The 64,025-nt window shown below is 52.3% G+C and overlaps 2 protein-coding genes across 3 annotated transcripts; one reads left to right on the top strand and one right to left on the bottom strand.

Moving 5' to 3' along the window:
• Positions 1–19,839: 19,839 nt before the first annotated feature.
• Positions 19,840–22,100, bottom strand: LOC100384832 (uncharacterized). Its single transcript, NM_001177269.1, has 4 exons — positions 21,813–22,100; positions 21,507–21,719; positions 21,242–21,397; positions 19,840–21,090 (listed from the first exon to the last, which is right to left on the bottom strand). Exons 1-4 carry the CDS (start codon positions 22,005–22,007, stop codon positions 20,125–20,127), a joined length of 1,530 nt encoding a protein of 509 aa, NP_001170740.1. The 5' UTR covers positions 22,008–22,100; the 3' UTR covers positions 19,840–20,124.
• A 181-nt stretch (positions 22,101–22,281) lies between these two features.
• LOC100037768 (transcription factor MYB31) lies at positions 22,282–30,963 on the top strand. 2 transcript variants are annotated; one of them, XM_035964451.1, is made up of 3 exons: positions 22,282–22,607; positions 25,780–29,991; positions 30,078–30,963. In XM_035964451.1, exons 2-3 carry the CDS (start codon positions 29,729–29,731, stop codon positions 30,634–30,636), a joined length of 822 nt encoding a protein of 273 aa, XP_035820344.1. In that variant the 5' UTR covers positions 22,282–22,607; positions 25,780–29,728; the 3' UTR covers positions 30,637–30,963. The 2 variants fall into 2 exon arrangements, with proteins under 2 accessions (XP_035820344.1, NP_001105949.2); NM_001112479.2 differs by lacking the exon at positions 22,282–22,607 and having other exon boundaries at positions 29,573–29,991; positions 30,078–30,961.
• The last annotated feature ends 33,062 nt before the right edge of the window (positions 30,964–64,025 follow it).

Below are 64,025 nucleotides of genomic sequence, written 5' to 3'. Positions count from 1 at the left end.
CAAAAGAGGAGGCTGGTCTAGATGCATGCTTAATTGCTAAGACTAGCATGGGCTGGCTGTGGCATCGCCGTTTAGCACATGTGGGGATGAAGAACCTTCACAAACTTCTAAAGGGAGAACATGTGTTAGGTCTAACAAATGTGACTTTCGAAAAAGATAGACCTTGTGCAGCTTGTCAAGCAGGTAAACAAGTGGGAAATGCTCATCACAGCAAGAACGTGATGACTACATCAAGACCCCTGGAGCTGCTGCATATGGACCTCTTTGGACCCGTCGCCTACCTTAGCATCGGGGGAAGTAAGTATGGTTTAGTAATTGTTGATGATTTTTTCCCGCTTCACTTGGGTATTCTTTTTGCAGGATAAATCTGAAACCCAAGGGACCCTCAAGCGCTTCCTAAGGAGAGCTTAAAATGAATTTGAGCTCAAGGTGAAAAAGATAAGGAGCGACAATGGGTCCGAGTTCAAGAACCTTCAAGTGGAGGAGTACCTTGAGGAGGAAGGAATCAAGCAGGAGTTCTCCGCTCCCTACACACCACAGCAAAATGGTGTGGTAGAGAGGAAGAACAGGACGCTCATTGACATGGCAAGGACGATGCTTGGAGAGTTCAAGACCCCCGAACGGTTTTGGTCGGAAGCCGTGAACACGGCTTGCCACGCCATAAACCGGGTCTACCTTCATCGCCTCCTCAAGAAGACATCATACGAACTCCTAATCGGTAACAAACCCAATGTGTCATATTTTCGTGTTTTTAGAAGCAAATGTTATATTCTTGTGAAGAGATGTAGAAATTCTAAGTTTGCTCCCAAAGCTGTAGAAGGGTTTTTGTTAGGTTATGGCTCAAATACAAAGGCGTATAGGGTCTTCAACAAATCATCGGGTTTAGTTGAAGTCTCTAGCGACGTTGTATTTGATGAGACTAATGGCTCTCCAAGAGAGCAAGTTGTTGATCTTGATGATATAGATGAAGAAGACGTTCCAACAACCACAATACGCACCATAGCAATTGGAGATGTGCGGCCACAGGAACAAAAGGATCAAGATCAACCTTCTTCCTCAACAATGGTTCAACCCCCAACTCAAGACGACGAACAGGTTCATCAAGAAGAGGCGTGTGATCAAGGGGGAGCACAAGATGATCATGTTATGGAGGAAGAAGCACAGCATGCCCCTCCAACTCAAGTTCGAGCGACGATTCAAAGGAATCATCCCGTCGACCAGATAGTGGGTGATATTAGCAAGGGAGTAACTACTCGCTCTAGATTAGTTAATTTTTGTGAGCATTACTCTTTTGTCTCTTCTATTGAGCCTTTCAGGGTAGAAGAGGCCTTGCTAGATCCGGACTGGGTGTTGGCCATGCAGGAGGAGCTCAACAATTTCAAGAGAAATGAAGTTTGGACACTGGTGCCACGTCCCAAGCAAAACATTGTGGGAACCAAGTGGGTGTTCCGCAACAAACAGGATGAGCACAGGGTGGTGACAAGGAACAAGACACAACTTGTGGCAAAAGGTTATGCCCAAGTCGCAGGTTTGGACTTTGAGGAGACTTTTGCTCCTGTGGCTAGGCTAGAGTCAATTCGCATATTGTTAGCCTATGCCGCTCGCCATTCTTTCAGGTTGTTCCAAATGGATGTGAAGAGCGCTTTCCTCAACGGGCCAATCAAGGAGGAGGTGTACGTAGAGCAACCCCCTGGCTTTGAGGATGAACGGTACCCCGACCACGTCTGTGAGCTCTCTAAGGCGCTCTATGAACTTAAGCAAGCCCCAAGAGCATGGTATGAATGCCTTAGAGACTTTTTAATTGCTAATGCTTTCAAGGTTGGGAAAGCCGATCCAACTTTATTCACTAAGACTTGTGATGGTGACTTATTTGTGTGCCAAATTTATGTCGATGACATAATATTTGGTTCTACTAACCAAAAGTCTTATGAAGAGTTTAGCAGGGTGATGACTCAAAAGTTTGAAATGTCGATAATGGGCGAGTTGAACTACTTCCTTGGGTTCCAAGTGAAGCAACTCAAGGACGACACTTTCATCTCCCAAACGAAGTACACGCAAGACTTGATCAAGCGGTTTGGGATGAAGGACGCCAAGCCCGCAAAGACTCCAATGGGAACGGATGGACACGTGGACCTAAACAAAGGAGGTAAGTCCGTTGATCAAAAAGCATACCGGTCTATGATAGGTTGCTTGCTTTACTTATGTGCTAGTAAACCGGATATTATGCTTAGTGTATGCATGTGTGCTAGATTTCAATCCGATCCAAGGGAGTGTCACTTAGTGGCCATGAAGCGAATTCTTAGATATTTAGTCGCTGCGCCTTGCTTCGGGATCTGGTATCCAAAGGGGTCTACCTTTGACTTAATTGGATATTCAGACTCCGATTATGCTAGATGTAAGGTTGATAGGAAGAGTACATCAGGGACGTGCCAATTCTTAGGAAGGTCCTTGGTATCCTGGAGTTCTAAGAAACAAACTTCCGTTGCCCTATCCACCGCTGAGGCCGAGTATGTTGCCGCAGGACAGTGTTGCGCGCAACTACTTTGGATGAGGCAAACCCTCTGGGACTTTGGCTACAATCTGAGCAAAGTCCCACTCCTATGTGATAATGAGAGTGTTATCTGCATGGCGGATAATCCTATTGAACACAGCCGCACAAAACACATAGACATCTGGCATCACTTTTTGAGAGACCACCAGCAAAAGGGAGATATCGAAGTGTTTTATGTTAGCACCGAGAACCAGCCAACCGATATCTTTACCAAGCCTTTAGATGAGAAGACCTTTTGCAGGCTGCGTAGTGAGCTAAATATCTTAGATTCGCGGATCTTGGATTGACTTATAGCATACATGTGTTTTATGCCTTTGATCATGTTCCTTTATGCGTTTTGTTGCTTAATTATGGTGATCAAGTTATACAAAGCAAACCCCGGACCTCAAGAGTCCATGTGTAAGTGATGCACATATTTAGGGGGAGATGTGCTACAACTTGATCCTTTGTGTTGGGGACCATAATTAGGGGTACCCCCAAGACTCCTAAACTCGGCTGGTAACCACCATCAGCACAAAGCTGCAAAGGCCTGATGGGCGCAATACAGGTCAAAGCTCCGTCCACTCAAGGGACACGATCTCGCCTCACCCGAGCCCAGCCTCGGGCAGGAACAGTAGACCCAGGTGGATTCACGCCTCGCCCGAGGGCCTCCTCAAGCAACAGGCGCACCTTCGACTCACCCGACGCCCAGCTCGGGCAGGCTTCGCGGAGAAGCAACCTTGGCCAGATTGCCATGCCAACCGACCGTATCGCAGGAGCATTCAATGCAAGGATCGCCTGACACCTTATCCTGACGCGCGCTCCTCAGTCGACAGGGCCGAAGTGACCGCAGTCATTTCACCCCTTCACTGACTGACCTGATAGGAAAACAGTGCCGCCTGCACTGCTCCGGCTGCTGTGCCACCCGCCAGGGTGAGGCTGATAGCAGCCAAGTCCAGCCTCAGGCGCCATAGGAAGCTCCGCCTCGCCCGACCCCAGGGCTCGGACTCCACCTCAACCTCGGAAGACGAACTCCGCCTCGCCCGACCCCAGGGCTCGGACTCCACCTCGACCTTGGAAGACGGTCTCCGTCTCGCCCGACCCTAGGGCTCGGACTCCACCTCGACCTCGGAAGACGGACTCCGCCTCGCCCGACCTCGGGCTCGGACCGACCACGTCGCAGAGGGGTACATCATTACCCTACCCCTAGCTAGCTCAGGCTACTGGGAACAAGACCGGCGTCCCATCTGGCTCGCCCCGATAAGCAAGTAATGATGGCACCCCGCGTGCTCCATGACGACGGCGGTCCTCAGCCCCTTACGGAAGCAAGGAGACGTCAGCAAGGACCCGATAGCCCCGACAGCTGTGCTTCTACAGGGTTTAAGCGCTCCTCCGACGGCCACGACATCACATGAACAGGGCGCCAACACCTCTCCAACAGCCACGTCGGCATGTACATAAGGCTCTGGCTCCTCTCCGCTAGACACGTTAGCACATTGCTACACTCCCCATTGTACACCTGGGCCCTCTCCTTACATCTATAAAAGGAAGGTCCAGGGCCCTCGTACGAGAAGGTGGCCGTGCGGGAGGACGGGCTGACGGACCGGCTCTCTCTCTCTCTCCCTCGCGAACGCTTGTAACCCCCTACTGCAAGCGCATCCGCCCTGGGCGCAGGACAACACGAGCCGCGGTTCCCCTTATTGTTCCCCCTTGTGTTCCGTCTCGCGCCGACCCATTTGGGCTGGGACACGCAGCGACAATTTACTCGTCGGTCCAGGGACCCCCCGGGGTCGAAACGCCGACAGTTGGCGCGCCAGGTAGGGGACTGCTGCGTGTTGACGAACAGCTTCCCGTCAAGCTCCAGATGGGTAGTCTCCAGCAACCTCTCCAGCCCGGGACGATGCTCCGTTTCGGGAGTCTCGAGTTCGTGTCCCTCGACGGCAGCTATGACATGATACTCCTTGCTCCGCCGCGCGACAACGACAATGGCGGCCTTCAGCCCGCCCGCCGGCAGCGGAATCGACGACGTCTTCCCCGCGTGGCGGAAGAGTAGCATCCGGGTCTGTCCCGTCACCTTCCCCGCCGACGGAGGAGGAGGCGGGGCAACCATGGCCAAGCAGGAGACGACACCTCGTTGGCTGTCGAGCGAGTCGACGACGCCGGCGCCCCAGCGGGGGACACGTCGGGCGTTGACCTCGCGTCTGAGACGAAGACGAGCGTTGTTTCCCCGCGACACGCCAACCCCATGCAGACGGACGACGCCAGCACACTCGCGAAGGACTTGCTGGGAGTTAGCCTCGTACTTGAGATAACGGTGCAATCCGTCCCCGACGCGACTTCGTCACCATCCGTCAATCAAGAGGTACCATCCGTTTTCCATCCTGTGCCTTTTAGATTCAGCTTCAACCCACCAAGCGACCCCGCTTCAGTGGACGCTTTCATAAAGGCATACCCAAACCTTCTGGGGTACCATATGTGGTCAACCTGGGACCGACTGACGACCGTCTCGACCTACGGGCCCCCGGGTTCCGAGGAAGATGACGAGCCCGACTCTGGTTGGGATTTCTCTGGGCTCGGTAACCCCAGTGCCATGCGAGACTTCATGGCCGCATGTGACTACTGCCTCTCCGATTGCTCCGATGATGGCCACAACCTTGATGACGAGGACTGTGGCCCAAGTCGCGAATGTTTCCACGTCGATCTAGGGGGTCTCGACGAAGGCAACCATCTTGGTATGCCGGAGGACGGTGATCCCCCTAGGCCTGCGCCTCGCGTTGACATCCTTCGGGAGCTAGCTGTGGTCCCAGTCCCTGCGGGGGGTCAGGACACACAACTCGAGCAAATCCACGAGATGCAGGCCAGGCTCGACGAGGAAGCAGGACAGCTTACGCAGCTTCGGCAGAACATCGGGCAGGAGTGGGCAGGCCGAGCTCCGGCCGGAGAAGCGCGTCATCTGGCCCAGGACGTCCAGCACCGCATCGCCGACGATGCCAGGGCAAGGCTGCCCCCGGCTTCCAGTGGGGTCGGCCAGAACCTGGCTGCAGCGGCAATACTACTCCAAGCGATACCGAAACCATCCACCATCGAGGGGCGACGTATCCAGGGAGAGCTCAAGAATCTCCTGGAAGATGCCGCGGTCCGACGGGCCGAAAGCTCTGCCTCCCGAAGGCAGGGTACCCCCGGAGCATCGCGCCGCGACTTCCCGATTCATGCGGGAAGCCTCGGTCCACACCGGGCGCACGCGGGACACGGCGCCTGCGGCCCGGGTCGCCTCGGCAACGAGCACCACCGTCATGATCGTCGAGCCCACCTCGACGAAAAGGTGCGCCGAGGCTACCACCCCAGGCGTGGGGGACGCTACGAAAGCGGGGAGGATCGAAGCCCTTCGCCCGAACCGCCCGGTCCGCAGGCTTTCAGCCGGGCCATACGACGGCCGCCGTTCCCGACCCGGTTCCGAACCCCGACTACTATCACCAAGTACTCGGGGGAGACAAGGCCGGAACTGTGGCTCGCGGATTACCGGTTGGCCTGCCAGCTGGGTGGAACGGACGATGACAACCTCATCATCCGCAACCTCCCCTGTTCCTCTCCGACGTCGCCCGAGCCTGGCTGGAGCATCTGCCCCCTGCGCAGATCTCCAACTGGGACGACCTGGTCAAAGTCTTCGTCGGCAACTTCCAGGGCACATACGTGCGCCCTGGGAATTCCTGGGATCTCCGAAGCTGCCGCCAGCAGCCGAGAGAATCCCTGCGGGACTACATCCGACGATTTTCGAAGCAGCGCACCGAGCTGCCCAACATCACCGACTCAGATGTCATCGGCGCGTTCCTCACCGGTACCACTTTGCCGCGACCTGGTGAGCAAGCTGGGTCGCAAGACTCCCACTAGGTCGAGCGAGCTGATGGACATCGCCACCAAGTTCGCCTCTGGTCAGGAGGCGGTCGAGGCCATCTTCCGGAAGGACAAGCAGCCTCAGGGGCGCCAGCCGAAAGACGTCCCCGAGGCGTCCTCTCAGCGCGGCACCAAGAAGAAGGGCAAGAAGAAGTCGCAAGCGAAACGCGACGCCGCTGACGTAGACCTTGTCGCCGCCGCCGAGCACCGAAACCCTCGGAAGCCTCCCGAAGGCGCCAACCTGTTTGACAAGATGCTCAAGGAGTCGTGCCCCTATCATCAGGGTCCCGTCAAGCACACCCTTGAGGAGTGTGTCATGCTTCGGCGCTACTTCCACAAGGCCGGGCCTCCGGCGGAAGGTGGCAGAGGCCATGACAACGATAAGAAGGAGGGCCACAAGGCAGAGGAGTTCCCCGAGGTCCATGACTGCTTCATGATCTACGGTGGGCAAGTGGCGAACGCCTCGGCTCGGCACCGCAAGCAAGAGCGCTGGGAGGTCTGCTCGGTGAAGGTGGCGGCGCCAGTCTACCTAGACTGGTCCAACAAGCCCATCACCTTCGACCAAGGCGACCACCCCGACCGCGTGCCGAGCCCAGGGAAGTACCCGCTCGTTGTCGATCCCGTCATCGGCAACGTCAGGCTTACCAAGGTCCTCATGGACGGAGGCAGCAGCCTCAACATCATCTACGCTGAGACCCTCAGGCTCTTGCAGATCAATCTGTCCACGATCCGGGCCGGCGTGGCGCCCTTTCTTGGGATCATCCCCGGGAAGCGCGTCCAACCCCTTGGGCAACTCGATCTGCCCGTCTGCTTCAGGACTCCCTCCAACTTCCAAAAGGAAACAATCACGTTCGAGGTGGTCGGGTTCCAAGCAACCTACCATGCAGTGCTGGGGAGACCATGCTACGCCAAGTACATGGCCGTCCCCAACTACACCTACCTCAAGCTCAAGATGTCGGGCCCCAACGGGGTCATCACCGTCGGATCCACGTAACGACACGCGTACGAATGCGACGTGGAGTGCGTGGAGTACGTTGAGGCCCTCGCCGAATCCAAGGCCCTCATCGCCAACCTGAAGAGCCTCTCCAAGGAAGCGCCAGACGCGAAGCGCCACACCGGCAACTTCGAGCCAGCAGAGGCGGTTAAGTCCGTCCCTCTAGACCCCAGCAACGACGCCTCCAAGCAAGTCCGGATCGGCTTCGAGCTCGACCCCAAATAAAAAGCAGTGCTCGTCGACTTTCTCCGCGCGAACGACGAGGTTTTTGCGTGGAGTCCCTCGGACATGCCTGGCATACCGAGGGATGTCGCCGAGCACTCGCTGGATATCCGAGCTAGAGCCCGACCCGTGAAGCAGCCTCTGCGCCGATTCGACGAAGAAAAGCGCAGAGCCATAAGCGAGGAGATCCACAAGCTGATGGCTGCAGGGTTCATCAAAGAGGTATTCCATACTGAATGGCTAGCCAACCCTGTGCTTGTGAAAAAGAAAGGTGGGAAATGGCGGATGTGTGTAGACTACACTGGTCTAAACAAAGCATGTCTGAAAGTTCCCTACCCTCTGTCTCGCATCGATCAAATCGTGGATTCCACTGCTGGGTGCGAAACCCTGTCGTTCCTCGATGCCTACTCAGGGTATCACCAAATCAGGATGAAAGAGTCCGACCAGCTCGCGACTTCTTTCATCACACCTTTGGCATGTACTGCTACATCACTATGCCATTTGGTTTGAGGAATGCAGGTGCGACATACCAAAGATGCATGAACCACGTGTTCGGAGAGCACATTGGTCAAACGGTCGAGGCTTACGTCGATGACATCGTAGTCAAGACGAGGAAAGCCTCCGACCTCCTCGCTGACCTTGAAACGACATTCAAGTGTCTCAAGGCGAGAGGCGTAAAACTCAATCCCAAGAAGTGTGTCTTCGGAGTCCCCCGAGGCATGCTCCTGGGGTTCATCGTCTTCGAGCTGGGCATCGAGGCCAACCCGGAGAAAATTGCGGCCATCACCAACATGGGGCCCATCAAGGACTTGAAAGGAGTACAGAGGGTCATGGGATGCCTTGCGGCTCTGAGCCGCTTCATCTCGCGCCTCGACGAAAGAGGCTTACCCCTGTACCGCCTCTTAAGGAAGACCGAGCGCTCCACTTGGACCCCCGAGGCCGAGGAAGCCCTCGGGAACTTGAAGGTGCCCCTTACAAGCGCGCCCATCTTGGTGCCCCCCGCTGCCGGAGAAGCCCTCTTGATCTACGTAGCCGCAACCACTCAGGTGGTCAGCGCCGCGATCGTAGTAGAGAGACGAGAAGAAGGGCATGCATTGCCCGTCCGGAGGCCGATCTACTTCATTAGTGAGGTACTGTCCGAGACCAAAATCCGCTACCCGCAAATTCAGAAGCTACTGTACGCGGTAATTCTGACGCGGCGAAAGTTGCGACACTACTTCGAGTCTCATCCGGTGAATGTGGTGTCATCCTTCCCCCTGGGGAGATCATCCAGTGCCGAGAGGCCTCGGGTAGGATTGCAAAGTGGGCGGTGGAGATCATGGGCGAGACGATCTTGTTCGCCCCTCGAAAGGCCATCAAGTCCCAAGTCTTGGCGGACTTTGTGGCTGAATGGGTCGACACCCAGCTTCCAGCAGCTCCGATCCAACTGGAACTCTGGACCATGTTTTTCGACGGGTCGCTGATGAAGACAGGAGCGGGCGCGGGCCTGCTCTTCATCTCGCCCCTCGGGAAGCACCTCCGCTACGTGCTGCACCTCCACTTCCCGGCGTCCAACAACGTGGCCGAGTACGAGGCTCTCGTTAACGGGTTGCGCATCGCCATCGAGCTAGGGGTTCGGCGCCTCGACGCTCGTGGCGACTCGCAGCTTGTCATCGACCAAGCAAGAACTCCCATTGTCGCGACCCGAAGATGGAAGCCTACTGCGACGAGGTTCGGTGCCTGGAAGACAAGTTCTACGGGCTCGAGCTCAACCACGTCGCCCGACGATACAACGAGACTGCGGACGAGCTGGCTAAAATAGCCTCGGGGCGGACAACGGTTCCCCCGGACGTCTTCTCCCGAGACCTACATCAACCCTTCGTCAAGACCGACGACACGCCCAAGCCCGGAAAGGCCTCGGCTCTGCCCAAGGCGCCCTCGGCTTAGCCCGAGGCACCCTCGGCCCCCGAGGGTGAGGCACTGCGCGTCGAGGAAGAGCGGAATGGGGTCACGCCTAATCGAAACTGGCAGACCCCGTACCTGCAATATCTCCACCAAGGAGAGCTACCCCTTGACAGAGCCGAGGCTCGGCGACTGGCGCGGCGCGCCAAGTCATTCGTCTTGCTGGGTGACGGAAAGGAGCTCTACCACCGCAGCCCCTCAGGCATCCTCCAGCGGTGCATATCCATCACCGAAGGTCAGGAGCTACTGCAAGAAATACACTCGGGGGCTTGTGGTCATCACGCAGCACCTCAGGCCCTCGTTGGAAACGCCTTCCGATAAGGTTTCTACTGGCCAACCGTGGCGGCCGACGCCACTAGAATTGTACGCACCTGCCAAGGGTGTCAATTCTACGCAAGGCAGACACACCTGCCCACTCAGGCCTTACAAACAATACCCATCACCTGGTCGTTTGCTGTGTGGGGTCTGGACCTCGTCGGTCCCTTGCAGAAGGCACCCGGGGGCTTCATGCACCTGCTGGTCGCTATCGACAAATTCTCCAAGTGGATTGAGGTCCGACCCCTAAACAGCATCAGGTCCGAACAGGCGGTGGCATTCTTCACCAACATCATCCATCGCTTTGGGGTCCCGAACTCCATCATCACCGACAACGGCACCCAGTTCACTGGCAGGAAGTTCCTAGACTTCTGCGAGGACCACCACATCCAGGTGGACTGGGCCGCCGTATCTCACCCCACGACGAATGGGCAGGTAGAGCGTGCCAACGGCATGATTCTACAGGGACTCAAGCCGAGGATCTACAATGACCTCAACAAGTTCGACAGGCGATGGATGAAGGAACTCCCTTCGGTGGTCTGGAGTTTGAGGACGACGCCAAGCCGAGCCACGGGCTTCACGCCGTTCTTTCTAGTCTATGGGGCCGAGGCTATCTTGCCCACAGACTTAGAATACGGCTCCCCGAGGACGAGGGCGTACGACGATCGAAGCAACCAGACCAGCCGAGAAGACTCACTAGACCAGCTGGAAGAGGCTCGGGACATGGCCTTACTACACTCAGCACGGTATCAACAGTCTCTGCGACACTACCACGCCCGAGGGGTTCGGTCCCGAGACCTCCAGGTGGGCGACTTGGTGCTTCGGCTACGACAAGACGCCCGAGGGCGCCACAAGCTCACGCCTCCCTGGGAAGGGCCGTTCATCATCGCCAAGATTTTGAAGCCCGGAACATACAAGCTAGCCAACAGTCAAGGCGAGGTCTACAACAACGCTTGGAACATCCGACAACTACGTCGCTTCTACCCTTAAGATGCTTTCAAGTCGTTCATATACCTCGTTCTCTTTACATACACGAATAAAGTCTAACCATCAAGGAAGGGTCAGCCTTGCCTCGGCAAAGCTCGACCCTCCCTCGGGGGCTAGAAGGGGGGAACCCCCTCTGCGTCAAAATTTTCCTCGAAAAAAGTCTTTCTGTCAGAACGTCTTTCGTGCTTTTCGACTATTTCGATAGTGGGATCCTGAAAACGACGGAGTACACGTAAGCGGCAAGGCCGACCGAGCCGAGGGACTCCTACGCCTCCGGGATACGGATACCTCACTCATCACCTTCTGTGATAAGTAACTCTCGCTCGGATAAGCGATTCTGCTGCCGAACAAGTCTTAATGCTCGAAAACTTTTCTGTCGAAACGATTTTTCGTGCCTTCTCGACTAGATCGATAACAGAATCCTGCGGACGAGTAAGAGTACACGTAAGCGGCGAGGCCGACCGAGCCGAGGAACTCCTACGCCTCCGGGATACGGATACCTCACTCATCACCTTCCATGAAAAGTAACTCTCGCTCGGATGAGCGATTCTGCTACCGACAAACAAGTCCTGATACTCGAAACAAGGGGAAAAGAAACGTAGCTTTACAACACGACGATGATATGTTTGGGCCTCGACGGCCGCAAAAAACATACGCACACTACAGATAAATTGTTCCTATAGGTTCAGACATCAGTAGGGGGAGCAGCAGCACCCTCGGCATCGACTCCACCTACGGTGGAATCTGACCCAGCCTCGGACAGCAACACGGTCAGAGGATCTCCACCTCGAAGGAAGATGTCAACACTGCGCCTGAGCCATCGCCGCCAGGATCTCCTCCAGGAACCTGGCCCGAGTAGACGGCTGGACCGGCCGCTCCGTAGCCTCAGCCAGCTATCCCCCCAGGAGGCCAGCCCGGCTCATGGCCTCGGCAGCCCGACTCCAGGGTTGGTTCCGCCAGCGGACGACCCGGCCAGGCTCCGGTCGACGAAACTTCTTTTCGAGCCAACTCCACCTCTGTCCACGCTCACACCGCTGCCTCTGGCTCCGGCTCATCGCAGAGCAGCCGAGGGTTCTCTTTAACTGAGCAAGAGAAGCCTTGAGTGGCAAGGCCGACCGAGCCGAGGGACTCCTACGCCTCCGGGATACGGATACCTCACTCGTCACCTTCCGCACAGGGCAACTCACACTTGGTTAAGCGGTTCAGCTAGCCGACAGGCGAGTCCTGGTGCTCGAAATAAGGAAGAAACACGGTATTGCACCAAAAATACCCAGATGTTCAGGCCCCGACAGCCGCAATGAACATACACAGGCACTCAAGGTGCCATTACAAACGGAACTCCGGTTCCAGTCCCGCAGGTACGAACAACCTCCACATCGGAGAGCCTGCGGGATGACAAACTCCGGGTGACTCGCCGGCGACCTCTGCAGCAGCAGCGATGGTACCAGGGCGGACGCTACCGCTGGAAGGCTCTCGTTCGCGTCCCCACTCGAGGGACGAGAACCAGACATTAAAGCCAAAGAGCCGGAGGTCGGTCCGCGGGTGGCGCTGACGGTCTCGACGGCGGAGAAAGCTTTCTCCAGCTGCCACCACCTCAGCACCGGCGGCGGCGTCCACCTACCCACCAACACCGCACCAGCGGGCGCCAGCCGCCCCAAAGCGCACCGGCAGGTCCTCACTCCCGTCCTCGCCATGAAAACGAGAATGGGACCGTCCCAGAACACGAGTACCGCCCTCGCGGCGTACGACGTGTTGTGAGACCCCCCGGTGCGGCTGGCCACCGTCGCTCGGACAAAGGACGGAATGTTGCACCCTGGCTGGGCAGCAGCAGTTCGCCTTCCCCGGCATGGCTGGAGGGTGCCTCCTCCGCAGAGCTGGAGGATGGTTTCCACCCCCAGAAGCTGGAGGAAGAAGCGGGACGCCAGCCCACGTGAAGGCAGGCCCCGGCTCGCCTCGCCCTCCTCCCCAGCAAGGATGATGAAGATCCTTGAAGCTGAGGGCGGGGCAGAGGTCGCGGCCCGGCTTGCTTCTCCCCACCATCGAACTGGTGGTCACCGTCTTCGGTGACCACTGGTGAGGGGATGCAGCCGGGTTGCCTGATGAAAATCCTTGAAGCCGAGCGATGGCTGAAAGGTACCAACCTCCACAAGGTTGCGCTCCTCCCACAACGAGACGAAGACAACGCGGGTGCTCCCCATCCGGGGGCTCGGAAGGCGGAAGGGCGCGATGCATGAGGAAAGTGCGAAGGCATGGCTACCACCCAGGGGGTCGCCCCCTTTTTTAAAGGTGACTCTCCCCACTTGCGTCCTCAGGCGTCGTGGACTAAGTCTTCACCAACACGCTCCAAGGTCCTCCCCCTACGACACGGGGGTTGGGTCCCACACGACATGCAAGCTGGCCTGGGACAGAAGCAGCCAGACCGCCATGCGCAGAGTACGTAACTGCCCGGCGGTTACAAGCACCCCTCCACTTTCGCCCAAACCAGTGGGTGAAAGGGTGGACCGGCATGCAGGCGGCATGCAACTGCACCACGAGGATGCACCCCTTCAACTTCGACGCATCCAGCATGGAGTCCCAGGCCCACACGTCATGTAACCGGCGCGCCGGTTACTACGTGCGAAAAACTGCACCGCCCCTTGCGCTAGTACCGCGCCTTCTCGACTACGGAGCCGGTGTCGCGACTCGAGGCAACCCTGCACATGGCCCAACAGTGCCAAACCGAGCTCATCGGTCACGGGTCAGTCAGCCGCGGGAGAAGGCGCGACGGTCGATATGGCCAAAAGTGGGCCGACAGTATTGGCGGCAGCAGGCGAGCGGAAGCGGGGGTCAAATCGTCTGCAGGCTCACGTCCCCTCCTGGGGCAGCAGGAGAGCCCTCTCCCACGGCATGAAGACGACGCGCCCGTGTTCCATTCCTCGAACGGCTCGCGCAATAGCTGTCCCGTGAACCACACGTCCCGTCGCATTAACTCCGCAGCAGGGCAGGCGACACCTTTGGCAGGCGAAGCGGGCGACGCTTCACCTCCGCCATAATGACGCGTCAAAAAAGGTGCGCCACGACGTTCAATTTCGTATCCTTTTCCTCTTCCCCTTTCTCTCTCTTGCTACAGGGACCGTGAAAGGGGATACTCCGAAATGGATCCTTCTCCGCGAAAGAAGCGGGCCCCGAGCCCTCCTACTTATCAGAGGTTTGAAGGCTGGCCCCTCGGAAGGGTTCAACCTCTGCCTCAGAGCACTCGGGCTCCGAGCCCTCCTACTGATCAGAGATTCGAAGGCTGGCCCCTCGGAAGGGTTCGATAGCCGCCTCAGGCCACTCGGGCTCCGCGCCCACTACTGATCAGGGGTTCGAAGGCTAGCCCCTCGAAGGGTTCGACAGCCGCCTCAAAACACGCAGAGCGAGGGATGACTCTGGGTACGTCCGATACATGGCCGAGGCTCAGGCTACGCTCCCGAGGTACCCTAGGACATTTCCGAGACCAGCAGGAGCGATTCTGTAACGGAATCCCATCAGAGGGAGGCATCGAGCCCTTGGACCCTATCAAACGGGACCAGGTCCAGCAAATCACCTGCAGGTACTTTTGGAGCGCGCCTCTGGGCCACTAGCCGACCCTTATCGAACGGAGCACGGGCGTCCACTCGGATCACCCGTTAGCAACTCACTGGAGACACCATGTTCGGCGCCCTCCGAGGGCAACATGGCGCTTCCCCCCTCCTCCTTGTGGAAAGGCGACGAAGGGGCGTATGAAAAAAGCTGAGTCAGTCCTTGACCGTACTCTTGCCCTGTGCAGAGGCTCAGGGGCTGCTCTCGCAAACCCGGCTCCGGCCAAACCGTTGATAGCGTCAACATATCAGCCCGAGAACTCGGAACCTGACCATGCACCCGGGTTACGATCAGATCGCATGAGGGAAGAGCCAGACCGGCCTAAGCGTCACGAAAGACACTAAGACCTCGGAGGAGTCAAACCACTCCTCCGAGGCCTCGGGGGCTACACCCGGCGGGTGTGCTCGCGCGCACCCACTGGAACAAAGTGTAACCGAGAAAGGTCGGTCCCCTCGCAAAAAAGTGCGACAAAGCCTCCAAGCGAGTACCAACACTCCCTTAGAGGCTCAGGGGCTACTGTTGGGGACCATAATTAGGGGTACCCCCAAGACTCCTAAACTCGGCTGGTAACCACCATCAGCACAAAGCTGCAAAGGCCTGATGGGCGCAATACAGGTCAAAGATCCGTCCACTCAAGGGACACGATCTCGCCACACCCGAGCCCAGCCTCGGGCAGGAATAGTAGACCCAGGTGGATTCACGCCTCGCCCGAGGGCCTCCTCAAGCAACGGGCGCACCTTCGACTCACCCGAGGCCCAGCTCGGGCAGGCTTCACGGAGAAGCAACCTTGGCCATATCGCCATGCCAACCGACCGTATCGTAGGAGCATTCAATGCAAGAATCGACTGACACCTTATCCCGACGCACGCTCCTCAGTCGACAGGGCCGAAGTGACCGCAGTCATTTCGCCCCTTCACTGACTGGCCTGACAGGAAAACAGCGCCGCCTGCACTGCTCCGACTGCTGTGCCACCCGCCAGGGTGAGGCTGACAGCAGCCAAGTCCAGCCTTAGGCGCCATAGGAAGCTCCGCCTCGCCCGACCCCAGGGCTCGGACTCCACCTTGACCTCGGAAGACGAACTCCGCCTCGCCCGACCCTAGGGCTCAGACTCCACCTCGACCTCGAAAGACGGTCTCCGTCTCGCCCGACCCCAGGGCTCGGACTCCACCTCGACCTCGGAGGACAGTCTCTGCCTCGCCCGACCCCAGGGATCAGACTCACCGCCTCGCCCGACCTCGGGCTCGGACCAACCACGCCGCAGGGGGGTACATCATTACCCTACCCCTAGCTAGCTCAGGCTACGGGGAACAAGGCCGGCGTCCCATCTGGCTCGCCCCGATAAACAAGTAATGATGGCACCCCGCGTGCTCCATGACGATGGCGGTCCTCAGCCCCTTACGGAAGCAAGGAGACGTCAGCAAGGACCCGACAGCCCCGACAACTGTGCTTCTATAGGGTTTAAGCGCTCCTCCGACAGCCACGACATCACATGAACAGGGCGCCAACACCTCTCCAACAGCCACGTCGGCATGCACATAAGGCTCTGGCTCCTCTCCGCGAGACACGTTAGCACATTGCTACACTCCCCATTGTACAACTGGGCCCTCTCCTTACATCTATAAAAGAAAGGTCCATGGCCCTCGTACGAGAAGGTGGTCGCGCGGGAGGACGGGCTGACGGACCGGCTCTCTCTCTCTCCCTTGCGAACGCTTGTAACCCCCTACTGCAAGCGCATCCGCCCTGGGCGCAGGACAACACGAGCCGCGGTTCCCCTTATTGTTCCCCCTTGTGTTCCGTCTCCCGCCGACCCATCTGGGCTGGGACACACAGCGACAATTTACTCGTCGGTCCAGGGACCCCCCGGGGTCGAAACGCCGACACTTTGAGACTAACCATGTGCTTGAGTTTTCTTAAATTAGTCTCAAAGGTGGATTGAAAGGGAAAGGTGAACTTGGACCATGCAAGACTTCCACTGCACTCCGATGAGAGGGTACCTTACTCCAAGTTCATCTCCATACTATTATTGCCTTGTTATTCTTATTTGAAGATTTTGGTGAGGCAATGGGGTTTAAGGGCCAAAAATGATCCCGTTTTGGTGCTTGATGCCAAAGGGGGAGAAATTAAGGCTAAAGCCAATGGATCAGCTACCACTTGAAAATAGTAGAGTTAGAGTCTTTGTTTTGTCAAAATACTCTTATAGTCTCTTATTGTCAAAAAATGATCTCTTGTGGGGAGAATGGTTGATTATGGGAAAAGGGGGAGTTTTTGAATCTTTGATCAATTTCTCTTGGAATACCTTTCTCTATGCCTCAACAAGTGAACTTGACTTAGAGATAAGAAATTGAATTTAATTTGCAAAAACAAACCAAGTGGTGGCAAAGAATGATCCAAATATGCCAAATTTGAATCAAAACAAATTCTTGTTCTCATTTGCATTGATGTTGCACTTCTACATATTGCTTTTTATTATGTTGGCATAAATCACCAAAAAGGGGGGAGATTGAAAGGGAAATGTGCCCTTGGGCCATTTCTAAGTATTTTGGTGATTAAGTGACCAACACAAATGGTTATGTGTTAAACTATGCCAAATGGTGGACAAAGTGCAAATCAATATAAAGGTATGATTCTAGACTTAGTACATTGGTTTTTATGTACTAACATATTTGTCTAAGTGCTAGAATCAGAGAAAAGACAAATGGAAAAGACTTGGCTTGAGCAGCCAAGACTCTGCTCAGTCTGGGTGCACCGGACTGTCCGGTGGTGCACCGGACAGTGTCCGGTGCGCCAGGCTGGCTCTGGTGAAAAGGCCGCTCTCAGGAATTGAACGGTGGCGTACGACTATAAATCACCGGACTGTCTGGTGGTGCACCGGACTGTCCGGTGAGCCAACGGTCGGCTGGGCCAACGGTCGGCCGCGCAATCCGCGCATGACGCGTGGCCGAGCCAACGGTCTAATGGGGGCACCGGACTGTCCGGTGTGCACCGGACAGTGTCCGGTGCGCCAACGACTCCAAATCTTCAACGGTCGGCTGCGCCAGAATAGGAAAGAGATCTGCACCGGACAGTGTCCGGTGGTGCACCGGACTGTCCGGTGTACCAGTCGACGGAAGGCAATATTTGCCTTCCTGGATTGCTCTCAATGGCTCCTAGCTGCCTTGGGGCTATAAAAGGGACCTCTAGGCACATGAAGGAAAACATCAAGCACACTCTAAACATTCTTGATCATTCACACTCCGTCTTTGCGCACTCGATTGACATTCTTAGTGATTTGAGCTCCGTGTTAGTGGTGAACCTTGTGTTATTCATTTGAGCTCAAGTCTTGGCTGTGTGTGTGCGTATTGCTGTGGACTTGTGTGTGTTGCTTTTCCCACTCTTACATATGTGCTTCTTTGTGATCATCTCATTGTAAGGGCGAGAGGCTCCAAGTTGTGGAGATTTCTCGCAAACGGGAAAGAGTAAAGGAAAAAGAACACCGTGGTATTCAAGTTGATCATTGGATCACTTGAAATGAGTTGAGTGCAACTCTCGTCCATTGGGACGCCACAACGTGGACTAGGCAAGTGTTGTACTTGGCCGAACCACGGGATAAATCTCTGTGTCTCTTGTGTTTGTTCTCACTGTGTTAATTGTGGTTCACAAAAGCTCTCATTAGCCACTTGATTTAATTGTGCTAACACTTAAAACAAGTTTGTGGCTTTAAGTTTCAAGTTTTACAGGATCACCTATTCATCCCCCTCTAGGTGCTCTCAGTTTTGTTGCATGCTGGTTGCTGCTACTTCACCATGGACACATGCATGACCACAGGCTGCTGTTGCTGGCGACAAGCTGCTGCTACTATACACCATGTCACGGGCTGCTGGAGCTGGTTGTTGTATGCTGTTTTTATTTATCAGTTTATCATGGCGCATGTGTTGTTGATTAATGAATATTAATTTGTATTGTGTTAACAGTAAACTGTAATGTACTAGAGACCAATGAGACATTGACAATGTTATGACTGTCAACTGTCATGAACTCATTAAGCTTTTATTCTCTGTACTCGAATTTAAATCTATTGGATATGATAATTATGATTTGAGATATTGTATCAACGTTTAGCCAAATATAGTCATTCTCGTGTTGTACTGGTGCTTAGATGGAAATTAAAATATTTTATGCATTTATTATAACACCAACGAAATGTTATTTAGTCTACAATAACATATCCACTGGATACTCGATACCCGGTGGATACCCGGTGGACATGGATACGGGTACAGTTTCTCGCCCGATTGGCTTGGTGGGTATGAATATTTGTAGAAGTCTCGGGTACAAAATCCGACCCGCTGCCATCCCTAGTTCTGGGTTACCTGCAAGGGCCGGATCTGAGGGGTATGCAGGTATACGACTGCTCGGAGCCCTAATTTTGGTAGCGTCCTATTTGTCCAGTTTATGTCCAAATACATATACGTTACAGATAATCGCTATTCTCGTTCATTTGTTACATCTATCTGATTTTCTAGCAATCGGTCGCGCAACCGTCTGTTTGATGAATGCTAAATACTGATTAGTGCGGGAAGGAAGAAAGGTGTTGTACACCTATGCATGTCGCGTTTCTTAATTCTAGCCTAATCTCAGAAGTTTACTGAATTTTGTTTTCAGAAAATTTGCTCAATGTATTTAGATTTAGTTTTCTGTGCATTTTAAGATTTAGGTTAGTTTGACAAATTAAAAGTAAAATACTCGCTCTCAACACAAATGTAGAGTTATATTACATAATCTGTATAATTTTACGACTCAAAATATTATAACATCCAGTCATATTATTTTGAATAAAATTGTATAAATAATCAACTTATTTTATTTTTTTAGATATTATTTAAAAGTTGAAAAAAATTAGCAGACTCAAACCTCGTATAGGACATCTACATATTTTCGCTTAGGGACCTCGAATTGTGAGGACCGGCCCTGCCTGCAACTGCAGGAATGCCTCACTTCGTGGACGGTTGGACGCTGTTAACGCACAGAAGATGTCTTGAGAGACATGGATCCCCAACAGTAACATCCTCGTGAACGAGCTTCTGTTCAACAAAGAGAATCTGCGAAAATGATTTATCTATTTGGCCAATACTTCACAGTGTCTCACGACGCTCTATTTTCACTGAACAAATAGAGCGTCACGAGACACTGTAAAGTATTGGCCAAATAGATAAATCAAATAGAGCGTCGTGAGACACTGTGAAGTATTGGCCAAATAGATAAGGCTGTCATTTTCAATTGATGCGATCAATTCCATCGATTAACAGGTACGCAAGCTGCAATGCTAGCTAATACACGATTGCAGTGAAAATAAAAAACAACAGATGAGTCACGGGATTATAAATGAACTTTTTGTTATTCAAAAGAAACGAAATTAGAACGAGATGCAGCAGCCCACTTCTATAGTTCTATTACAAGGAGAGCCTCGTGGAAAAAGAATCAGCTGTTATTTTGGTGTTAATAAATTGAATCAAAATCAGCATTAAATTTAAACTGAATAGAATCCCTGTTTAATTTAGTTGCCAGACAGGAGCTCTCAGGAGAACAAGCTCTTTCTCCTTCTCTGTGTATCGCCACCTCGAGCCTGCCTGTTGTGAGTAGGAACGTGAAGAAAACCGAAACCGAATCAGAAATTGTTCACTGTCTTTGTGATGTCCTGGAAGATCCTCAGCCTCTTGCTGATCTTCTCCTTCGCTGCTGGGCTCGTGTCGCAGCTCGCCGGCAGCTTGCCGTGGCCGTTAGTTCCAGCAGCTGTTGGTTTGTCGTCGAACACCGGGCCCAGGATATCCGCGACGAGGGCCTCGTCGAACGCGCTGTGGTCGGGCAGCTCTGGCCATCTGTCCTCAGCTGAGAGCGACTTCCTCCTGCCGCTGTTCTCGTCGATGCTTTGCGCCTTGTCCACCACTGCTCCTGCCTTGTCCATGCAATTGCTGGACCGTGTCCTCTTCAGGTTGCCCAAGGGATCATGGACAGGAGCTGGCTTCTTCTTCTGCTGCTGCTGCTGAGGCAGCGTGCTATGTGGCTTCTGCTGAGGCAGCGTGTTATGAGGCTTCGCTGCAAGCGGCGGCACCCGCAGAGAGTAGAAGGGCTGCGCGTCCACATTAAGCATGTTCGCCTGGAGCGCCGCCAGCTTCTTGCTGAGTCCGGCGTTTTCATCGGCGAAGTGGTCGCGCGGCGCCGGGGCCAGGGCTGGGATTGATGCCGGAGCCGGAGGTGGCAGCAAATGGTCGATGCACGGCTGCGGCTGCCAGATGCTCGAGGACGATCCCAGCAGCAGCGCATCGTAGAGCCAGTTCGTGTCGAGCTGGTCAGCGCGCGGGCGGCCGACGAGCTTGGTCTCGAGGTCCCGCAGCATCTCTTGCGCTCGCTCGTAGGCCTTGAGGTGAGAGTCGGCACCGCGCAGACCATCGACCCCCGCGGGGCGTACCTGCTTGAGCACATCCTTGGCCTCGAGCACGCGGCCCTGCTTCATGAGGCAGATGCCCAGATTGCACATCTTGTTGTTGTCCGGCCCGATGAGCAGCGCACGACGGTACGCCCCCTCCGCCTCTGTGTAGTTCTCCTTCTGCATCAGCGCCCATCCCAGATTGCCCTGCACAACAAGATTGATCACCAGCGAACAAAGATTGAGCACTTGAGTTGTTGAATGTATGAATTTAAAGCTGGAGGCCTGGAGTGGCCAAGTATTTGAGTTGGATTTAAGCTTTGTTCAGCAAGAAATTATGAGAAATGAGTGCACTTACAAGGAGCCTGGTGGCTTCTTGTTCGAGAGTGACCTGGAACTTGCGGCCCTGAGAGCGAGCCGTTTTGGTCCGCTTGCCATTGAAGGCGTGGCCCTGGTGGATCCGCTGCAACTTGTGCTTGAGCAGCGAGATTTGGTCGTCCAGCCGCCCGCATCTCTGCGCATCAAGACAGCAGCAAGAGCGCATTTAAATTTAATACCGTCTCAGAGGCATGAATGTTAACACACATACGTGCACAAAAGGTAGACGAAGGACGAGCACGAACCTTGTAGAGATCGAGGAGGATGTTGTCGAGGGACTCCTGCGCCTGGTCGGAGCATCGGCTTCGCAGCGACTTGATGGCCTCGATGGCCTCCTCGGCGCGGTTCTGCTGCTTCATCACGATGGCCATGTCCTTGAGCGCGCTGTCAACGCGGTCGCCGGCGTTGATCGCACTCCAGAACAGAGCGATCGCCTTCTCTGGATCCTTGTCCACCAGCTGCACCGCCGCAGAGGAAATCCAAACCAGATCGAATCGAACCCAGTCCATCCCCGGGAAGAAATAAGGAAACGCATGAACGCATACACTTACCTGGACGCGCTTGGCTCTCACGTAGGGCGTGTCGCCGACGGGCACCTTGTGCGCGACGTGGAAGGAGTCGGAGTGGGTCCGCAGCATGGCCGCCGCCGCCGCTGGCTTGATGGGCGAGCAGGGCGCCGACTTGGTCGGCCGGAGGAGCCCCGCGGCGGCGGCGTTCCACTGCTCCTGCTGCATCTGCTGCATCATCTTCGCCTCAACCTCCTCCTCCTTACTATGAAACGAGGCGATTGCTGTGCAGCAGAGCAACAGGGAGTTGACGGGAAAGCGGAGCCGTGGCAGTACGCTGGTAGCAGGAGGCATTGGATTCCGCAGCAGATATATGAATCTGTTTGAGGGTCCGACCGTTGGAGAGCTAGCCGTTTGGGAGAGCTAGCCGTTGGGAGTTCCTGGGCCTCTTCTTCCATTCTATTCTGACCTCACCTGTTCCAGCCCACTACCTCTTTGTGAACCGGCCCGACACATAATGGGCCATGCTTTATCGACTCGTGTCATCGTGTGCCTGTCTTTGTTGTTGAATGAGTTCCGTGGAGTTTGTTGTCGCATTGCTTTCGTCTCGGCGCTTGCGGGCGCCGCCGCGGCTGGAGCTGGGTTCGGTCGGCGCGGACGCGCGGTGCCCGTTTTGCGGGTTACGGCGAACTTTTCTTAATGCCGATGGAGGTTGCGGACGTGTGCCACCAGGTACTGTTACATCTGGCCTGGTGGTGCGCGCGTCTGTGGTGGTGGCCGGCTTGATGTTTGACGAAATGCCGAAGCGCTTTTGAACAAAAGGCTGCAGCGACACGCGATGTAAGTGGTCGAAGTGCAAATCTCGGCGATGCTTACATCTCTCATTACTTTAGAGGCAATAGACAAGTTTTTATGCTGCATTTCTATATGTTGTTAACTTGTCGTGTTGGATGAACTGCAGTTCTCTTTCGAAGTCCACGCTAGTTACACCATTTTACTCTCCTAATTGATCCTATATGCTAGTGTTCTAATTTTTGCCCAGTATACAATGGTTCCCACATAATGCTCTGCTGTAGCAATTTATAGATGGGATTGTCACAGTTATGTGCACACGTTTATGATACAGTGGTAGTTTGGGAGGTATATGTGTGAACCAAATTTCTGAGCAAGTTTCTTGTATTGTGGTTGTCTAGCAGTTGTATGTCAATGTGACTCATCTAATGTACTCCCTCCATACTCAAAATTAAGGTCGTTTAGGACACCATTTGTGATACCAAGAGTGATTAATTGCATGTAATTTTCCCGTGCATGCCTCTATTAAAAAGGCGTTGGGTCCAGTTCAGTCACAACTCACAACTGCATGCCTATCCACTTGGTTGTCTTTGCTGTGCTGAAGGCTCCAGTAGTGGGTTCAAAGCCCCACAAAACCATTTTTTTTGCCTCGGGTTTGGTTTAAGCGTTGCCACGCCGCGCAGGAGCTATTTGGTCTAGCATAGAGCGAAAACTCCAGAACGACTTCAATTTTGAAATTGGCTACATCTACAGGACGACAAGAATTGTGATACCGGAGGGAGTAGATGACAACTCTATACAATGCTATATAACCTGGATAGCTTATGGCTATAACCTACAGTCCTTTTTTATCACATAACTATAGCATGCTGTTCTTTTCTTCTAGTTTCTCCATAAATTTGCATTTGTTGGTATAATACACTTCGATAATACCAGTGTACCTTCATTAAATAAAAATAGAGCAGACCCAGTGCTAGAGGCTCCTACATGAGTGGGGGCTAGGGTATCTTCATTGAATAATGTGCCAAATAAGAAGAAGCATATCACGGGACTTTTGGATCCTTTCATTTTAGAGAATTGGAATTCACTTAATAAAGTAATATATTTAGCTTGAAATTTGACATTCCACCATTTTTCAAAGTTCAGATATAAGTCTCTCAAAATTCATAGAGTGGAGGATGGAAATGATTTTATATATTAGTAGAATTTGTTTCTACTCTATAACTTACAAAACTCTCTTCGACTCACTCTTCTATAATAAAAATGTAGTACATAAATGTCTCTGACGTCTTGCTAATATTTTGCATAAACCCGAATTAGCTTAATTAATATATGCCTAAATTACTATTATTATAATGGAATTTAATTCTAATGATCCAAACGGGGCGTCTGTGTTTTTTTATATTCTATATTGTCAATCGCCTTATATTTTTAGAAACAATTCTAATGATCCAAACGGGGCGTCGGTGTTTTTTTTTTGTGTATTCTATATTGCCAATCGCCTTATATTTTTAGAAACCTTGTTTACTTTATGGATTGCTGCCCCTTAGATAAATTTAAGAGAGACGCCTTAGATCAAAATTTCTGATACAAGACGGATATTTCAGGTTTATTAAAGTCTATCTAAGGCAGTGCTACCTGTGTTGTGATTTTATGGGCATGGACACCAAACCAAATGGATTAACGACTCATTCCTGTGTGAATCATAATAGGGATAATCTGTAAAAAAGGCACCAGCATGATGATGTTCAGTTTGCACCGCTGTAAGTGGTCCAAATTCAAACCTTGGTGATGCTTACATCTCTGATTTCATTAGTGTTTCCTGTATTCTTATTATGTTAGCGATAAAATCAAACTAGGATGGATGAAGTGGCGTCAAACATCTGATATTCTATGTGACAAGAGGGTATTACAGGAACTAAAAGTCAAATTTTATAGGACAATAATAAATAATTAAACATGCAATGTTGTATGGTACAAGATGTTGGCCTATAAAAAGACGACATGTTCAATAGATAAGTGTTGCGGAAATGTGTATGTTGTTGGATTTGTTGCCATATAAGAAGGGATCAAGTTTGAACGATGATATACATGATAGACTAGAGGTAGCACCAATCGAAGAAAAGCTTGTCCAATACCGGTTGAGATGGTTTGCAACAGAGTCCTTCATAAGCTCTAGCACACATCTTGATCTAAGACACGATAGCAACAATAGAGGCAACAGAAGGCCGAAGTTGATATAGAAAAAGATAGTAAAAGAACTTAAAAGACTAAAATATATCCAAAGATTTACATGGAACATAGCTATTCATGTGTCTGAACCTTGACTTGTGGTTTCTATTGGGTTTCAACTCTAGCCTACTGCAACCTGCTTGGGGCTAAAAGGTTTTGTTGTTGTTGTTTAGGGTTTAGGGTTCGTCGTATGGTCGTATTTCAGTTTCAGTTGGTTGCAATGTTCTATGGAGTTGATGGAGTTGTAAAACTTGATCCTCTTCAGCAGATCAAACAACACATCCAATTAGTCAGTAACTCAGTATCAGTCATGGGTGTAGTATTTACAGAAACTACATCCCCTGGTAAAAACTATGTTAAGTTATATTTCAGTTTTGGTTGATAATTTATTAAGTTGATAGAGTTAAACAAGTGATCCTCTCCAACAGACCGAATAGCACCACATCTAAAAATGAAACGATTCAATTATTCAATAAGACAATAGCTCAGTATCGACCAAAAGTGATGTATTTACAGAAATTACATCCCTAGGTAAACTACATTTGTATGTTGTGTTATACTTCAATTTTGATGATAACCTTGTCAAGTTGATGGAGTTGTACAACTTGATCCTCTTTAGCAGACCAAATAACACTACATCCAGTTAGTCAGTGGCGGACTCACCGCCCGGCGACCCCGGGTGGCTGCCCGGGCTCAAATGGATGTTTATATACAGTAACTATACATATTCTATGAGCAAAATAAGTTTAGCAAGGGCAACAATTGTGCACATTCTAACTCGCCCAGGCCCCTGAATTTTTCTAGGTCCGCCACTGCAGTTAGCCATTAACTCGGTATAAGCTGAAGGTGTTGTCTTGTATTACAGAAATTACATCCCCTGGAAAACTAAATATATCAAAACATTTTTTGTTTTAATTTGAAGGTAGTTCTTTGAAAAAATTGAAATAGGGTATGTAGTGGAATCTTGATTTTGTTTCTTTCTTTGCAGAAATCCACCGGCTCACACATTCAGACAGAGTCAAAGGAGCATATGAAAGGTTTTTTGTCATCTTTTGGTGGATGTGGATGCACTAAGAAAAGGGGCTCATGGAACAGGGTAAGCATGATATTTTGTTGGTTGTAAGCACTGTTTCAAAACTTGAGTGCTTCTAATACGGCAAACCAGAAATGTTAGGTGAACAAGAGCAACAGGCATTTTGAGTCTATGATGCTAATTAATATAACAACTGCTGAAATACAAAAATATTATCACCTTCACTAAACAAATTAAACTCTTTTTTTTAAAAAAAGTAAATAAATAGATTAAACTTTATTTTTAAAATTTTAAGAAAAAGAAAAGAAATAAAACTTTTAAACATGCTAGAATGCCAAATTTTTAGAACAGCGTCTTTTCATTAATGGGCCCAAGTTCATGGAGTTCTTTATCTATTTATGTCTTCACACCGAATCTCCGACGATGAAGGATTGTTTGCATTGATTCACGATTGAACTCTGATTTGGAATTATATGAATGGATATAGGGCATAGGTTTCTATTCGACCTTATGTTGTTCGACTTATTCAAAAGACAAGTCAAAGTCTCTGGTCGTCGGGCAATGTACTAGCGTTGAAGGTTTTCTAGTCATCCTAGAATAACAGCACTAATTAGATGATTATGTGGTCAAACGTTAATCTGGGCAATAAGTTTATAGTGTGTTTGGTTTGAGGGATGGGCTAGTCCATCATCTTCTCACTCCTCACTTTTTTGTTTGGTTTGTGGATTGGGATGAGTTGATCTATCACCACCTTATTCCTCATAGTTAATTAGTTAGTACTAATATGAGGATTGAGGTCATTCCACCAAATTTGAGGAATGGATTCATGATGCACCACCTCATTTTGGATGGAATGATTTCTCAAACCAAACACCCCCTTATAGATTAAAACTCCCAGATCTGGTTCTTGCACCTAATCTTATAGGCAATCGCACTAAACAATGCGAGGATTGGTAGTCTGGTAGGTAAGAGAGAAGATTAAGGTTGAAAAGAATGATGCATGGAGGGAGTTGGGGAGCTTTATATGCAGGCCTATATGGGGCATGTAGGTAGGCAGGGGAAACAAAGAGCGAGTTGGAATAAGTGTCATTCGTGTCTGTGCCTGCCGTCTCGTGGGGATGGTGATTTTGCCCGTGACTTTCCTGAAGAGACGACAGCAAACCCCTACCCACCTCTTCTCCCCTTACCTTCTTTCTCCTTCCCCCCAACCAAAAACAGCCCAGCTTGCACCACAAGTGTGTGGCTGAGAAAGTGGAAGGTAGAACTAATGCACATAACCAACACCACGTCTCAACTACAAACCATTTCCCTACCTTCCTCTTGCCTGACTTCATACTTTCTAGAACCAGTGCCTACCATTTAGCTAACAAAAAGTCATGATGCCAGCGCGTCGGTCAGGGATTGCACTCCTGCTGCTAGCCAGGATGGTGAGTAAGGTACAATTGAAGTTGTTTACTAGCTATAGCTAAGCGCAGCAAACAAACGAAGGGGCTATTAAAAACTTATTAAATCAACCGGTAACAAACTGACAGGACTTAAGCTCGATTTCTAGTCAGTGGACATCAAATTGATTTACCACTCAGTTCTCTCCCAGGGCCATGCACAAATATTGAAGAACTGAGTGGTAAATCAATTTGATGCCTAACACTCTGGCCCGCGATTGTTGGATTGCTAGGTTTCAAACACGCCTCTTGTCGTAGATGTTGTATTTTCTTATACTGTCAATTGTTATAAACTGCTACATCTATCTGTTTGTTTATTTATTTTTAAAAAAACGCACTGTTCATCTATCTGTTATGAAATGCTCAGTTTTTCATTGATTTTTATCTGAATAGACCCATACCGGCATGTCTCAAATCAGCAAGAAATCTAGGTACTAAACCAACTATCCTTCCCATCCACACACACACACACACACACACACACAAAAAGAACAGAAATTGGAGTTAGATCTGGAGCTACGATCACTCAACGACAAGAGGAAAGATAGAAGGGAGACGCACACCAGAAACAGAAACAGTGCATACGGGAGGACCATCGTGGAGTGCGGAGTCCCAACCATTCTGGCCCCAACCAGAACTAATGGCTTCCGGATTATTTCCTCTCCTTGCGCCCCCGGCCAACTAGAAACGGTCCATAGTTTGGTAACCATCCCCGAAACGAATATATTAGGTAGGCAGCTGGGTTTCGTTTCGTCGCTCGCGGACATGCAAGTTTCTCCTAACAAGTAGTAGTAACAGTTGATGGTCCCACCTCGCGGAGTGAGTCATATATAATTTCGTATGCTTTTAGCAGTGCGGAATGTATCATGTTCTTTCTTTTTTTTATCGAAAATAATCATAAGCATATGAGATAAATTCGGCTATACTAGTAGTCAACGAGCGATGCTGCGACAGAGAGTCAGTGCACGTGTTTATTATTAATAACAAATAAAAGGAAGTGGAGAAGGACCTGATCCTAGATGGTCTATCATTAAGGAATCACAGATAACGTCCGGTTATCATCGCCGTGTCGATCGATTGGCCTGGCCCTGTATAAATACGACGTCCATTCCGATCTGCCTGCCCTGTCGCGGAAAGATAAAGTAAGTACAGATGCTGGAGAGTAGTAGTAATGCGTTTCGGTGATTTTTTTTTAAAAAAAATCTTGGTTTGACCAGAGACAGGTGAGCTAGCCTGTGTGAGAGAGCACTATAAAACATGGAGGTAGGTTGATCAGAATGTGACGATACGTACGATTCTGGAAACAACATTAATCAATCTAGAAGAAAAAAAGAGTGGGTGGGCCCAATAACAATTCGTTTAAGCGGCGCCAGACGCCAGTTCCGAACCGCTCTATTTTATCCAGGAATGAATGAACAAGCTGGGAAGGGAAGTCCATGATTTGGGGGTGACCCTGTCCTGTTTTTTTTTTACATTTTTTTAGTGCAGGTTTATGAGCGTATGGGTTTGTTGTGTGTACACCGAAAACATCTGCCTTGTTAACAAAGCGGGGCGAGGGTGTCAAGATGAGTAGAGCTCAGCTGGTGAGGTCAGGCTGCTTTTATTTTATTTTTAAAAAAAAGAGAAATGTAAGGTACATGAATGACTCGTGTACAACTGCTACTCTGTCTTAGTGTACACCAGAAATCATTTTCGTGTCGACGTAGCAGTGCCCGAGGATTACAAACAACTACCTGCATGGACCTGCTGGTCTGACCAAACTGTACTGAACTGAATCATCTGGTGTTGTTTAGGGACCGCCATGCGTGTGTATTCCTCATGTTTACCTCCTGTGCAGGGCATACGTGTTTCACGGGGTGGGGGTGGGGGCCTGGCAGATCGACATCAGCGACAGGAAAAAGGGAGACGAACCTAATCCATCTATCGCCGTAATCAAATCAGGAACAGGTTTGCGTCAGGGGCGGCGGTGGCGGTGCGGTTAATTAGCTGTTAAAACAGCGCGCGTCCAGCGTGGTGGTGGTGGTGGTGGGAGAGTGGTAGGCATCCATCCATCAGCACAAGCACACACGGTGGTTGTCGCTTACCTCACTTTACACCTAACCGCCGGAGTTCCCGTTCCACGGGTCACGGCCCCCGGCGTCCTCTTTGCGAAACTCAGTGGCAGTGATGAGCTGGGGTGGGGCCGTGGGGGAGTCCTACCGCTACCACCCACCAACTCAGCTCTCTAGAAGACCTACCCTCCCGCGATTCCTCAGTCAAGTGCCTATGCCTATCTATAAAATCCAGCCCCGCTTCACCCACACACCCTTGGCCTTGGCCTGGCGCTCGCACCTCACAGCAGCAGCAGCAACAACAACCTCCACTGCCGCAACCCACCGAGAGGCGAGACCGGCGGCGGCAAAAGGACGATACAAAAGCAGCCAGGGTTGCTGGCAACAGCGTCGGTCGCCCGCCCGCTCGCCATGGGGAGGTCGCCGTGCTGCGAGAAGGCGCACACCAACAAGGGCGCGTGGACCAAGGAGGAGGACGAGCGCCTGGTCGCGCACATCAGGGCGCACGGCGAGGGGTGCTGGCGCTCGCTGCCCAAGGCCGCCGGCCTCCTGCGCTGCGGCAAGAGCTGCCGCCTCCGCTGGATCAACTACCTCCGCCCCGACCTCAAGCGCGGCAACTTCACGGAGGAGGAGGACGAGCTCATCGTCAAGCTGCACAGCGTCCTCGGCAACAAGTAGGGCCGCCGCGCGCCTCTCCCTCTCCCTCCTACCCCTCGTCATTCGTTTCGTTTCCTAAACTGGCCGGGTACGTTACGTGCAGGTGGTCCCTGATCGCCGGAAGGCTGCCCGGCAGGACGGACAACGAGATCAAGAACTACTGGAACACGCACATCCGGAGGAAGCTGCTGAGCAGGGGGATCGACCCGGTGACGCACCGCCCGGTCACGGAGCACCACGCGTCCAACATCACCATATCGTTCGAGACGGAGGTGGCCGCCGCTGCCCGTGATGATAAGAAGGGCGCCGTCTTCCGGCTGGAGGAGGAGGAGGAGCGCAACAAGGCGACGATGGTCGTCGGCCGCGACCGGCAGAGCCAGAGCCAGAGCCACAGCCACCCCGCCGGCGAGTGGGGCCAGGGGAAGAGGCCGCTCAAGTGCCCCGACCTCAACCTGGACCTCTGCATCAGCCCGCCGTGCCAGGAGGAGGAGGAGATGGAGGAGGCTGCGATGAGAGTGAGACCGGCGGTGAAGCGGGAGGCCGGGCTCTGCTTCGGCTGCAGCCTGGGGCTCCCCAGGACCGCGGACTGCAAGTGCAGCAGCAGCAGCTTCCTCGGGCTCAGGACCGCCATGCTCGACTTCAGAAGCCTCGAGATGAAATGAGCGCGCTTCTACCCTCTCTGTGTAGCTTCTCCCCCCCGTCGTCCTCGTTTTTGTTTTGCCACACCTCACATGGATGATGAATTGATGATACGTGGTTGGTTAGTTTTTTCGTAGGTGAAAAATACGCGATGGTGAGCGAGTGAAAGAGAGATTTTGTGCCCTGGGTCCTCCTCCCTGCTCTCTCTTGCTGCTCCATTTTGCCTCCCTCTGTCCTCTCTCTCTCTCTCTCTCTCTCTCTCTCTCTCTCTCTCTCTGTATCTCTGTAATTACCATCGCCAAATGATCATGGGGGCAATATCATGCTAGGTCTCTGGAAATTGACGCTAATCCCGTTTCCAGGAGCTGAGGCTAGGTTCAGTTGCCTGGTGTGGCCGCCGGCCGTGCAGTCTCAGAAAAGAAACACTGGAGCATGTGCTGAGGCCTGAGCCAGATCTTACGTTTACCAAACCTCTAGACCAGCAGCATGTGAGCATCGCCTAATCGTGCAGTCCCCATAAAGCGCCTCGTGCCTTAGACGACGCCTTTTTCCAATCTGACCTGCTTCTTCTTCTTTTTTTTTCTTTTTACATCACACACACGATGACACGACACGCAGCACAAAAGGACGGTAGGTCCGGTCGTCATAGGTGGGTCTATGGGCATGTTTGTTTCAGTTTTTTAAAATCTATCAAAAACTGCTGCGGATCCACAAACACTTATGGTGTGTTTTATGGTGTGTTTGGTTTGTGGAATCACTCTATGCTTAATGAAGTAATGCATCATAAATTCATTCCATCAAATTTGGTGGAATCAACTCACTTCTCATGTATATACTAATTATTAGCTTATAAGGAATGGAGTGATGATGGATCAACCCATTCTATTCTACAAAACCAAATAAAAAAGTGAAAAGTGAGAAGAAGATGAATCATTTCATTCCTCAAACCAAACACCCTATTAGCTTTTCATACCATTTTTTAGATCGGCTTTATTGAAAAACCGTCCAAAATTGACGTAAAAATATAATTCGTCGAGTCATCGTGATACTAGAAATCAGTCACTTTTAAGATCCTAAACTTTTTTTGAATGGTTCATCTTCCTCTATATATAATCTTCACCATAGCTAGATTCTTAAAAAAAAATCTTCTCGGAGAAAAGCGAAACAAACACGCCCGCCTCTTTCTACCGGCGCGGCATGCTGCTGCTGCTGCTTATCCTCGCCGATGATTCGAAAAGGCGTTTATCACTGCTGGTAATGGAGGAGTACCCAAGCGTACTACTAGAAGGAAGGCAGCTGAGACAGGCAGGCAAGTCATGAGGTCATGTAAAGAGCACGGCCAAGTACCATTTGTTTATCAGTTTATGACGCTTGAAATTCTCATCACCAGAAGTCAATCAAATCAAACTTTAACAAAATACTATTTAAAAGAAATACTATACTTTCTGGTACAAAAACAAACATGAATAAACTAAATATGCGATGCGTTTTTAATACAAATTACTTTAAACATAAATACCAATATTGTTTACGATTGGATTGTTACCGAGAGAGATAGAGAGAAGAGCCACGTATGCGGTACGTACGCCTATGGTAAGGCCGATGCTTTAAAAGATTATTATCGCTTTGTTACGCTCTAGCATCGCACGATTTGGATGCGTATACGAAAGTCCAAACCCTGACCTATGGCGAGCACCGTACATGCATCCGTTGTAAAACATTTTTTTGGGCAACATTCTGGAAATTGAAAAGGTAATCCCGTTTCCAGGAGGCTACTGGCTACGTACGTTCAGCTCAGTTGCCTCGTGTGGCCGGGCCGGCCATGTGCTGAGCCGGATCTTACGTTTACCAAACCAGTAGAGCAGCAGCACGTGAGCATCGCCTAATCGTGCAGTCCCGATAAAGCGCCTCGTGAGTTAGACCATGCTTTTTTTTTTCCAATCTGACCTGCTTCTTTTTTTTTTTACATGACTCACACGACACGCAGCACAAAAGGACGGTAGGTCCGGTCGTCATGCATGTATGCCTCTTTCTACCGGCATGCATCACCGTGGCACTGTGGTACTGGTACTAGTAGCAGCAGCTGCCATCAGCGGGCCTACACTATTCCAGAGAAAAGGCGGCGATGGCACCATTTGTTTATCACTTTTATGGCGCTTGTGTATGCCGCGCCGTCCCGGCGATGGGGGGAATTCATTAAACAGCACCGATCTATCACAGTGTTCAGACAATAGCACTAAAAATCCACTAAAAATCCATGTCTCCATAAAACAGCATCGGTTTCACCTAATAGATTTAGAAAATAGGACTCCTTTGAGTTCTGCTGCTTTCTTCATATACAGATAGACCTAATTGTCCCTGTAGCATTAAGGTCTCCTTTATATTCCTTCAGTCCAAACAAAACTAAAAATGAATACATCTCTGAATTCGTGTTTAAAATTGTATCCGAATTATATATATATCATTTGAGAAAATATATGGTAAATTTAAAGTTTAACTTTCATGAATCTTTACAAGCTCAATGCTAAAAATATAAATATAAATTTATACAACAAATTCTATATCCTATTTATTCGTAATCGACGAAAAAACTGATATCCAAATAGCTACATGTTTCCGACTGTTTTCATTCCTAGCTTTCTTTCTATGTGGTTGATCTGATTAGTGGACGTTGAGGGCCATTGCGTTCTTGGGTTAGGCATGTTCCGTTGAGAAGACGTTAAGAAATGAGGGGCAACTTAGTCTTTTATTTTAGTGCAAGACGAAGGAATATAGGATGTGTGCGGTTTCATGGCTTCGTGCGGGAGTAGCAGTGCTATTAGGTGAATTAGTAGAATACCGGTGCTATTCTCTGAACACCGCGTAAGACCGGTGTTATTCTGTGAATTCCCCCCCCCCCCCCCCCGGCGATGCGATGGGGGCGCGCGGCTGGGTGCTCTCGGCGAACGTTGGCAGCGGTATCGGTTGTGGGGGGTTGGTTGCGGGGAACGAGCCGGCGGCCATTGGCCGTGTCCGTGTGTGTGTCGACCTGCTGTTTCGTCATTCTCGCGTGAGGTTGCGGTGGGTGGGCGCGCGACTTCTGCCCCGTGCCGCAGCGCCGGCGGTGTAGCGTCTAGCGGCAAAACCCGCCGTCCGTCACTTGTACTCCGTATAACACAACATCTCACGTATACTTGTTTCCAAAAACACGCCACACATTGCAGCCATGCATAGTGTTATAAATGAATACGACACAACGAGGATCAATCACAGAGAAGATACATATTTAACATGGAAAACCCATCTAAAACGAAGGGGGGGGGGGAACCACGGGCGCCGACCAGCAACTTCTCACTATTTTCGGGTGGTTACAGATCGCAGAGGATTTACAATTGAGATAATTATCTCCTGCGACGGGTCTCCGCTTCGCTCGCCAACTTGGCCGCCTTCTTCAGAATTTGGATCATAAACTCAACAAACTCCACCTTGAGACAAATTCCTTGTAGCATCATAATAGCAAACTCCACCTTAAACAAATGCATCATCATCTTGCCAGCGCCAACAACCACTAAGGGCTAATTTATAATAACAACTATAGCTCAAACTTAGCAACAGAAGCATACTTTGTCATCGTATCATCAGAATTATTATGAGTACTGATCTTGCATACCTTCACCAACCCTTTTTCAATGATATCACGAACGAAGTGATAACGAATATCAATATGTTTGAATTTCTCAGTAATCATCTGATCTTTGGTGAGATGAATAGTGTCGGCGTTTCGAGACCGGGGGGTCCCTGGGCCGACGAGTGAAATGTCGCTGCGTGCCCCAGCCCAGATGGGTCGGCGCGAGGCCGAGCGCGAAGGGGGGAAGAAAGGCAGCCGGAGACGGGCGTGAGAGAGGTGGAAATCCCGCGGCCTTCGTGTTCGTCCCGCGCCCAGGTCGGGTGCGCTTGCAGTAGGGGGTTACAAGCGTCCACGCGGGAGGGGGAGCGAGCGGCCTCACGCGAGCGCCTGTCCCGTCCTCTTCCCCGCGCGGCCAACCCTCTGTAAGAGGGCCCTGGTCCTTCCTTTTATAGGCGTAAGGAGAGGATCCAGGTGTACAATGGGGGTGTAGCAGAGTGCTACGTGTCTAGCGGAGGAGAGCTAGCGCCCTAAGTACATGCCGTCGTGGCAGCCGGATAGGTTTTGGCACCCGGTTCGTGTGGTGTCGTGGCCGTCAGAGGAGCGCTGGAGCCTGGCAGAAGGACAGCTGTCGGGGCTGTCGAGTCCTTGCTGACGTCCTCTTGCTTCCGTAAGGGGGCTGAGAGCCGCCGTCGTCACAGAGCGTGCGGGGCGCCATCATTGCCTATCTGGCGGAGCGAGCCAGATGGGACGCCGGTCTTGTTCCCCGTAGCCTGAGTCAGCTTGGGGTAGGGTAATGATGACGCCTCCTGTCGACGTGGCCGGTCCGCGCCCTAGGTTGGTCGATGTGGAGGCTCCTCCGAGGTCGAGGTCGAGTCTGTCTTCCATGGCCGTGGTCGAGTCCGAGCCCCTGGGTCGGGCGAGGCGGAGACCGTCGGCTGAGGCCATGGCTGAGTCCGAGCCCTAGGGTCGGGCGAAGCGGAGTTCGTCGTCTTCTGGGGCTGAGCCCAAGTCCGAGCCCTGGGTCGGGCGGAGCGGAGTTCGTCGTCTTCTAGGGCTGAGCCCAAGTCCGAGCCCTGGGTCGGGCAGAGCGGAGTTCGCCGTCTTCTGGGGCTGAGCCCAAGTCCGAGCCCTGGGTCGGGCGGAGCGGAGTTCGCAGTCTTCCGGGGCTGAGCCCGAGTCCGAGCCCTGGGTCGGGCGGAGCGAAGCTTCCTATGGTGCCTGAGGTCGGGCCTGACTGCCTGTCAGCCTCACTCTGTCGAGCGGCACAGCAGTCGGAGCGGCGTAGGCGGCGCTGTCCTTCTGTCAGGCCGGTTAGTGGAGCGGCGAAGTGACTGCGGTCACTTCGGCTCTGTCGACTGGAGGACGCGTGTTAGGATAAAGGTGTCAGGCCACCTTTGCATTAAATGCTCCTGCGATCTGGTCGGTTGGCGCGGCGATTTGGTCAGGGTTGCTTCTTGGCGAAGACAGGGCCTCAGGCGAGTCGTAAGTATGTTCGTCGCTGGAGGGGGCCTCGGGCGAGACGGAGATCCTCCTGTAGGATTACGGGGAGGCTACACTAGCGCAAAACAAAATTTTCAACCCCATAATACCAAGAACTACTGTGGTTATAGGTCATGGAATTACCACTAGACGCGCAGAGCAGCGGAAGACGTCTCGATATAGACGAACGCGTCGAGCAGTGTCGTGCAGTCGTCGGCGTCCTTCACGTCCTCGCACGGTTCGTCCCAGTGCTCCAAATGCAGCACCTCCGAGGTATCCACACGTACAGGGAGGAAGCGTCGCGTACCGGACTGCTAGGTTCGCGTCGGCGGCTTGGCGAGGGCGAGAGGTGAGCGGCGGCTGCTCGTTTGCAAGTGGCGAATTAGGTTAAGCCTAACCGTGCCCCCGCCCCTCATTATATAGGCGTTATGGTGGGCTTCTGACACCGAGGCCCATCATTAACCCTAAAGCCCAGTCTAATTTCGGATCTAATCCGAGTTAGGCTTCCTTCCCCTTAAGTGTGTGACCCTATAGGTTCACGTGCAAATAGACATAGCCCGAGTACTCTTACTTGGCCCAATAATTGACAGCGGCCTCTAGCAAGACATGTCAACTCCTATGCGCACGTAAAGATCATATCAGACGAACCATTGCAACATTACGTACATGTTGTTCCCTTTGTCTCACGATATTTGGTCTAGCTCTAAGCTGACCTCTCTTTCTCGATACTGTGAATTGGAATCCTTTCAATGGTTAACTCTTAACCCTAGCACGGCCATGCATTTCTTGATCCAATCACTCGAGGGGCCCAGAGATATCTCTCTCACAAAGAGAGGGACAAATTCCATCTTGACTGACCATGCCTCACAGCATGCTTCCTGACAAACCCAAAACTACCTTTATAACTACCCAGTTATGGAATAGCGTTTGATAGTCCCTAAGTAAGTCAATTCACATCTTGAGAACATGCGACAATCTCAGGTCTAAGGATACAGTATTCATGTTGCAAAAAGAGAACTATATTACAATATCTCACGTTGGGTCGGTCCAGCCTCATGTCATACATGCGCCCACATTATTAGTTTAACATCTCCATGTTCATGACTTGTGAAATGTAGTCATCAACTAATACATGTGCTAGTCATCGACTCTGACTAGGGACATCATTTAGAATAACCATATAAGTAAAGAATCTCACAAACAATTCACATAATTGCTAATCAATACAAGGTGCCTTCCATGGATATTCAATTAAACAATATATATATCATGGATACAAAGAAATATGCTCATCTATATGATTATCTCTAGGGCATATTTCTAACACCTCCGGGGTCGGCTACCCTTGTCCGAGGCTAGGCTCGAGCGAGGCGTGATCGAGTCCCTCGAATGGACCGATCCCTGACTTAGTCGCACCCATCAGGCCTTTGCAGCTTTATGCTGATGGGGGTTACCAGCTGAGAATTAGGAGGCTTGAGGGTACCCCTAATTATGGTCCCCGACAGTAGCCCCCGAGCCTCGAAGGGAGTGTTAGCACTCGCTTGGAGGCTTTCGTCGCACTTTTTTGCAAGGGGACCAGCCTTTCTCGGTTGTGTTTTGTTCCGGTGGGTGCGCGCGAGCGCACCCGCCGGGTGTAGCCCCCGAGGCCTCGGAGGAGTGGTTTGACTCCTCCGAGGTCTTAATGCCTCGCGTAATGCTTCGGCTGGTCTGGTCGTTCCCTCATGCGAGCTGGCCGTAGCCCGGGTGCACGGTCGGGTTCCAAGTTCTCGGGCTGGTATGTTGACGCTGTCAACGGTTTGGCCGGAGCCAGGTTTGCGAGAGCAGCCCCCGAGCCTCTGCACAGGGCGAGAGGACGATCAGGGCCAGACTCGACTTTTTACATACGCCCCTGCGTCGCCTTTTCGCAAGGAGGAGGGGGGGAAAGCGCCATGTTGCCCTCGGTGGGCGCCGAACATGGTGTCTCCGGTGAGCTGCTGGCGGGTAATCCGAGCGGACGTCCGTGCCCCATTTGTTAGGGGTCGGCTAGAGGCCCAGAGGCGCGCCCAAAAGTACCTGCGGGTGATCTGCCGGACCCGGTCCCCTGTCGATGGGGTCCGAGGGCTCGATGCCTCCCTCTGATGGGATTCCGTTACAAGATCGTTCCCGCTGGTCTCGGAAATGTCCTAGGGTACCTCGGGAGCGTAGCCCGAGCCTTGGTTATGTATCGAACGTACCCATGGTCATCCCTCGCTTTGTGTCTGAGGCGGCTGTGAACCCTTCGAGGGCCAGCCTACGAACCCCTGATCAGTAGTGGGCACGGAGCCCGAGTGGCCTGAGGCTGCCGTTGAACCCTTCCGAGGGGCCGGCCTTCGAACCTCTGACCAGTAGTGGGTGTGGAGCCCACGTGCTCTGAGGCGGCTGTTGAACCCCTTCGAGGGGCTAGCCTTCGAACCTCTGATCAGTAGGGAGGCTCGGAGCCTGTTTCCTTCACGGAGAAGGGTCCTTTTCGGGGTATCCCCCTTTCCTGGTCCTTGTTGTAAGAGAGAGAAAGAGAAAAAGGAAAAGGACACGAAATCGAATGACGCGGCGTACCTTTTTTGACGCGGTCATTATGGCGAAGGCGAAGCGTCGCTCGCTTCCCCTGCCAGAGACGCCGCCTGTCCCGCCGCGGAGTTAATGCGACGGGACGAGTGGTTCGTGGGGCGGCCGTTGCGCGTGCGCGAGCCGTTCGAGGAATGGAACACGGGCGTGTCGTCTTCACGCCGTGAGAGAGGGCTCTCTCACTGCCCCAGGATGGGACGTAAGCTTGGCTGACGACGTGACCGCCGCTCCCGCCCGCCTGCCATCGCCATCACTGCCGGCCCGTTTTTGGCCGCATTGACCGTCGCGCCTGGCTGGCACTGCTGGGTCGTACGCAGGGTTTCCTCGAGTCGCGGTACTGGTTCCGCAGTCGAGGAGGCGTGGCAGTGTTGCGAGTGGCGGTGCAGTTGCTTGCACGTAGCGACCGGCGCGCCAGTTGCATGACGCGTGGGCGTGGGCTTCCATGCTGGGCGCGTTGGAAGTCGGAGAGGTGCGCCCACTTGGCGCAGTTGCATGCCGCCTGCATGGCTGCTCGCCCTTTCGCCCGCTGGTCTGGGCAAAAGTGGAGAACTGCTTGTAACCGCTGGGCGGTCGCATGCATCGCGCGCGGTGGTTCGGCTTCTTCTGCCCTGGGCCGGCTTGCATGACGTGTGGGACCCAGCCCCCGCGCCGTAGGGGGAGGACCTTGGAGCGTGTTGGAGAAGACTCGGCCCACGACGGCTGGGGACGCAAGTAGGGAGAGTCGCCTTTAAAAGGAGGGTGACCCCCTTGAAAGGCGACCATGTCTTCGCGCTCCCTTATGCATCGTGTCTTTCCACCCTCCGAGCCCCCGGATGGGGGATGCCAGCAGTCCTTTCGCCTTGTCGTTGGAGGAACGCAACTCCGTGGGAGTCGGTACCTTTCAGCCATCGTTCGGCTTCAAGGATTTTCATCATGCAGCCCGGCTGCACCCCTCCGCCGGCGGTCACCCAAGACGGTGACCACCAGCCCCTGGATGGGGAGAAGCAAGCCGGGCTGTGATCTTGGTCCCGCCCTCAGCTTCAAGGATGTTCATCATCCTTGCTGGGGCGGAGAGCGAGGCGAGCCGGGGCTCTACCTCCCGCGTGGGTCGGCTGGCCACCTCCTCTTCCAGCTTCTAGTGGTGGAAACCATCCTCCAGCTCTGTGGAGGAGGCGTCCTCCAGCCATGCCGGGGAAGGCGAACTGTTGCTGCCCAGCTAGGATGCAACATTCCGCCCTCTTCCTCGCTTTCGTGGCGAAGACGGGAGCGAGGACCTGCCGGTGCGCTTTGGAGCGGCCCGCTCTTTGGCTTTGATGGCTGGTTCGCGTCCCTTGAGCGGGAATGCGAACGAGAGCCTTCCGGTGGCCGCGTCCGTCCTGGGACCATGGCTGCTGCTGCAGAGGTCGCTGGCGAGTCGCCCGGAACTCGTCGCCCCGCAGGCTCCCCGGTGTGGAGGTTGTTCATACCCGCGGGGACGGAACCGGAGTTCCGTTTGTAATGGCACTTTGAATGCCGGTGTTTTTGTTCATTGTGGCTGTCGAGGCCTGAACATGTATGTATTTTTGGCACGGAGCCGTGTTTTTTCATCATTTTCGAGCACTAAGACTCGCCTGTTGGTTGTCTGAACCGCTTCACCAAGCGTGAGTCGCCCCGTGCAAAGGTGACGAGTGAGGTATCCGTATCCCAGAGGCGTAGGAGTCCCTCGGCTCGGTCGGCCTTGCTGTCCGAGGCTTCTCTTGCTTAGTTAAAGGAACCCCTCGGCCGCTCTTCGATGAGCCGAAGCCAGGTGTAGCGGTGTCAGCGCGGACAGAGGCAGAGTTGGCTCGAAAAGAAGACTTGGTCGGCCGGAGCCTGGCCGGGTCGTCCGTTAGCGGGATCAACGCCGGAGTTGATCTGCCGAGGCCTCGGGTCGGGCTGATGTCTTCGGGGGACAGCTGGCCGAGGCCTCGGGGTGACCAGCCGAGCCGCCTGCTCGAGCCGGATTCTTGGAGGAGACCCGGGCGGCGATGGCCCGGGCGTGATGATGAAGTCATCCTTCAGAGTGGAGACCCTCGGACCGTGTCGCCGTCGGAGGCTAGGTCGGACCTCGCCGAAGGTGTAGTTGACGCCGAGGGTGCTGCCGCTCCCTTCAACCGTCAAGATCCGAGCCTGCAGGATCAGATTATCTTGTAGCGTGTGTTTTCTGCGGCCGCCGAGGCCCAAACACACCCTCGCCGTGTTGTAAAACTGCGTTTCTTTTCCTCTTGTTTCGAGTATCTAGACTTTTTCGTCGGTAACAGAATTGTCTGTGCGAGCGAGAGTTGCTTCTCACGGAAGGTGATGAGTGAGGTATCCGTATCCCGGAGGCGTAGGAATCCCTCGGCCCGGTCGGCCTTGCCGCTTACGCGCACTCTTACCCGTCCATAGGGTTCTGTCACCGACGCAGTCGAGAAGGCTCGAAGAATCGCTTCGGCAGAGGAGCTTTTGAACGTGAAGACTTGTTCGGTCCGCGGAATCACTTATCCGAACGTGAGTTACTTATCGCAGAAGGTGATGAGTGAGGTATCCGTATCCCGGAGGCGTAGGAGTCCCTCGGCTCGGTCAGCCTTGGCTGCTTACGTGTACTCCGTCGTTTTCAGGATCCACTTTCGAAGCAGTCGAAAAGCACGAAAGATATTCTGGCAGAAAGGATCTTTTTTCGAGGAAAATTTCGACGCAGAGGGGGTACCCCCCTTTTAGCCCCCGAGGGAGGGTCGAGCTTTGCCGAGGCAAGGCTGACCCTTCCTTGATGACTAAACTTTGCGTGGAAGCGAGGTATATCAACAACTTGAAAACATCTTAAGGGTAGAAGCGACGTAGCTATTGGATGTTCCAAGCGTTGCTGTAGACCTCGCCTTGACTGTTGGCCAGCTTGTACGTTCTGGGCTTCAGAACTTTGGCGATGATGAACGGCCCTTCCCAGGGAGGTGTGAGCTTGTGCCGCCCTCGGGCGTCCTGTCGTAGCCGAAGCACCAGGTCGCCCACCTAGAGGTCTCGGGACCGGACCCCTCGGGCGTGGTGGCGTCGCAGGGACTGCTGGTACCGCGCCGAGTGTAGTAAGGCCTTGTCCCGAGCCTCTTCCAGCTGGTCCAGCGAGTCTTCTCGACTAGCTTGGTTGCTTTGATCGGCATAGGCCCTCGTCCTCGGGGAACCGTATTCTAAGTCTGTGGGCAAGATGGCCTCGGCCCCATAGACTAGAAAGAACGGCGTGAAGCCCGTGGCTCGGCTCGGCATCGTCCTCAGACTCCAGACCACCGAGGGGAGTTCCTTCATCCATCGCTTGCCGAACTTGTTGAGGTCGTTGTAGATGAAAGGGAATTAGGCTTACACCTAGTCCCTAATTAATTTTGGTGGTTGAATTGCCCAACACAAATATTTGGACTAACTAGCTTGCTCTAGTGCATAAGTTATACAGGTGCTAAAGGTTCACACTTAGCCAATAAAAAGACCAAGTATTAGGTTCAACCAAAGAGCAAAGGGACAACCGAAGGCACCTCTGGTCTGGCGCACCGGACTGTCCGGTGTGCCACCGGACATGTCCGGTGCACCAAAGGACACCAACTTCAAACTCGTCACCTTCAGGAAATTCCAGAGGCGACTCCGCTATAATTCACCGGACTGTCCGGTGTACACCGGACAGTGTCCGGTGTACACCAGACAATGTCCGGTGCTCAAAGGAAGAGCGGCCTCCGGAACTCGCCAGCCTCGGGAATTCATTTTCAACTACTCCGCTATAATTCACCGGACTGTCCGGTGTACACCGGACTGTCCGGTGTAACAGCGGGGCAACGGCTATTTCGGCGCCAACGGCTACCTGCGACGCATTAAATGCGCGCGCTGCGCGCGCAGAGGTCAGGCACGCCCATACTGGCGCACCGGACAATCTACAGTGCATGTCCGGTGCGCCACCGGACATCCAGGCGGGCCCAGAAGACAGAGCTCCAACGGTCGAACCCAACGGCTTTTGGTGACGTGGCTGTCGCACCGGACATGTCCGGTGTGCACCGGACTGTCCGGTGCACCATCGAACAGACAGCCTCACCAAACGGCTAGTTTGGTGGTTGGGGCTATAAATACCCCCAACCACCCACCATTCATTGCATCCAAGTTTTCCACTTCCCAACTACTTACAAGAGCTCTAGCATTCAATTCTAGACACACCAAAGAGATCAAATCCTCTCCAAATTCCACACAATGCCCTAGTGATTAGAGAGAGAGATTTGCTTGTGTTCTTTCGAGCTCTTGCACTTGGATTGCTTTCTTCTTTCTTGATTCCTTCATTGTGATCAAACTCACTTGTAATTGAGGCAAGAGACACCAAACTTGTGGTGGTCCTTGTGGGAACTTTGTGTTCCAAGTGATTGAGAAGAGAAAGCTCACTCGGTCCGAGGGACCGTTTGAGAGACGGTAAGGGTTGAAAGAGACCCGACCTTTGTGGCCTCCTCAACGGGGAGTAGGTTTGCGAGAGCCGAACCCCGGTAAAACAAATCCACGTGTTTCACTCCTTATTCGCTTGCGATTTGTTTTGCACCCTCTCTCGCGGACTCTATTATATTTCTAACGCTAACCCGGCTTGTAGTTGTGATTATTTTTGAGAATTTCAGTTTCGCTCTATTCACCCCCCCTCTAGGCGACTTTCAATTGGTATCAGAGCCTGGTGCTTCATTAGAGCCTAACCGCTTGAAGTGATGTCGGGAGATCACACCAAGAGGGAGATGGAGACCGGCGACAAGCCCACTACGAGCCAAGGGAGCACTTCATCGGAAGAGTCCCGCACCAAGAGGAAGGAGAAGAAGAAGGACTCCTCCAAACGGAAGGAGAAAAGATCCTCTTATTCTCACCACAAAGAGAAGAAGGAAAGATCTTCTTCCCACAAGCCGCATCAGAGTGGGGACAAGAAAAAGAGGATGAGGAAGGTGGTCTACTACGAGACCGACACTTCATCAACATCAACCTCCGACTCCGACGCGCCGTCCGTAACTTCTAAGCGCCAAGAGCGCAAGAAGTTTAGTAAGATCCCCTTACACTATCCTCGTACATCTAGACCTACTCCATTACTTTCCGTTCCATTAGGCAAACCGCCAACCTTTGATGGCAAAGATTATGCTAGGTTGAGTGATTTAATGAAATTTCATCTAACCTCACTCCACAAAAGTATATGGAATGTTGTTGAATTTGGAGCACAGGTACCATCCGTAGGGGATGAAGACTATGATACGGACGAAGTAGCCCAAATCGAGCACTTCAACTCTCAAGCTACAACCATACTCCTCGCCTCTCTAAGCAAGGAGGAATTCAACAAGGTGCAAGGGTTGAAGAATGCAAAGGAGATTTGGGACCTTCTCAAGACCGCACACGAAGGTGATGAACTCACCAAGATCACCAAGCGGGAAACGATCGAGGGGGAGCTCGGTCGTTTTCGTCTTCGCCAAGGGGAGGAGCCACAAGATATGTACAACCGGCTCAAAACCTTGGTGAACCAAGTGCGCAACCTCGGGAGCAAGAAATGGGATGATCATGAGGTGGTTAAGGTTATTCTAAGATCTCTCATTTTCCTTAACCCCACTCAAGTTCAATTAATTCGTGGTAATCCTAGATACACACTAATGACTCCCGAGGAAGTAATCGGGAATTTTGTGAGCTTTGAATGTATGATTAAAGGCTCAAAGAAAATCAACGAGCTTGATGAACCCTCCACGTACGAAGCACAACCGGTGGCGTTCAAGGCGACGGAGGAGAAGAAGGAGGAGTCTACACCGAGTAGACAACCAATTGACGCCTCCAAGCTCGACAATGAGGAGATGGCTTTAATCATCAAAAGCTTTCGCCAAATCCTCAAGCAACGGAAGGGGAAGGATTACAAATCCCGTTCCAAGAAGGTTTGCTACAAGTGTGGTAAGCCCGGTCATTTCATTGCAAAATGTCCTATATCTAGTGACAGTGACAGGGGCGACGACAAGAAGGGAAAGAGGAGAGAAAAGAAGAGGTACTACAACAAGAAGGGCGGCGATGCCCATGTTTGCCGGGAGTGGGACTCGGACGAGAGCTCCACCGACTCCTCCTCCGACGAGGACGCCGCCAACATCGCTGTCACCAAGGGACTCCTCTTCCCCAACGTCGGCCACAAGTGCCTCATGGCAAAGGACAGCAAAAGAAAGAAGGTTAAATCTAAATCCTCCACTAAATATGAATCCTCTAGTGATGATAATGCTAGTGATGAGGAGAATAATTTGCGTACCCTTTTCGCCAACCTTAACATGGAACAAAAGGAAAAATTAAATGAGCTAATTAGTGCCATCCATGAGAAGGATGATCTCTTGGACTCCCAAGAGGACTTCCTAATCAAGGAAAATAAAAAGCATGTTAAGGTTAAAAATGCTTATGCTCTAGAGGTAAAAAAATGTGAGAAATTATCTAGTGAGCTAAGCACATGCCATGACACTATTGCCAACCTTAGAAATGAAAATGCTAAATTGAGCGCTAAGGTTGATTCTCATGTTTGTGTTGCTTCAATTCCCAATCTTAGAAATGATAATGATGATTTGCTTGCTAAGATTAAGGAATTGAATGACTCTCTTGCTAGCCTTAGAGTAGAAAATGAAAATTTGATTGCTAAGGCTAAAGATTTTGATGTTTACAATACTACTATTTCCGACCTTAGAACTAAGAATGATATATTGCATGCTAAGGTTGTAGAATTAAAATCTTGCAAACCCTCTACATCTACCGTTGAGCACACTTCTATTTGTACTAGATGTAGAGATGTTGATATGAATGCTATTCATGATCACATGGCTTTAATTAAAAATGATCATATAGCAATATTAGATGCTAAAATTGCCGAGCATAACTTAGAAAATGAAAAGTTTAAATTTGCTAGAAGTATGCTCTATAATGTGAGACGCCCTGGCATCAAGGATGGCATTGGCTTCCAAAGGGGAGACAATGTCAAACTTAATGCCCCTCCTAAAAACTTGTCTAACTTTGTTAAGGGCAAGGCTCCCATGCCTCAGGATAACGAGGGTTACATTTTATACCCTGCCGGTTATCCCGAGAGCAAAATTAAGAAAATTCATTCTAGGAAGTCTCACTCTGGCCCTAACCATGCTTTTATATATAAGGGTGAGACATCTAGCTCTAGGCAACCAACCCGTGCTAAGTTGCCTAAAAGGAAAACTCCTAATGCATCAAATGATCATGGCATTTCATTTAAGACTTTTGATGCATCTTATGTTTTAACTAACAAATCCGGTGTTGGGGACTTGTTCTCAAATGCTATGAGTCAAGAACAAGGCAACATAGAAAATGTTAATCGGTAAAGTCCTTCGTCCTTCGAAGCATTATTCCCCTTAGGATATAATGGTTTTCGGACGAAGGTTATGAAGGGCGTACCTTCATAAATACATTATACAATGACGAAGGATGAATTGTAAGGAATATAAAGGACAACATAAACAATTATATATTACTATCATGTATAAACAGAAATAACGTTGGATTACAAATGTACCTTCAACTTGAAGGAGATGAAAGTACAAGCGTGACGCAAAAGCGAATGCCAAATCAGCGTGAACAGTGCGGGGGTACTGTTCACCTATTTATAGGCACGGGACACAGCCCATACAAAATTACATTCATACCCTTTACATTTGATAATAATTCTATAGTAGTCTATCGAGGTCTGAATAGCCTTTTCATCTCTAAGTCGGTTTCATTTTCTACTACCACGCCGAAGCCTTCCTGCTCACATCTTCGGCGCTGTATCGACCTTCGTATTATTCTGGTCTTCTTCTGTCGCGATACCGACTTGAGTCCGAAGATACTTGCTCACACATTATACTCCAGAAATACTGTTAAATCCTGTTTTTGAGGACCTTCGTAAGCCGAAGGCCCCCAACAGTAGCCCCTCGCAATATTAATTTGTTTAAAATAATAAATTTAGATTGCGACATGGACGAAGGCTTTACGCCGAAGGTCCGAAAAAACACCTTCCCTTTGCTAGAATAGCAACATTCACTGACAAGCGGGGTCTTTCCACTTTCAACGCACTGGGCGTATAAATAAGATCATACCGCAAACTCATTTGGCACGCTTTCTTGCCATCTGCTCCCGCTCACTCAATTTTTAGCTTTTGCGCACCAAGATTTGCTGAGCTTTTAAGTTTTGAAGCTTCGGCATTGAAAACAGTTTTTTAGTATTCCCGAAGATGTCTGAAGATAAGAAGGCTGCTACCGAGATGAAGCTAAGTCTCGATGAAGAGAAAAATCTGGGGTTTCTTATAGCAATGTCGAAGACCAACACAGAAAAAATCACCAAGGAGATTCTAGAAGGTTTGTCTGAGGATACTGGTGACAGCGACAGTTATGATGTGGACAGCGGTGGTGAAGACTCCGAAGATCGTCCCTGGCGACCAAGCCATTCAGTTTATGGTAAATCAACTATCAAAGAGAATCATCTTGTCAACATGAGAGGAAGGTATTTCCGGGATTTGTCCGTTGTGAGGGCCGACGAAGGGGAGAAGACTTGTCCACACCCTGAAGAGAATGAAGTCGTAGTGTACCGAAGCTTTTTGAAAGCTGGACTAAGATTTCCCCTGTACAGCTTCATTGTAGAGGTGCTGAAAATATTCGAAGTCTATCTTCACCAACTTACCCCTGAGGCAATCATAAGGCTGAATATCTTCGTGTGGGCCGTGAGAAGCCAAGGTCTGAAGCCTGATGCAAAAAGTTTCTGCAATATACACGAATTATCATACGAAACAAAACCTTGGGGTAAGGAACAGTATCACAATAATTTTGGCTGCTACAGCTTCGTTTCTCGGTCCGGGTCAAGCTGTCCCGTGCCAACCTTTCGGAAGAGGTGGCCCGGCGACTGGATGACAGAATGGTTTTATGTGAAGAATGACCTGACAGTACGAGAAGATATCAAAGGTATAATTATGCGCCCTATTTGGCAAAGCTTCGGCCTTCGGAGGCTGAAGGTTGAAATGAATGAAGCTGCCGAAGAATGCCAGAGAGCCTTCGGCCTTATCTGTTCTTTTATTGGAACTAGAGATTTAGTACAAGAGCATATTGCCTTCAGGGTATGGCCGCTCGCGGAGAAATGGGAAATGCCGCAAGAAACCATAAAAGAGGCCGACGAAGGTGGACTTATCAGGCTGAAGTACACTTTTAAGTTCGGAGATAAATTCGTTGAGCCATATGATGACTGGTTAAAAAGCATTGAAAATTTAAGTGATGAACTGCTTGGGGCTTATTCGAAGGCCGAAGATACTGCACTGTCAGCAGCCTTCGGAGGCCGAAAAAAGAAGAGGCTGAATCGGGTGTTTGATGCAATCGGGTTCGTCTACCCTGACTATCGTTACCCCATTCGAGGGCAGAAGAGAAAAAACACAACCTCTGCAAAAGAAGAAGCTGCAACTGCTCCTAGCGAGCCAGAACCGAAAAGAAAAAGGATAAAGGTCCTCACACATCGGCCGCGCTATATTGAACCAGCTTCGGTGCCCGAGTTCACCGGAGAAACTTCTTCGGCCACCGAGGCTGAAAAGCCAATCAAATCAACCTTGCTGCCAGGAGTTGCAGAAATGGCCGAAGCGCCAACAAGGATAGAATTGAAAGAACCGAAGATTTTGCTACCAGAAACCAAAGAGATGGCCGAAGCGCCATCCACAGAAAAAATGGAAGAAGTGAAAAAACCAACTGAAGAAAAAACATCAGAAGTTTTGAGTCCTGCAGCAAATATTGAGACAGTAAAAAATCAAAAAGTGCCAGCAGTGACTCCGAAAAGAAAGAGAATGGCAAATGTGCTAGACGTACTGGAAACAATTAAATCTTCAAGCACACCTCCGAAGAAGACTACTGCCATTCCCGAAGCGAAAACTGAAATTTCTGATACTAAAGCTCCAGAGCAAGAAACTGAAGCCGAAGCTGGGTCCTCAGAGCCCGCGAAGATAAAATCCTTGGAAACTGAGGAAGAAAAAATAACAGAGCCAACTTTTGTTGAAGAAATCGGTGTCATTGCCCCCGAAGCATCCTCCAAAGTCCGTGATTATATTGTTCGTCATGCTTCGGGGAAAAACTATCAGAAAAAGAAGAGCAAGAGGCCCAGCGCTACGCCCAAAAACTGAAGTATCCAAAGGGGGCGTTAATATTCAATGGCAGTGGAGAAGAAGACTTTTTGTATTGTCTCCCTGACAGCAAGGAGATTTCTGTCTGTCGGGAGATGAGCAAAAGCTTCGGATTCCCAACACTAGAAGACGGGCTCTCGGTGCTGTCGAAGAACGATCTGGCCGATAGCCTGACATATAATAGCTTAAAGGTGCAACAAATGGGATCTTTGTATTTTTTGTTGTGACCAAAATTTTTCATTTACTTAAATCTATTGACGCACACATATTTCTCTTTGCAGGGCCTGATACTTAGCAATGCCCTCAGGGCACAGAAAGATGCTGAAGACGAAGGGTGAGCTATAGCCCTGAGCAACCTTCGTTCCGAAGTAATTGAACTGAGGAACGAAGGTCTTGAAAAAGATAAAATATTACATTCATTGATAAATAAAATAAAGGAAGACGAAGCTGCTTTTAAAGGTCAAGCTGAGGCTCAGAAGCGCGAAATTGAAGATCTTCGGAAACAACTGGCCAGAGCCAAGAAAGAACGCATACTTGAAGAAACGAAGCGAGAACTCAGCGACCAATGGGCAGATCACTTAGAAGGAACTGTTGAAGAGCTTCGTTCGTCCAAGAAGAGATGCTATAACAAATCTATAGAGTGTGTTAAGAAGTTAAAAGCTAGCTTCGCCAGAGTCGGCGCATTCTCAAGCGAAGAAAACTTCACAAGAGGCAATCCCGAAGGTCCCATCGAATGGATCGACCACGAAGCTGAGGCCTTCGAGGAAATTTTAAATAGCCGTGGAGATATATGTGCTTTCTCGGGTGCCAGAGGAATTGCCACCATTTTAGAGAAAAAGGGCTGCGAACATGTAAAAATTTTAGCGCAATCCGAAGCTGCTTTGTCCTTTGAAGATGCAAGAGATCCTTCGGCTGAAGCTAGCATGGTTGGTGGAAAATTTTTCACTGATATCTGGGATAATGGTGGCCGAGAAATGGCCGGAGAAATTATTCGAAAAAGTGAAAAGGGCATTCACGATGCTAGAGAAGTGGTTGAGGCTGCTGAAAAAAGCGCAGAGCCCGAAGGGCAAATAGGTATCAACTGATGGTTTTGTTGTGTTGTAATCTTCGATTTTAAACTTCGTTCGCAATTTGTAATAGCAATGTAGTCGTATCCTGTCCTCCTTCAGATCCTACCAAAGCGTCTTCGGGACCTCCCCCGAAAGGAGACGACGAAATTAAAGAGATGGCTGAAGCTATCATGGATGAAGTTGTTAATCGGCTCCTGAACGAGGCTGCAGAAGTCGTTTTGAGAGAAGATTAAGTATTATTGTAAAAACCTCTGAAATGTAATATATTGTAACATTTTGTAACCCTGAATGTAATATATCTGTTTTTGTTGTTCAATTCTTTACGATGCATGAAATTTTACACGTACCGTTTTTGAGTCTTTGACGAAAAAACACCTTCCCTTCTTTTCATGCTTCGTGAAGAAGAATTTTTCTTTGTCACAACAATATCCAGTGTTCTGATGAATAATCTCCAGGCTTTGTGAAGATATTTTCCGAAGCTACACTTCCGAAGATTAATAATGTGTCTCCTTGTGACATCATGATTCTTCCCTTTTTTCAAAACGTTCCTCTGTATATCGATATTGTGTCCACCTCTTGTGCCATATGCAACATGATGTATGATGCTTATGCTATGCGAAATGATGCGATGATGTTATGTTATGTGAGGTGATGTTTATTCCAAAGATACATACGCATCCCTGCAATAAAACACATAATCTTTTATAAGCCTCCCTTAGGAGCTTCTTCGCCTTTTACTTCAGCGGAATCGGCGTTTATTTTTCGCTGTAAGCCTCCCTTAGGAGCTTCTTCGCCTTTTACTTTCAGCGGTATTCGCGTTGACTTTTCGCGCTTCGCCTTTTACTTAGGCAGTATCAGCGTTGACTTTTCGCTGTATGCTCTGCATTCCCTTTGGAACGACTTTGGAGCAGAAAACTTACACTGCACTCCTTCTGGAGCGGCTTTTTGTGACTTCGGCAAACTTACTCTGCGTTCCTTAGAACGGCTTTTTGTTGCTTCGAAGAATTTTCGATGATTTGAAGGTTCTCTTTGTTATCACAAATCTTTAAACTTCAACAACTTAGGCCTGTGAAGAAAATATATTTTCCTTGTGGCAAACAACGAAACTATTTACATGAAATCTAAACAATGTTCTTTATTACGCAGAAAATAAGACTGAATAAGAAAGACTGCTATTAAGGTAGGATATTTGTCAATAGATGTGCTTTGACTCTGGCACAGTGCTGTTGACTGTACGAGCTTCGGACTGCTCTCTGAAGTCCCTTTGGTGTGGAGCATACTGGCTCCCTTCTGGCTGCTGGCCTTGTTGCAGCGGAGGTGGAGGCGGAGGCTGTTGCCAGGAAGCTTGGGTTTGACTCGCCGAAGCAACAGAAACTGCAGGGTGGTTGCCCACATATTCTGGGATGTAAGGCGAATGATACGAAGCAGTATGCATGACCTGCTTCGGCTGAGCTTGTTGTGCTGCGGCTTCGGCTATTTCCTTTTGCTTTTGGATGGTAACATGGCACATCCTGGTGGTATGGCCTTTGTTCTCACCGCAAAACAAGCAAAAGATTCTTCTTGGTTGATCTCCGAATCTTCCGCCGAAGCCCCTGGCGCCTCTGCCTCTTGGGGCTGGTGGTCGGAAGGAGCCTTGCTGTTGCCCCGAAGCTTGTGAGGAACACTGTGGCCTTTGCTGTTGGCTCCCTCGATCATCATTTTGGGTAGAGTTATGAATTGATCTAACGTGCCTCGGATAGAACCTTCCTCCGAAGCCCCTGGTCATTTCAGAAAACCTGAAAGCCTCCTCCCTTCTTTGGCGAAAATCATTATCGGCCCGAATGTACTCGTCCATCTTCTGGAGCAGCTTCTCCAAAGTTTGAGGAGGCTTCCTAGCGAAGTACTGAGCTGACGGTCCTGGCCGAAGCCCCTTGATCATGGCCTCAATGACAATTTCATTGGGCACCGTTGGTGCCTGTGCCCTCAAACGAAAGAACCTCCGAACGTACGCCTGAAGGTATTCTTCGTGATCCTGGGTGCACTGGAATAGAGCTTGAGCAGTGACCGGCTTCGTCTGAAACCCTTGAAAGCTAGTTAACAACAAATCCTTCAGCTTCTGCCATGAAGTAATCGTTCCTGGTCGAAGGGAGGAATACCAGGTTTGAGCAACACTCCTGACAGCCATAACAAAAGATTTGGCCATGACTGCAGCATTGCCACCATACGAAGATACTGTTGCTTCGTAGCTCATCAAAAACTGCTTCGGGTCTGAGTGGCCATCGAATACGGGAAGCTGAGGCGGCTTGTAGGACGGAGGCCAAGGTGTAGCCTGCAGCTTAGCGGACAGAGGAGAAGCATCATCGAAAACAAAATTCCCATGATGGAAATTATCATACCAGTCATCTTCGTTGAGAAAACCCTCCTGATGAAGGTCTTGGTGCTGAGGCCTTCGGTGCCGCTCATCCTGAGCAAGATGACGAACTTCTTCAGAGGCTTCGTCTATCTACCTTTGCAGTTCAGCTAGCCTGGCCATCTTTTCTTTCTTCCTCTGCACCTGTTGATGAAGCATCTCCATGTCTCTGATTTCTTGATCTATCTCGTCCTCTGGTGGTGTCGGGCTGACAGCTTTCCTTTTCTGGCTTCGGGCCTCCCGAAGGGAGACTGTCTCCTGATTGTGGTCCAGCGGTTGCAGAGCTGCAGTCCCAGTCGCTGAAGCTTTCTTCGGCGCCATAGCGAAGGTTTATGATCGCCGAAGGTGTTCAAAAAACTCAAAGAGTGGAAGTGAGTTCACCGGAGGTGGGCGCCAATGTTGGGGACTTGTTCTCAAATGCTATGAGTCAAGAACAAGGCAACATAGAAAATGTTAATCGGTAAAGTCCTTCGTCCTTCGAAGCATTATTCCCCTTAGGATATAATGGTTTTCGGACGAAGGTTATGAAGGGCGTACCTTCATAAATACATTATACAATGACGAAGGATGAATTGTAAGGAATATAAAGGACAACATAAACAATTATATATTACTATCATGTATAAACAGAAATAACTTTGGATTACAAATGTACCTTCAACTTGAAGGAGATGATAGTACAAGCGTGACGCAAAAGCGAATGCCAAATCAGCGTGAACAGTACGGGGGTACTGTTCACCTATTTATAGGCACGGGACACAGCCCATACAAAATTACATTCATACCCTTTACATTTGATAATAATTCTATAGTAGTCTATCGAGGTCTGAATAGCCTTTTCATCTCTAAGTCGGTTTCATTTTCTGCTACCACGCCGAAGCCTTCCTGCTCACATCTTCGGCGCTGTATCGACCTTCGTATTATTCTGGTCTTCTTCTGTCGCGATACCGACTTGAGTCCGAAGATACCTGCTCACACATTATACTCCAGAAATACTGTTAAATCCTGTTTTTGAGGACCTTCGTAAGCCGAAGGCCCCCAACATCCGGCAAGGTAGTTGCCAAGTTTGTTGGGGGCAAACACAAGGGCTCCAAGACTTGTGTTTGGGTACCCAAAGTTCTTGTTTCTAATGCCAAAGGACCCAAAACCGTTTGGGTACCTAAAGTCAAGAACTAAAATTGTTTTGTAGGTTTATGCATCCGGGGGCTCAAGTTGGATACTCGACAGCGGGTGCACAAACCACATGATAGGGGAGAAGAAGATGTTCTCCTCATATGAGAAAAACCAAGATCCCCAACGAGCTATCACATTCGGGGATGGAAATCAAGGTTTTGTCAAAGGATTGGGTAAAATTGCTATATCACCTGACCATACTATTTCCAATGTTTTTCTTGTAGATTCTTTAGATTACAATTTGCTTTCTGTATCTCAATTATGTCAAATGGGCTACAACTGTCTCTTTACTGATGTAGGTGTCACTGTCTTTAGAAGAAGTGATGATTCAATAGCATTTAAGGGTGTGTTAGAGGGTCAGCTATACTTAGTAGATTTTGATAGAGCTGAACTCGACACATGCTTAATTGCTAAGACTAACATGGGTTGGCTCTGGCATCGTCGACTAGCCCACGTTGGGATGAAGAATCTTCATAAGCTTCTAAAGGGAGAACACATTTTAGGACTAACCAATGTTCATTTTGAGAAAGACAGGATTTGTAGCGCATGCCAAGCCGGGAAGCAAGTTGGCACTCATCATCCACACAAGAACATCATGACTAGTGACAGGCCACTGGAGCTCCTACACATGGACCTATTCGACCCGATCGCTTACATAAGCATCGGCGGGAGTAAGTACTATCTAGTTATTGTGGATGATTATTCTCGCTTCACTTGGGTATTCTTTTTACAGGAAAAATCTCATACCCAAGAGACCTTAAAGGGATTCTTGAGACGGGCTCAAAATGAGTTCGGCTTGAGGATCAAGAAAATTAGAAGCGACAACGGGACGGAGTTCAAGAACTCTCAAATTGAAGGCTTCCTTGAGGAGGAGGGCATCAAGCATGAGTTCTCTTCTCCCTACACCCCACAACAAAATGGTGTAGTGGAGAGGAAGAATCGAACTCTATTGGACATGGCAAGAACCATGCTTGATGAATACAAGACACCGGATCGGTTTTGGGCCGAGGCGGTCAACACCGCTTGCTACGCCATCAACCGGCTATATCTACACCGAATCCTCAAGAAGACATCTTATGAACTCCTAACCGGTAAAAAGCCCAATATTTCATATTTTAGAGTTTTTGGTAGCAAATGCTTTATACTTGTTAAGAGAGGTAGAAAATCTAAATTTGCTCCTAAAACTGTAGAAGGCTTTTTACTAGGATATGACTCAAACACAAGGGCATATAGAGTCTTTAACAAGTCCTCAGGACTTGTTGAAGTTTCTTGTGACGTTGTGTTTGATGAGACTAACGGCTCTCAAGTAGAGCAAGTTGATCTTGATGAAATAGGTGAAGAACAGGCTCCATGCATCGCGCTAAGGAACATGTCCATTGGGAATGTGTGTCCTAAGGAATCCGAAGAGCCTCCACATGCACAAGACCAACCATCCTCCTCCACGCAAGCATCTCCACCAACTCAAATTGAGGACGAGGCTCAAGTTGATGAAGGAGAAGATCAAAGAGATGAGCCACCTCAAGATGACGACAATGATCAAGGGGGAGATGCGAATGATCAAGACAAGGAGGATGAACAACCAAGACAGCCACACCCAAGAGTCCACCAAGCAATCCAACGAGATCACCCCGTCGACACCATTCTCGGCGACATTCATAAGGGGGTAACCACTCGATCTCGGGTTGCACATTTTTGTGAGCATTACTCTTTTGTTTCCTCTATTGAGCCACACAGGGTAGAGGAAGCACTACAAGATTCGGATTGGGTGATGGTGATGCAAGAGGAGTTCAACAACTTCACTAGGAATGAGGTATGGCATTTAGTTCCACGTCCTAATCAAAATGTTGTAGGAACCAAGTGGGTCTTCCGCAACAAGCAAGACGAGCATGGTGTGGTGACAAGGAACAAAGCTCGACTCGTGGCCAAGGGGTATTCACAAGTCGAAGGTTTGGATTTTGGTGAAATCTATGCACTCGTAGCTAGGCTTGAGTCAATTCGCATATGATTAGCCTATGCTACTTACCATGGCTTCAAGCTTTACCAAATGGACGTGAAGAGTGCCTTCCTCAATGGACCAATCAAGGAAGAGGTCTATGTTGAGCAACCTCCCGGCTTTGAAGACAGTGAGTATCCTAACCATGTTTATAGGCTCTCTAAGGCGCTTTATGGGCTCAAGCAAGCCCCAAGAGCATGGTATGAATGCCTTAGAGATTTCCTTATTACTAATGGCTTCAAAGTTGGCAAGGCCGATCCTACTTTATTCACTAAAACTCTTGACAATGATTTGTTTGTATGCCAAATTTACGTTGATGATATCATATTTGGGTCTACTATCGAATCTACATGTGAAGAATTTAGTAGGATCATGACACAGAAATTCGAGATGTCGATGATGGGGGAGTTGAAGTATTTTCTAGGATTCCAAGTCAAGCAACTCCAAGAGGGCACCTTCATTTGCCAAACGAAGTACACTCAAGATATTCTAACTAAGTTTGGAAGTGAGGATGCCAAGCCCATCAAGACACCCATGGGAACCAATGGGCATCTCGACCTCGACACGAGAGGTAAATCCGTCGATCAAAAGGTATATCGGTCGATGATTGGTTCATTACTTTATTTATGTGCATCTCGACCGGACATTATGCTTTCTGTTTGCATGTGTGCAAGATTCCAATCCGACCCTAAGGAATCACACCTTACGACCTGTCGGGGACCATAATTAGGGGTACCCTCAAGGCGCCTAATTCTCAGCTGGTAACCCCCATCAGCATAAAGCTGCAAAGGCCTGATGGGCACGATTAAGTCAGGGATCAGTCCACACGAGTGACTCGATCACGCTTCACCCGAGCCTAGCCTCGGCCAAAGGCAGCCGACCTCGAGAGACTTCCGTCTCGCCCGAGGCCCCCTTTTTATGGCGGACACATCACCGGCTCGCCCAAGGCCTTGGCTTCGCTCAGAAGCAACCTTGACTAAATCACCACACCGACTGACCAAATTGCAGGGGCATTTAACGCAAAGGTGGCCTGACACCTCTATCCTGACACGCGCCCCCGGCAGAGCCGAGGTGACCGCCGTCACTCCACCGCTCCACTGGCCAGTCTGACAGAAGGACAGCGCCGCCTGCGCCACTCCGACTGCAGTGCCACTCGACAGAGTGAGTCTGACAGGCAATCAGGCCTTGCCAAAGGCGCCACGGCGAACTCCGCTCCGCCCGACCCCAGGGCTCGAACTCGGGCTAAGACCCGGAAGACGGCGAACTCCGCTCCGCCCGACCCCAGGGCTCGGACTCGGGCTAAGACCCGGAAGACGGCGAACTCCGCTCCGCCCGACCCCAGGGCTCGGACTCGGGCTAAGACCCGGAAGACGGCGAACTCCGCTCCGCCCGACCCCAGGGCTCGGACTCGGGCTAAGACCCGGAAGACGGCGAACTCCGCTCCGCCCGACCCCAGGGCTCGGACTCGGGCTAAGACCCGGAAGACGGCGAACTCCGCTCCGCCCGACCCCAGGGCTCGGACTCGGGCTAAGACCCGGAAGACGGCGAACTCCGCTCCGCCCGACCCCAGGGCTCGGACTCGGGCTAAGACCCGGAAGACGACGAAACTCCGCCTCGCCCGACCCCAGGGCTCGGACTCCGCCCTGGCCTCGGCCGAACGACTTCCGCCTCGCCCGACCCCTTGGCTCGGGCTCGGCCACGACAACAGAAGGCAGACTCAACCTCGGCTTCGGAGGAAACCCCACGTCGCCCTGCCTAGGGCACAAACCGCCACGTCAACAGGAGGCGCCATCATCATCCCACCCCGAATCGACTCGGGTCACGGAGAACAAGACCGACGTCTCATCCGGCCAGCTCCGCCAGAGAGGCAATGATGGCGCTCCACAAGCTCTATGACGACGGCGGCCCCCAGCTCTCTTACGGAAGCAGGACAACGTCAGCAGGGACTTGACCGCTCCAACAGCTGTCCCTCCATCAGGCTCCGTCGCACCTCCGACAGCCACGACATCACGCCAGCAGGGTGCCCAGATCTCTCCGGCTGCCACATTGGCATGTACCTAGGGCGCTAGCTCTCCCTCCGCTAGACACGTAGCACTCTGCTACATCCCCATTGTACACCTGGATCCTCTCCTTACGACTATAAAAGGAAGGACCAGGGCCTTCTCAGAGAAGGACGGCCGCGCGGGACCGAGGACGGGACAGGCGCTCTCTTGGGGCCGCTCGCTTCCCTCACCCGCGTGGACGCTTGTAACCCCCCTACTGCAAGCGCACCTGACCTGGGCGCGGGACGAACACGAAGGCCGCGGGACTTCCACCTCTCTCACGCTCGGCTCCGGCCACCTCGCCTCTCCCCCCTTCGCGCTCGCCCACGCGCTCGACCCATCTGGGCTGGGGCACGCAGCACACTCACTCGTCGGCTTAGGGACCCCCCTGTCTCGAAACGCCGACAGTTGGCGCGCCAGGTAGGGGCCTGCTGCATGCTGACAAACAGCTCCCCGTCAAGCTCCAGATGGGCAGTCTCCAGCAACCTCTCCGGCCCGGGACGGTGCTTCGTTTCGGGACTCTCGAGTTCATGTCCTTCGACGGCAGCTACGACATGACACTTCTTCCACCGCCGCGCGACTACGACAATGGCGGCCGACAACCCGCCCGCCGGCGGCGGAATCGACGACGTCTTCCCCGCGTGGTGGAAGAGCAATATTCGGGCTCGCTCCGTTCTCTCCCCCGCCAACGGAGGAGGAGGCGGAGCCGTCAAGGCCAGGCGGGAGGCCGCGCTTCGTCGGCCGTCGAGCGAATCGACGCCCCCGACGCCCCGACGGAAGGCACGCCGGACGTCGACCTCGCGTTCGAGACGGAGGCGAGCGCCGTCCCCCCGCGGCACGCTGACCTTGAGCAAGAAGACGACGCTGGCGCGCTCGCGGAAAGCCTGCAGGACGTCGCCCTCGAACCAGAGATGACGGCGCAACCAGTCCCCGATGTGACTACGTCGCTCCTCGTCGACCAAAAGGTAACGACTAACTCCCATCTTGCGTCATTTCGACTCGGCCTCAACCCGCCAAACGACCTCGTTTTGGCGGGCGCTCTCATTGAGGCGAGTACAACCCCACTGAGGTTCTGTATGCGGTCGCCTTGGGACCGACTGACGGACGTCTCGACCTACGGGCCCTCTGGGTCCGAGGAAGATGACGATCCCAGCATCGGTTGGGATTTCTCCGGACTTGGCAACCCCAGTGCCGTGCGGGACTTCATGACCGCATGTGACTACTGTCTATCCGACTATTCCGATGGAAGCCGCAGCCTTGGCGACGAGAGCTGCGGCCCAAGCCGCGAATGTTTCCACATCGAGCTAGGGGATCCCACCGAAGGCAACCATCTTGGCATGCCGGAGGATGGTGATCTCCCCAGGCCGGTGCCTCGCGCCGACATCCCACGGGAGCTAGCTGTGGTCCCCGCTCCGACGGGGGGTTACGACCCACAACTCGAGCAAGTCCGCGAGGCACAGGCCAGGCTCAACGAGGGAACAGGAGCGCTTGAGCCGATCCATCGGGACGTCGGACAGGCATGGGTGGGACAACCCCTGGCCGGAGAAATACGTCATCTGCCCCAAGGTCTCCAGCACCGCGTCGCCAACGATGTCAGGATCAGGCCGCCGCCCGCATCCAGCGGGGTCGGTCAGAACCTGGCAACCGCAGCAATGCTCATCCGCGCGATGCCGGAGCCGTCAACCACCGAGGGTCGGCGAATCCAGGGAGAACTCAAGAATCTCCTAGAAGGCGCTGCGGCCCGGCGGGCCGAGAGCACTGCATCCCGGAGGCAAGGATATCCCTCGGAACCTCATGCCGCGACTTCCCGATTCATGCGGGAAGCCTCGGTCTACACCGGGCGCACGCGCAACACCGCGCCTGCGGCCCCGGGCCACCTCGGCAACGAGCACCATCGACGCGACCGTCGGGCTCACCTCGACGAAAGGGTGCGCCGAGGCTACCACCCTAGGCATGGGGGGCGCTACGACAGCGGGGAGGATCGGAGTCCCTCGCCCGAACCACCCGGTCCGCAGGCCTTCAGTCGGGCCATCCGACGGGCGCCATTCCCGACCCGGTTCCGACCCCCGACTACTATCACAAAGTACTCGGGGGAAACGAGACCGGAACTGTGGCTCGCGGACTACCGCCTTGCCTGCCAACTGGGTGGAATGGACGACGACAACCTCATCATCCGCAACCTCCCCCTGTTCCTCTCCGACACTGCTCGCGCCTGGTTGGAGCACCTGCCTCCGGGGCAGATTTCCAACTGGGACGACTTGGTCCAAGCCTTCGCTGGCAATTTCCAGGGCACTTACGTGCGCCCCGGGAACTCCTGGGACCTTCGAAGCTGCCGGCAACAGCCGGGGGAGTCGCTCCGGGACTACATCCGGCGATTCTCGAAGCAGCGCACCGAGCTGCCCAACATCACCGACTCGGATGTCATCGGCGCGTTCCTCGCCGGCACCACTTGCCGCGACCTGGTGAGCAAGCTGGGTCGCAAAACCCCCACCAGGGCGAGCGAGCTGATGGACATCGCCACCAAGTTCGCCTCCGGCCAGGAGGCGGTCGAGGCTATCTTCCGAAAGGACAAGCAGCCCCAGGGCCGCCCATCGGAAGAAGCTCCCGAGGCGTCTACTCCGCGCGGCGCCAAGAAGAAAGGCAAGAAGAAGTCGCAATCGAAACGCGACGCCGCCGACGCGGATCTTGTCGCCGCCGCCGAGTATAAGAACCCTCGGAAGCCCCCCGGAGGTGCAAACCTCTTCGACAAGATGCTCAAGGAGCCGTGCCCCTATCATCAGGGGCCCGTCAAGCACACCCTCGAGGAGTGCGTTATGCTTCGGCGTCACTTCCACAGGGCCGGGCCACCCGCCGAGGGTGGCAGGGCCCACGACGACGACAAGAACGAAGATCACCCAGCAGGGGGGTTCCCCGAGGTCCGCGACTGCTTCATGATCTATGGAGGGCATGCGGCGAATACCTCGGCTCGGCACCGCAAGCAAGAGCGCCGGGAGGTCTGCTCGGTGAAGGTGGCGGCGCCAGTCTACCTAGACTGGTCCGACAAGCCCATCACTTTCGACCGGGCCGACCACCCCGACCATGTGCCGAGCCCGGGGAAATACCCGCTCGTTGTTGACCCCGTTGTCAGCGATGTCAGGCTCACCAAGGTCCTGATGGACGGGGGCAGCTGCCTCAACATCATCTACGCCGAGACCCTCAAGCTTCTGCGCGTCGATCCGTCCTCCGTCCGAGCAGGCGCTGCGCCCTTCCACAGGATCATCCCTGGGAAGCGCGTCCAACCCCTCGGGCGACTCGACCTCCCAGTCTGCTTCGGGACACCCTCCAACTTCCGAAGGGAGACCCTGACGTTCGAAGTGGTCGGGTTCCGAGGAACCTACCACGCCGTGCTAGGGAGGCCATGCTACGCGAAGTTCATGGCCGTCCCCAACTACACCTACCTGAAGCTCAAGATGTCGGGCCCCAACGGGGTCATCACCGTCGGCCCCACGTACAAACACGCGTTCGAATGCGACGTGGAGTGCGTGGAGTACGCCGAGGCCCTCGCCGAGTCCGAGGCCCTCATCGCCGACCTGGAGAACCTCTCCAAGGAGGTCCCAGACGTGAAGCGCCATGCCGGCAACTTCGAGCCAGCGGAGACGGTCAAGGCCGTCCCCCTCGACCCCAGTGGCGACACCACCAAGCAGATCCGGATCGGTTCCGGGCTCGACCCCAAATAGGAAGCAGTGCTCGTCGACTTTCTCCACGCAAACGCCGACGTCTTTGCGTGGAGTCCCTCGGACATGCCCGGCATACCGAGGGATGTCGCCGAGCACTCGCTGGATATTCGGGCCGGAGCCTGACCCGTCATGCAGCCTCTGCGCCGATTCGACGAGGAGAAGCGCAGAGCAATTGGCGAAGAAATCCACAAGCTAATGGCGGCAGGGTTCATCAAAGAGGTATTCCATCCCGAATGGCTTGCCAACCCTGTGCTTGTGAGGAAGAAAGGGGGGAAATGGCGGATGTGTGTAGACTACACTGGTCTCAACAAAGCATGTCCGAAGGTTCCCTACCCTCTGCCTCGCATCGACCAAATCGTGGATTCCACTGCTGGGTGCGAAACCCTGTCCTTCCTTGATGCCTACTCGGGGTATCACCAGATCCGGATGAAAGAGTCCGACCAGCTCGCGACTTCTTTCATCATGCCGTTCGGCATGTACTGCTATGTCACCATGCCGTTCGGCTTGAGGAATGCAGGCGCGACGTACCAGCGGTGCATGAACCATGTGTTCGGCGAACACATCGGTCGCACAGTCGAGGCCTACGTCGATGACATCGTAGTCAAGACACGGAAGGCTTCCGACCTCCTCTCCGACCTTGAAGTGACATTCCGGTGTCTCAAGGCGAAAGGAGTCAAGCTTAATCCTGAGAAGTGTGTCTTCGGGGTACCCCGAGGCATGCTCCTAGGGTTCATCGTCTCTGAGCGAGGCATCGAAGCCAACCCGGAGAAGATTGCGGCCATCACCAGCATGGGACCCATCAAGGACTTAAAAGGGGTACAGAGGGTCATGGGATGCCTCGCGGCCCTGAGCCGCTTCATCTCACGCCTCGGCGAAAGAGGTCTGCCTCTGTACCGCCTCTTAAGGAAGGCCGAATGTTTCGCTTGGACCCCTGAGGCCGAGGAAGCCCTCGGCAACCTGAAGGCGCTCCTTACGAAGGCGCCAGTCTTGGTGCCGCCGGCGGACGGAGAAACCCTCTTGGTCTATGTCGCCGCGACCACTCAGGTGGTTAGCGCCGCGATTGTGGTTGAAAGGCAGGAGGAAGGGCATACATTGCCCGTTCAGAGGCCGGTCTACTTCATCAGCGAAGTGCTGTCCGAGACTAAGATCCGCTACCCACAAGTTCAAAAGCTGTTGTATGCTGTGATCCTGACAAGGCGGAAGCTACGACACTACTTCGAGTCCCATCCGGTAACTGTGGTGTCATCCTTCCCCCTGGGGGAGATCATCCAGTGCCGAGAGGCCTCGGGCAGGATCGCAAAGTGGGCGGTGGAGATCATGGGCGAAACGGTCTCGTTCGCCCCTCGGAAGGCCATCAAGTCCCAAGTATTGGCGGATTTCGTGGCCGAATGGGTCGACACCCAACTGCCAACGACTCCGATCCAACCGGAGCTCTGGACCATGTTTTTCGACGGGTCGCTGATGAAGACGGGGGCCGGCGCGGGCCTGCTCTTCATCTCGCCCCTCGGAAAGCACTTGCGCTACGTGCCGCGCCTCCACTTCCCGGCGTCCAACAATGTGGCCGAGTACGAAGCTCTGGTCAACGGATTGCGGATCGCCATCGAGCTAGGGGTCAGACGCCTCGACGCCCGCGGTGATTCGCAGCTCGTCATCGACCAAGTCATGAAGAACTCCCACTGCCGCGACCCGAAGATGGAGGCCTACTGCGACGAGGTTCGGCGCCTGGAAGACAAGTTCTTCGGGCTCGAGCTCAACCACATCGCTCGGCGCTACAACGAAACCGCAGACGAGCTGGCTAAGATAGCCTCGGGGCGAACGACAGTCCCCCCGGACGTCTTCTCCCGGGATCTGCATCAACCCTCCGTCAAGCTCGACGACGCGCCCGAGCCCGAGGTACCCTCGGCTCAGCCCGAAGTACCCTCGGCTCAGCCCGAGGTACCCTCGGCTCAGCCCGAGGCACCCTCGGTTCAGCCCGAGGCACCCTCGGCCCAGCCCGAGGTACCCTCGGCCCCCGAGGGCGGGGCATTGAACGTCGAGGAAGGGCAGAGCGGGGCCACGCCAGGCCAAGATTGGCAGGCCCCGTACCTGCAATATCTCCGTCGAGGAGAGCTACCCCTCGACCAAGTCGAGGCTCGGCGGGTAGCGCGACGCGCCAAGTCATTCGTCTTGCTGGGCGACGAAGAGGAGCTCTACCATCGCAGCCCCTCGGGCATCCTCCAGCGATGCATCTCCATCGCCGAAGGTCGAGAACTGCTGCAAGAAGTGCACTCGGGGGCTTGCGGCCACCACGCAGCACCCCGAGCCCTTGTTGGAAATGCTTTCCGGCAAGGCTTCTACTGGCCAACGGCGGTGGCTGACGCCACTAGAATTGTCCGCACCTGCGAAGGGTGCCAATTCTATGCGAAGCGGACACACCTGCCCGCTCAGGCTCTGCAGACAATACCCATCACCTGGCCCTTTGCTGTATGGGGTCTGGACCTCGTCGGTCCCTTGCAGAAGGCGCCCGGGGGCTACACGCACCTGCTGGTCGCCATCGACAAATTCTCCAAGTGGATCGAGGTCCGACCTCTGAACAGCATCAGGTCCGAGCAGGCGGTGGCATTCTTCACCAACATCATCCATCGCTTCGGGGTCCCGAACTCCATCATCACCGACAACGACACCCAGTTCACCGGCAAAAAATTCTTGGATTTTTGCGAAGATCACCATATCCGGGTGGACTGGGCCGCCGTGGCTCATCCCATGTCGAATGGGCAGGTAGAGCGTGCCAACGGCGTGATTCTACAAGGGCTCAAGCCCCGGATCTACAACGACCTCAACAAGTTCGGCAGGCGATGGATGAAGGAACTCCCCTCGGTGGTCTGGAGCCTAAGGACGACGCCGAGTCGTGCCACGGGCTTCACGCCGTTTTTCCTGGTCTACGGGGCTGAAGCTATCTTGCCCACTGACCTGGAATACGGCTCCCCGAGGGCGAGGGCCTACACCGAACAAAGCAACCAAGCCAGCCGAGAGGAATCGCTGGACCAGCTGGAGGAAGCTCGGGACAGGGCGTTGCTACACTCGGCGCGGTACCAACAGTCCCTACGACGCTACCACGCCCGAGGGGTCCGGTCCCGAGAACTCCAGGTGGGCGACCTGGTGCTTCGGCTGCGACAAGACGCCCGAGGGAGGCACAAGCTCACGCCCCCCTGGGAAGGGCCATTCGTCATCGCCAAAGTTCTGAAGCCCGGAACATACAAG

Source organism: Zea mays, chromosome 2 (assembly GCF_902167145.1).
Source record: "Zea mays cultivar B73 chromosome 2, Zm-B73-REFERENCE-NAM-5.0, whole genome shotgun sequence".
Taxonomy (NCBI): Eukaryota; Viridiplantae; Streptophyta; class Magnoliopsida; order Poales; family Poaceae; genus Zea; species Zea mays.
The sequence above is the reverse complement of the archived record's forward strand: the minus strand, read 5'-3'. Positions and strand labels throughout refer to the sequence as shown.

Bases quoted from the DNA above. Each gene is read 5' to 3' on its own strand.
- LOC100384832 (NM_001177269.1), bottom strand. From the start codon at position 22,007: ATGATGCAGCAGATGCAGCAGGAGCAGTGGAACGCCGCCGCCGCGGGG. The intron at 21,720-21,812 runs GTAAGTGTATGC...GCGGCGGTGCAG, and splicing joins TGAGAGCCAAGCGCGTCCAG to CTGGTGGACAAGGATCCAGA. The intron at 21,091-21,241 runs GTAAGTGCACTC...CTTGTTGTGCAG, and splicing joins AAGAAGCCACCAGGCTCCTT to GGCAATCTGGGATGGGCGCT.
- LOC100037768 (XM_035964451.1), top strand. From the start codon at position 29,729: ATGGGGAGGTCGCCGTGCTGCGAGAAGGCGCACACCAACAAGGGCGCG. The intron at 29,992-30,077 runs GTAGGGCCGCCG...CGTTACGTGCAG, and splicing joins CACAGCGTCCTCGGCAACAA to GTGGTCCCTGATCGCCGGAA.